Below are 71,676 nucleotides of genomic sequence, written 5' to 3' on the forward strand. Positions count from 1 at the left end.
ACTGGTTACATACAAGCTCTCTGACTGGAACTCTCCACTGACAGAATTAGTTCTACTTCGAGTCAGTGAGCACAGATACATTCCACTATAGGTGTATGTGCGCCCAATGCACTCCAGTTGGAGACTTTTGCCAGCAGTACCGCCAGGACCGGCGCTAGGTTTTCTGGCGCCCTAGGCGCCGGGACATTTTGCCGCCCCGCGCGCGGGTCTCGCGGCTCTGGCGGAGCTGCCGCAGGCATGCCTGCGGCAGGTCCACCGGAACCGCGGCACCGGTGACCTGGCCCTGCGCCTATGGCGCCAAAAACCCTGGTGCCGCCCCTGCAGACTCTGCATTCAAACCCTAACAAACTAAGGAACAGATTCTGCCAATCTTACTCATGTTGAGTAGCACTTCACTCTGTCGAAAGCCCAACTGAGGTGCTCAGATACCATAATGATTAATTTCTACTCAGCTGCCCACGGAGTACCTTCGAAGTAAGGTGCCACTCAGCATGGATAAGGGCAGGAGATTCTGTCCCTAAATGTGTTCCAGTGAACAAAAGTTGCGCAGTAATGATGAGAGTGGAGCTGCCCTACAGCAATTTCCTTTAAAAGAGGGAAAGAAAGAGCTGTTAAATCTTTTCAGGCTGGCTGCTCCCAATGAACATGCATATACATTCATTAATTTTGAGCTAGGAAAATTCAATTCCTGAGCTCAAGAGTTACTACATTTGTTTCCCATAAACCAAACTAATTACAATGAAGCCCCTTTTGAATAAATTCAGAAGATCTGAACACAACAATTAACAGACCACCACAATAAAAAGGAAAGCGCCAAACAAACAGACATGGGCTCATCCAATGGTTCATGCATTATTCTTCACACTAGAGCCTCGCTTTCCCAGGCCAGTCTGTACTTTTACTCTTTTCTAACATTCTTCAAATAGTTGTTTCTTTTTAAGAAGGTTTCTGTCTGCTCAAACTTGTTCAGATTGAAGCCAAAACCTTGAGGACAAAGGTGTGTCTCAGGTCAGTCTGTACTAATTCTGAATGACAAAACACTCAAGTATTATACTACAAACCAGGTAGACAAGATTGCATTAAGATTAAGTTAAAGCACTATTTGTTAACGTAGTTCATAATTCAGCTTTGAAAGCAAGATAAGATTTTCTCACAGACAGATAATTTATTCATAACCTACAAACCCAACATACAGTGTAATGTGTATATCTGTAGGGAAGAGAGCATGCACATGCATTTGTATGAGAGCAAGAATGCAAATAATATGTTCCATCAATTCCTTGTCTTCCGATTGACCTCGTAGCTAAAAGGCTAAATGAAAGTCATGTATGCGGTAGTCCCATGGGCCTTTTTCACTGTGTCTCTCTGAAACTGTACCAAAAGCCAGTCTGGAGTCTCTCAGAACATCTGGATTTGACACTTTCTGCATTTATCTGGCTAAACAAAGATTCCTCCCTTCTCCCTTGCCAATACCACAAAGGATTTAATGCACCAACAGGGACTAGAAACCTGAAACTCAATCCAATATTTTCATTAAATGATTCATAGACTCACACAGATTTTGAGACAGACTAAGGGGACTCTTTAAAGCAATCTTGGACTGGATAAGACTGCACTAATTTACCAGTATAACAGGGACCCACTGATGATGTATTTAATCAGATTGAAATACAGAAGAAAACCAGAAACCATTTACCCCAGATAGTCCAACCTCTACTTTGAAGTATCGTAGCAGCTGGTACAATGTATCTTGTGATCTAAGAAGTGTAGGCAGCTGAGCGATAAGAGTCGAAGTAGTAGATTCTAAGGATGAAAAGAGGTCAAGGAAGGGAACCAAGAAAGTTGATGAGGCAAGAAAGAACAAAAGTGTCCAGATGTTACTGTAAAAAAATTTTTTCCTTCATATTAAAAAACATCTTTTTCTCAGTGAGATAGCAATAGCTACATGTCCTATACCCTCAACAGCCATACATGTCTGAGAATTGCTGTTACTGAGTGTGATTCACATACACTTGTGTACGGAACACAAATTGCATGTACACACAATGCTACCTTCACATCTCTTGCTGTTGTAATCAGTGGGCTAACACCACACTGTATCTTTAAAACAAATATTCCTTATTTTGCAATGCTTCAGATAGGAACTACTCAATCAATAAAATCTACAAGACATACATGCTTGTTGAACTAAATCCTACTCCACATTGATACCCTGGAATAAAGAAGGAGAAATATACAATGTTTTTCCATTCCATTAATTGTCAGATCCAAAAGATTTTGAATGACTGCACGTGGAAATTACAGAGAAATACTTTCTTTTATAACTGGTTTCCAAAATCTGCATCTGAAAATGTTTTTAAAAATAAAAATAAAGCTTATTATTGTAAAAAACAAAACAAAACACATTTCATATTCAAAATCAGTATTTAGTGTGCCCACCTCATCAGAGACCATGCATTCAAACACTAACAAACTAAGGAACAGATTCTGCCAACCTTACTCATGTTGAGTAGCACCTCACTCTGTGGATAGCCCTACTGAGGTGCTCAGATACTAAAATTTTACTTTCATAATCTGAACAGAAAACTAAGCAACTTATATGGAAGGAAAACCTGTTTATGCCAAATACACTGAGTGATTCAGTCAAGAAATGGTTCCTCTAGATGAGTAGCCTGTTGTAGTAACACACAAAATTCAGTAAGATCTTGATTATTCTGCTGTCTAAATCAATCTTACTGGAAATAGGCTAATTTTCACACTTCTATTTTGACTGTTTTTCTAATTAGTTCTGAGTTTATGACTTGATAATGGACATGTTTGTACAAAAGACTTCTTCCATTTTCTTCAGTTCCTCTTTCATTAAAGTATCAGCCAAATATTGGCTAGTGTGATGAAAAATACTGGTAACTCTTAATTTCAACTAAACGATAAGGGAAAGCCCCATTCTGCCACTTCTTCTACCTAAGATTAGAGGTTTTCATGGCCTCTGGGAGGAAAGAATTATCAGAGAAAGAACAAAAGAAGAAGAGGAAGGAGTTCAAGCCCCCGCTCCTTTTCTGCGTTGTCAGCCAAGTTTCTGATGTGAGACATGTTTATCTATCGCTGAGCCTGCCAGTTTAATTTTTTCTTTTTCCAGATTAACTTTATTTTGTTCTTTGTTTTTTTTCTTTTCCCTTCTTGACTTCTTTATCTGCTATAAGGGAACTTTCACTCTTCACTATCATACATTTTTTTCCCCAATAAAATGAACATATAAACTATTGTCATTATATACAGTACTGATTATTTATATTCAATATATATCACACATACTTTTTAACAAACATAACTTATTACAAACTTTGGAGGCAAGAGCTAGAAGAAAGCACCCACTTTGAGGTTCATCAATTCAACTCTTAGCCAATAGCTTTCCACCATCCCACCCCCTCGCGTCAGAAATCGGACTGTAGCCAGAAAAGAAGATCCCATGTACAATATGGGGAGTGGGTTAACTTTTCATGTCTTTGCTTTCAAAGACTGTTGGTATGCAAATTTTAACAACAATTTTTGCAATTAACAATTTGGCCAATGAAGTTTCTTTTTTTCTTTTTTTACTTGAGGAAATGCTTTAGACTTTAGTATTTCACATTCTTCTGATTTATCCAAACACTTTGTATCCCAGGTTGAATAAGACAAGTATTTGCATTTTAATTTTACTTTTTTGTTTAATTTTAAACCAGACTATTTTATAAAAATATTAAACACAACAATTCCGGCCACAAGACAAACACCACAAGACAGAACATAGAACACAAAACATAATTTCTATTGTGCCAGTAAATGCATGGTACGTTGAATGTTGTTCAGCTGGCATCAGTTTTCTTTGATTATCTGAAAGACAAAAAGAAAACAGAGGTCTACCCCTTCTGGGCAGTCAATCATTGCTTAAAATATACAAATACCCTTGTTAACTTCAGGCAAAACAGAGGAATTACTCCATATTTTCTTGTAATTTATTTACAAACATTTCAAAGACACCAAGAACTTTCCTTTTTTCATTTTTACAAGGTTTAACTGCTGTTTCCTTCAGCAACTACAGAGTTAACTTCTCACTCTTCCTTAAATTACTTGCTTGTCTCCCAACAGCTACTTCTATTAACTTAAATTACCATTTCAAGTAAGTCCTGAGTATTTGAAATCCCCATGCTTGCACTTACTGACTCCTTTCTTCCACTACACTCTTAAAGTTTTTTAATTTGTTTTCCAATCTCTCTGTTTGTTGCCTGCCCGCCTGGGCCCGATCCTGCTTTTCTTGCTGAACCGTTTTTTCCATGGGTACCAACTTGTTCTACTACCAGTTAGCTAGGAGGGTGGGCTTTTTAACTAGCCCTCACCCCTCCTGGTCTTTTCCCTTAAACATTTTTACTTGCAAGACTACCCGAGTCCTTCCTTGTGAGGCTTGTCACCTGGACAAAAACACATGGCCCGTTGGGCAAAGACCATTTACTTAACATATAATCCAAATCCCTTTAGAGGGTTTACCCAGAGACCTACCCATTTGTCTGCCGACACTTAAACAGAAAAGAGAATTACACAGAGAGAAGAGGAAATTACAGTCTAAGCCAGGTTTTCCCACTTTTATACACTGACCGCTACAGGGGACGGGACAGAAGGATCTCAATTCGACCTCAGAGCTTCCTCGCACGCATGGCTTCCACTCCGAGGAATTACAAACGAGAGATTCAGTTTCGCCCACACTTCTAACATCCAGATGAACAGAGCAGAAAAACAACAGTAACTGGTTAAACAGAACAGAACCAAAACCAGATAGCGTTTCCATATCCTATAAGGGCTCACTTTTACTCATGCAGTTCTAGACATACAACACCAACTGTACCAAGCAAAGCAAGCATAAAATAACAAGGGTAAAACAAATAGATGGTGTAAATTCTGCAGGGCCCCCCCCTTCTTAATTGCTCACCAAACTGTGACAAATTTCTGTTACCAATCTGTTCCCTCGTGTCAGGTGATCAGGCTGACACTGCAGGATTGTTGGGGGAAGATAAAGAAAACACACCATATAACTGAAATTTTTTTTTTTTTTAAACTCCATTAATAAAATGATAAAACAACAACAGAGAGTGTTGGGAAAGCTCCCACATCACTCAGGAAAAACATTAATGCCCCAAGCCCTAAGCCCCTCTTTCATACTTACACCTGTACGTTCAGACTGGCCACTTCTGTGTATAATGTTCAGAGAAGGGGGAGAGGTGGACAGCAGTTTATCCTATATACAGCTTGTCCAGAATTTCCAAAATGCTTCCACTCTTGGGAGGGCTGTTCTTTTACACCTTGGAATCTCCTGCGGCGTTTCTTTCAGAGATTCCAGTCCAGGTCGGCTGCCTGTGGCTTCTTTGATGTCACTAAGCCACACCGGCTCCGGGGTCACAAAGGCACACTGTTGGATCTTACTGGACAGTTAAGTTTTGCAAATGTAATCTCAGTTCTGTAACTTATATTGCCTTTGGTTCGCTTCTGTCTATATTTTCCTTTCTCCACAGCCAGCTGGGGCTGAAAGCAGTTTTTCTTTGTACTTAGCATAGTCTGCGTCGATTCTCGACCTTGAACGCAGAGCAACTTTCTTTTTATCCCTGGGCCAAGATGAATTTCGAATTAACCCATTCCTTTCCTCAATAGACAAATTTGCTCACGTTGTATTAGGGCCTTTTGGAGATTAAGCGCTCCTCTTAGATATATGATCTTATCTAAATGGAAATACCTTCTAGTGGGCATTGTTTAGCTGGATTTTCATGCGTGTAAATATTTCAATTCTCTAAATACCTGCAGGTTGTTGAACCATAACGTACATGTAAAATGCTGGGGTACTCTTAGGGGGTGAGGTGGAATGTTTAGACTGTCCCTCACCCATTTTCCACTTACCCACACACAGGGAGGGTGCCCTGTCCGCGCTAGCGGCTCATAAACTAAGGATTTTTCCCTACATGGTACTCACACAGGAGAGGCTAACGAGGATGGCCACGACCCTCCTACACCTCCCTTCAGCAAAGAGCGTCGGCTAGTCTCTGGGAGACGGCGCCGCTTACTCTGATTGCATCCAGTGAGATGATCAGACTGTCAGTAGCCCACACGGAAAGGAGAAGGGGTGAGGGTAAGATGGGTAACAACACAACAACCCTATGAAAATTTCTCATTGGACGATGCCATGCCAAGTTGCCCACCGATGGGTCGGACGCTCCTAACCCGATCCAACTAGTTACTGGGCTTGCGTTAGAGTAGTCTGGTCACGAGCTTTTGCCTTCACAGGGTACTCTGGTGTTTCTGGGTAACAGTCACCACACTTGGCCCCCATAATATCCTGCCATCTGATCTTGCTTTTAGTACAACAGGGGAGAGGTGCCGCCACTAGGTCCATACGGGTCTCCCCTTTCTAGATAGGTCCTCCTTTGGTCCCTGCACCTCCTTAACCCTTTTGAATCCTTGCACTCCGCCAGACAGGGGAAGACAGGAGCCACAGTAGGGCGATTTTTTTACGAAGACTCTCCATACAAACAGCTTCAGAAGCTACCTTTTCGCTGACAAAACAGGGCCCCTTCGGAGTAGTTAAGGATCGGTTAGAATTAATGATCCTTCTGGTGGCCACCTTGTTCCTGAACCTTCCAGTTGATATTGAGCGCCAGTACTGAGAGCTGTACCCAGAATCTTTTAGTCTTGCTTTTAGTTAGTGGATCTGATCCAAAACACTTCCAATTCCACTAGAATCCCATTCTAAGGGTGCCTACACATAACTGGCGCCCCCAACCATGCCCCTTTGACCCCACTATATGAATGCTCTATCATCTAATGGGAATCTAAAACGACCGGGCCGCCTCCCCAGCACTCGGGCGACCTCACACCACTGGACTGTTCCTACCTTTATCCAAGGGACGGTTCTTGCCCGTCGCCCGCCGTATCCGCAGGGACCAGTTCTGCACCGTACGCGAAGCACGCTGCTTCTCCACTGTCTGATCGCCGTTGCACCAATTTCGGAGATGCCCTCTCGGGGTCGAGCGCGAGAGAAATTCTCCACTGAGGCCCCCGATGAAATCACGGTGCACTGGGCGTCGGTCTATGCCACGGTCTGTCGGCCGCCGAGAGGGTCCGGCACACCGGCAGGATTTTTAGCCTTGATAGCCCAACCCAGGGTAAGCCAAAAACTTGTGGCAGGCACAGAAGATGCCCAAGGCGAGCAACAGTGGTCCGTGCCCAGATTGCTTAGCGCCAAATAACACACCGAGATGGAGAAGCAAAACACAAGTTTTATTGGGATCCCAAAGGGTGTGGAGACTTAGTACCCCTCAGATCCAGCCCAGCTAAAACAAGCATTTTGTTCCTTTATATCCATGAGAACTTTTTTGCTGACTAGCAAGCCCCCGTTCCCCTCCCCTCTTCTGTCCGGCTGCAGCATTCTTTTCTCGCACACTTTTTTGTTTTCCGCCTCCCTCTCCCCCTTGTAGCAGTTACATTGAAGCAGTTAATCAAAGCTGGCGGCTACAAGTTTTGCTTGTTAGGTTCACTCCTTTAAATTACGATCTTGTCCTTTTTTTCTTTGTGAACCGTTATCTCCTTTCCCTTGGCCAAAAGTATGCAGGCCTTATTAGTTCTGCCTTATACTGGTTTGAGCTGTATGGCACCTTTTCTATTTATTGGCCTGTAAGGTCAATTAGAGTTTAAATATTAAAGAACTTTTGCTCATCTGAGGCCTAAACAGGGAGACTTTATATCCTTATTGCCTTCCACTTTTCCACGTTACTTAGGGTTATGCTTAGTGACACCAACAATAATGGGTGCCAATTAGGAGGGAGTCTCCTTCTTAACAGCCTGATATTACACTATTTTAATGTAATTTAGATGGAATGTGAGGATGTGACTTCCTGCTTCTCAGCTAATGGCTGCTGCTCTTTCAATCTGGCTACAGATAAAGGCCGTAGGCTTTAGGCCAGGGGTCAACAACCTTTGGCATGCAGCCTGTCAGGTATTACCAGGGTAATTGGCTGGCAGGCCACAAGAGTTTATTTACACTGACTGTCCGCAGGCACGGCCTCCTGTAGCTCCCAGTGGCTACAGCTCCCACTCCACAGTCTCATGGTGCTTCCTCCAGGTGCTAACTCAGACCAAAAGGTGTCTCCAGCCTCCCAAAAGTAACATGAGACAATGTATACATAGGAAACGCCTGTTTGGTTTCAAAGTTCAGAATCAGCCCAATTCTGAGAATAGCAAAAAGAAACTAAATTCCTCTCCTCTCTGCAGAAGCAGCCATGGCTGCTGCAGATCCAGCACAACTGTTCCTAGGTGAACTGACTTGTTCAGTGTGTCTGGATTATTTTCAAGATCCAGTGGCTTTAGATTGTGGGCACAATTTCTGCCAGGCCTGCATCAATGTGTGGTGGGAGGGACTGAAGACAGACTTCCGCTGCCCAGAGTGCAGAGATACCTTTTCCCATAGAAACTTCAAACGAAACAGGCAGCTAAGGAATGTTGTGGAAGCTTCCAGAACACTTAGACTGGAGTCAACAAATGAACCAGAAGTCAGCGGAGTGTGTAAGAAACACGGTGAGGTTTTAAAAGTCTTCTGCCAAGAGGATCAAAGCCCCATTTGTATGATTTGCCATCTGTCTCGAGATCACAAAGACCACACTGTGGTTCCCATAGACGAAGCTGCCCAGGGATACAAGGTAAGCAATCACTAACCATGGATTATTAGAGAGAGTCAGCAGTGGCTCTGTAGCAAAGGTTACAAGTGAGTTTTCATGATAAGCAGAATTTGCCTCGTGTGTCTGAAAAGCTCACAAAAAGGGAATCTCGCCTTCAAAACTGGTAACAGCTGTCTGTGGATGAGGTATAATTTTCACAAGGAGTTCAATAATTATGACACCTTAAATGATAAGCATTCAGAAGCAAAACGTTTAACATGTTTGTGTATTTCCCTCCACCCCTCATCCCTTTCAAAGGATTCACATATATAGAAAAAAATCAAACGTTGTTTACTGGACTCACCTAGTTGAGATTCTAGTGCCCAGAGCCAAACCTTGTTCACCGAACACTACCATTAAAAATATTAATATTATAGGCAGTGATGGTTAAAGTTAATGGATGGATAGTTAAAGTTGTTTCTAATAAATTTCTCCAGAATGTTATACTGAAAGGGCATGAACTATTTTTAGCTCAATGACAGGTCTGCAGGCCTGAGCAGGTAGGTTGAGGAAACCTGGAATTTTTCACTTGTCATGTCAGATTCATAAAGCCCAGAGAGTCAGTTGGGCAGAAATTAGAGCAACAACAGACTGTGATTTGCAGGAGTTTTGAGAGGTGGTACAGCAACTGTCATTGTTTCACTTCTCTTGGACATCTTGAGTCCTTCAGGAAGGAAGCAGAATTTGAAAATGACAGCTATGGATTTCAATGCGAAAGTTTTGGCCCTGATCCTAGGATCTGTCCAAGATATCCTTGACACAGGATTTATTAGGGGGAGGGCAAAGGGAGCTACCTGCCACCTTTGCCTCCTGGGGGCTAGTTTGACCACCAGCATAATTTAGGGCTTGTCTAAACAGGAAAATTGACCAACGTAGTTGTTTCAGAATTACTATTCCACTATAGCTACGCTGGAATAACTCCCACATGTGGACACTCTGTTCTGGAATACAGATAACATTATTTTGGAATAACTATTCTGCTTCTAACGTGAAGCAATAATTCATGAATAAATTCACTTTTATTGCAGAATAGTGTCCACAGAGGTAGTTATTGTGGAATAATTTTTTTTCCAGCATAGCCATGCCAGTTAGTTTCCCTGTATGGAAAAGCCCTCAGTGTTATTCTAATCAGAGCTGTCTGAAAAGAGGCAATTCTTTTTTGAAAATTATTTATTTATTTATTTTGCATTTTTGGAAAAAGTATAATCCCCTGGAGTAAGGGAGAATGCAGAACAGAACTCCCCTGGCAACAGGCTAGGAAAGTTTTTGTCAGTTTCACTGGATGAATGTGAAATTGACAAGAGCCTTCTAGGCAAGCAGCCTAGGATCTTCATTTCACTTTTTTCCTCCCCTCAGAACTGAAGTTCTCATGAAAAAAATGGGTATTTTTACCAAATGGGTATTTTTCATGAAAAAATTCAGTCCAATTAATTTTTTTTTACCAACTCTAATTCTAATACACTGGCTTATAATGACCCTAGTGGCTTTTATGCTGATAAGTCACTGCCAGAGCACAGTGCAGCCCAGCCACATTCAGCACACCCCTGATGCTGCCATAAGTGATCCTATTATCAAATTATCATGGTTCTGTGCTAGCCAGGGATTCACCCACCTCAGAGGAAACCAGCTTTATGACTCCAAGCAAAAAAGAAGCCAGAATCCACTGAGGGAAAATATATCTCAAAAATACAATTAAAGCAAAAATATTTTCTCTTTTCTTAGGATCAGATTCTGAGCCATCTGAAGACTTTAAAGAAGAATCGAAAAGAGGTTCTGACATTCAGATCGAATGAGGAAAAGAAAAGCCAGGAACTACTGGTAGGTGTTATTCTTGCTCATCGGCAGTACTGCACATGGACATTATTGATACTGAGTAGCCTGGGAATAATAATTCCCCTTTATGAATGATATATTATTTATTTATTCCTCGGTGCAAAGCAAAGCTCTGTTTTGGTTTAATAGAAGTTAAGCAGATAAATGGAAAATACAAGAAAATCTGCCTGCTTGATTCTCTCCATGGATGGAAGACAACATGGATTTCCAAAACATTGCAACAGCACTTTCTTAAAAAGTATTTATATATTTAGCAAAGAAAAAACAGTAAAAAATAATTATTCAGAAACAAAGCAAATAAATGCACCTTTCTTGACTAGATTTGAGCTTTGCTATAAGCTAGTGCTAGCCAAGTTCCTTTACCTTCAGGTTGCAACTTCAGAAACAAGATGAGCCCTAGGTGTCTCTGCAGTGGAGGCTCTCACCTCTGTAGCACCCCCTTCATATCCAGCTGCAGTGTTGCAGGGATTCTTTCAGTCTAGAATCCCCTTTTAACCATCCTGACTCCACAACCGTCTATGTCCATGGCCTAACCCTGCAGCCAGCTCAGCTCATTGCTCATTTCCCTTTTCAGGGTTAAGAGAAATGTCCCAAATAAAAAACCCCAAAGTTTAGTGTCATTTAAGCCTGGTCGTCACCTGCTTCTGGGACTCACAGTTCTTGTCCCCTTTTTCTTTCTTGTTCTCCTACTTTCCTTCTTTGTCTGTGGACAAAGGCCCACTCTCTCCTCTGGGTTCCAGCCCAAGGACTCTGGTTTTAGGCAGATAAAGGACTGTTTCTTACATCCTTTGACTCCTTCTCTGGGCTGCTCGCTTCTACCCTCTCCCTGCTGGTCAACATCATCACCAGATCTCTGGACTCTACTATCCCAGCCTGGATCTACATCCCCACAGCTTATGACCCTGCTTCCTCAAAGCCCTTCTCCGCCGTAGCTGTGATATGTTGTAAGCAGTCCCTCTGTCTCTTCCCTTTAGAGCAGTGGATAGCTAGCTCCTCCCCAGTCCAAACAGTTCCCTCTCAATTGTCTCTCTGGACTTATGTGTCGTGTGCTTCTAGTAAACAGTAGCTTGCAGGGCTGCTGCTAGCAGGTCAGGCTTCTATACCAGATACGGACCAGTTGAGCTTCCTTTATGGAGCAATACAACAGATAGGTTCACTATAAGATCCTCTATTGCGCTGCCAGGAATGGCTGTTGTGAGCTTAAGTCAGGTACGTTGCATACACCACCACCAATTAGTGAGCAGTGTAACACAGTTCAGCATCCATTGTAGGCTGGGAGCTGCATTCCATGCTGTCTCAAGCCATATTTCCCTCCTCCCTCAGCCCCCTCCCTGCAGCTGGAGTTATATCTCAGGCCTCTTGCCTTAGGATACTCTACTCTGTCTTTCCCCTTGTTATATCCTTGGGGGCAGCCGGTTTAGGAAGAAAATCACTTAAGGCCAGAGAGCAGAAGCTAACAGAGCTACCATTTATTTACAGACACGGAACTCCCCTGACCAGCTCAAGCTAGCTGGGCTATCCTCTAATAATCTAACTCAGTTGGCATAGGAACAAAAACCATGACAACCAAATAGACAACACCCCTCCTTCAATCAGTTCTCCCTCCACCCTCTCCTGGATGCTGGAAATGTGCCTCAGGTCAGCTCCACAGCCTTTGCCAGCTTCCTTCAGCTGAGCAACAGCCTTAGTGGCAGCGGCGACTCTAGGTATTTAGCCACCCCAAGCACAGCAGGCAGGCTGCCCTTGCGGCTTGCCTGCCTGTGGGAGGTCCCCGATCTCGCAGATTCGGCGGCGCACCTGCGGGAGGTCCGCCAAAGCCGCTGGACCAGCAGACCCTCTGCAGCCATGCCGCCAAAGGCAACCTGCCTGCTGCCCTTGCGGCAACTGGCAGAGCACCCTCTGCAGCTTGCCGCCCCAAGCACACACTTGGCGTGCTGGCGCCTGGAGCCGCCCCTGCTTAATGATTAGCCTTCCAGCCTGGCAGGTTCAGCCAGACTTCCCATGTGAGGAAGGAGGGAGAAGACACTCCGATCAGCAAGCACGAGGGAGGAAGTTTGAGCCATGCCTCAGGGGAGGAACTACACTAGCTGACTCTAATACTGGAGCAGTGAAGCTGCCTCAGCGTGTGCTTCAGCATGGTCCAGGGTGCTGGAGCAATTTCTATAGTGAGGGTGCTGTGAGCCATTGAACCAAACTATAAACACTGTATACAACGGGAACCACTCTAAGCCAGGGGGTCCTGCAGTCCTTCTAGCACCTATGGCACGGGCTATACAAGCCCATCTGGAGCCCTGGGAATTTACTCGCAGTGCAGGGCGAGTCCATGCTGCCATGCACGTGGCCATGGCCTTGCTGCCCCAGATCTGAGCTAGCTAGATTAAGGCTGGCTTGGACACATGTACTCAAGTTGCAATCGCAGCCTGGGATTGCAGTATAGCCATACCTTTCATCAGCCATGTGGGGTGCCCTGTGTGTTTGTCATTGTCCTGTAAGAAACTGGCCTCTGCTTCATTCTCTTGGCCTGTTACCAGGGGCTCTCTTCACTTGTCTCGACCTATCCAGTTCTGAATTCCACTTTCTGCCAACGATTCTGAAGTCCCTGCTGGTCCAGCTCTGGGTTCCAGTTCCTGCTGCCCTTCCTGATTTACAATGACCTAACGACCTTGTTTTCCAGAGCCCACTGACACCTAAGCCTGAGATACAAAGGTATTTAGGTGCCTAATTCACATTGATTTTGATAGAAGTTTGGCAGGTAAATGCCTATGTATCCCACACTAAATATTCTAATCATATAAGAAGAATAACCTCCTATTAAAAGCACTCAGGGCTGCTAAGGAAGCTCTCTACTGAGTAGTAAGCACGTTTTCATGACACGTCAGGCGCTGAATTCTTAGTGGTAGCAGTGAACTAATCATTACGGCACATAGAGAGCTTTATGAAATATCCCATGACTTTCTGCCCTCTCTCTGTATCTGTCCATTACAGAAGAAGACAGAAACCGAGAGGCAGAAGATTGTGTCTGAATTTCAGCAACTGCGTCAATTTCTGGAAACACAAGAGAGATTCCAGCTGGCCCAGCTGGATGAGACGGAGCAGGACATTATAAAGAAGAGGGATGGATATATTGACAGACTGAATGAGGAAATATCACTTCTCAATAAGTTGATCTGTGAGGTATACAAGAAGTGTCGGCAGTCAGGAAGTGAATTTCTGCAGGTGAGACTATGATGGAAATACCCGACATCCCTATACAAGGAGGGGAGGGCCTGCATTATGTGCACTGGATTCCAGAGCCAGAGGTCTCAATATAACTTAATGTGTATTTTGTTGACATCTAAATTATATTATCCTGGGAAGGAAAGGTCATAGAAACATAGGTCTGAGACATGGAAAAGCCCTGTTAAAAAAGCCCATCTTCCTGGAGCTAGTAAAAGGTCTGGACTTCATGTAGTAACTAAACTTTTCGTTATTTTTGTTTGTATTATTTATCCAGACCTTTACTGTCACATTCAGTATCACTGCTATTTCTATACATATGAATATCATATAAACATACAGAAATCGTACAATTTGCTAAACAAAAAAATCATAACAAAATATTATTCAAAATGCAAATTGCAAGCAGCTCTACTTATTAAACTACATAAACTAAATTCCCTAAAATGTGTTTTTGCAAAATCTAATGCTCTTGTGTGGCTACGTTGTGTGGTCCTCTGCCCTGTTCCACACTGCTCAGTAGCTAAATTCCAGTGGTCACTGCTCCAAGATTTCCCTGTCACACTCGGACAAGTAAAAAAAAAAAAAAACTTCACATTTTGAGTGTTGGAGAAAAGTTCTCTAAAACACTAAACTTCAAAAGTGATCTCCAGGGCTGTGAAAAGTGAATAGAGGGAACTGGGAGTCGGAAAATGACTTAAAGCTGCCTCTTATATCTCAAGGCAAAGTAAATCCTCTTCAGTGCAGGATCCCAGTGTGTGGCATGTGGACTGAGGTTCCTTTTCTCTCTCTCTTTCCTCCCACAGGACATCAGAAGCACCTTGAGAAGGTATGTGGCTCCTTTGCACTCCCCCCTCACATGTCATGATTCTGGAAAGGTTGATTGGGCATGTTGATGAAAAGAGTGGGACCATCAATATACCCTACATTTTAAAATGCATAGAAGTGGTCAAGGTAATAGGTTTTAAGGCCAGAAAGAACCATTAGATCATCAAGTCTGTCTGACCTGAATAACATTAAGATAATTTCAACCAATTAGCCTGTACTGAGCCTAACAATTTGTGTTTGGCTAAAGCATGTCTTTTAGAAAGGCATCTGGTCTTGACTTGAACAAGTCATGAGATTAAAGATTTATTACTTCCCTTGGTAGTTTGTTCCAAGGTTAATAAACCTCACTATAAAGTGTATGTGATAAAAGTCCAGTAGGTTAGTTCTGTCCTGACACCTGTTCTGACACCTCGTTGAGCTCTGGAAGCGGCCAGCAGCAAGTCCAGCTCTTAGGTGGAGGGGCTACGGGGCTCCATATGCTGCCCTGCCCTGCCCCACCCCAAGCACCAGCTCCGCACTCCCATTGTCTGGCCTAGGAACTGGATCTGCTCTGGCCACTTCCAGAGCGCAGCATGGTCCATGATGCCAGGACAGACAGGAAGCCTGTCATAACAATCCCCACTGCGGCTGACCAGGAGCTGCAGGGGGTAAGCCTGCACCACACCCCCACACCTCAATCCCTTGCCCCAACCCTGAGCGCCCCCTAAACACAGAGTCCCCTCTTGCATCCCAAACCCCTCATCTCTAGCCCCACCCCGGAGCCCTCACTCTAGTCAAAAGGTTTAGTTATGCTGGGTCATGGGCATCAACAATTTTCTTCAACTCAAGAAAAAGAAGTTTGAAAAACACTTATTTATACTGATTGTTAAAGAATGGGCACTGTAATTCAGAGGATAAAAACGTCTCCTGCAGTTAATGCATTATCTAAAAATAAACTATAAGGGACACAACTTCATGTAGACATTCCAAAACCAACCTTAACTCTGACCCAGAAGATGGAGATATTAAAAACTGTGTCACTCACTTCACTTTTTGAGTGATACAACAGTAAAATTAAAGGACTTAAAATGCTTTCAGTTACAGATGGACTGGGAAATAAGCACTCATCAGGAGAGCTGAGGGACTTAAATCTGGACTTAGCAGCTTTGATCACTGGGGACTGAAGATTCAGATAACATTCACTAATAACAGGTCATTTTCTCTAGATGTGAAAGAAAGACATTTCAGAATCCTTTGTCTCTTTCTCCTGAACTGAAATGGGGCAGCTGGAATTTCTCTGAAAAATCCACAATTCTACAGAACATACAGAAGAAATGCAGAGGTAAGGACCCCTGTTACACAGACAGACACTGTTTGCTAGGGCTGAAAACATAACACTGATCTTGCTTAAACCTGGCAGGTTATATGCTTCCTCCTTCACAGCCGTGCAGGGCCTTGGCTTTGAGATAATAAGAAAGCAAGGGTTCATGTCACAGTTTTTGGGAAGAGCCCAGTTTAATTTGTAACTACAGGCAACAGTGCTTGTCAGGCCGCTACTGAGGTCATTGGGAGCAATAAAAGGTCCCTCCAAGTTGGTTCGCTATACTTGAGCCAGTTACGCTATTGAATAGCTACTGAGCCTTCTAGTGACAGAGAATGGGCAGCTCAATAGCATGAGACACCACACTGTCTTGTGAACTAAGCATAGAACTAACGCAGGGGTAAGCAACATATGGCACAGGTGCCGAAGTTGGCACGCGAGTTGATTTTCAGTGGCATTCACACTGCCCGGGTCCTGGCCACCGGTCCAGGGGGCTCTGCATTTTAACTTAATTTGAAATAAAGCGTCTTAAACATTTTAAAAACCTTATTTACTTTACATACAACAATATTTTAGTTATATATTATAGATTTATAGAAAGAGACCTTCTAAAAATGTTAAAATGTATGACTGGCACGCAAAACTTTAAATTAGAGTGAACAAATGAAGACTCGACACAGCACTTCTGAAAGGTTGCCAACCGCTGGACTAACGACAGACTCTTGCATTTCTAGTCCTGGCTCTGACACCTGCATAGATACACCTCTCATTGATGTCAATAGGAAATTGCATTAATGTCACTGATGGAAGAATTGTGTCCTTTGTGACTACTGATTAAACACTGTCCCTCCAAAGATCAGGCGTAATCTTTCATTATGAAATGGCAGCAGTTGCTCCATAGTTACTACTACAATTTCTGCAATAAACTCTATTTTGCTAACACATCCACTTGTTCTTAAATCCACTAAAACTGTCATACTGATCTCAAAATCTGTAGACAACGATAGAATTTTTCCACACAATTTGACAGGTTTTAGACAATGGGTTTCTGAATTACATCACCTTAAAATAGAACAACCCAGTTCTCTGTTTTCTCACTCTACTGGGAATGGGAGTGGGTGAGCAAAGATGGCTTTAAGGAGATCACAAATCATACGCTGCCCACACAATGAACATATTGTTTTTACTAAGTATAAAGAAATGTATATTTAATCACAATAATCTTAAATGTGAAAGAATACTTTTCATTTTGGGTCAGAGTTGTTGTAGTGTGTGCATTACTAGACTTCATTAGATTATCCGTGTATTATGCAGGTAGGAGACTTTTGATATCTTTAACTATTCATTTCCTTACTTTTAAGTAATCAGATTTTATAAAATGAAGTGATAGGCAAGGACATTGTTATCACTCAACAAGTTCTATTTGTTTGAAATAAAGTGTTTGATTGTATTAATGTATACACCAGGTATACAATAAAACCAGTTATGTTAACAATAGGAATTTCACCATTATTGTGGCAACATGAAATCTCATCTTTCACCTTTTTTTCCTTCCTTTAGAGTCTTTCTCATCTGAATGGAAATTGCACAAAGGTAAATTTTTGGCAACTGAAAATTATAGGCATGTTTTCCCAAAATAAAGAGAAAAGAAGTTAATTTAGGACTCTGGCTTTTTGGTAGATCAGAATCTAAAAATCACATTAGACAAAAAGCTGTGCGAATATACAGAGTAAAAGAAATGAAAGAGAAAGGAGATTGCCTCAGATCCATGGATATTTTCACATAACAGAGTAACCGTGAGGATACATTGAGGAATTAACATCTCCATAGTTCAGCTGTATGGTTGTACTGGGATTTCCACTCACTTAAGTCCTTAAGTCTTATATATATTGATTAAACTGAGTCTTCAAACAGAGCACAATGGCTCTCTTCAGAGAGGAAATGAATTTTCTCTCTAATTTATTTAATAAAAGGTTTCATTATATTTGCAAATGAAACATTCAAAAGGTTTTTTTGGTAAATTGTGCCTTGTTTTGCTCACACGTCTTTGGGTTCCTCTAGCTATAAACTCCCACACCTACAGTCTGCTTTGAGAGCTCATTCACAGGCCCCTTTTGACTGTAAAATGATTAAACACATCTAGAGCTACTCCCCTAAACCCTAATAGCCTGAGTTTTGCAAAGATGAGCTAATGGACTTGTTCAGATCTACCACCTCTGATGGAAAGGAGAAACAAACTGAATTTTTTGTTGCCGTTTCCAACCTGACTCCCCTCCCGCTGTGACCTTGGTGAGCTAGGGACCCAAGCTGTCTGGAACTTGGGTCTATGGGGAAGGGGAGCAAGCAGGGATGGGGCAGGATGGAATTAGTGACTCCCAGACCAGTCCAGGTCCCTATCCCCTAGACTACAGAATGGCCACGTAGGGGTTGAGCATGGCTTTGGAGGCACTGGGGGTGCGCAGGGATATTTGGGGGCCTGGGAAGGGGCAGTCGTCTGTGTGAGTGGTAGCAAGGAATGAGGTTTTGAGTCTGTGCAGGGCACTTGCAAGGTCTGTGTCCAGTGTCCCTGTGACAAGTAGAGGAGGCTGAAGAGCTCTCTGAATGGCTGGCTGGCTCTGCTCTCGGGTAGAGCTAAGTGACTTTTCTGGGGGATCCTAGAGTCTCTGTGCCAAGCATCTGGCACATCCAGGCCTCACCATGTCCCTGTTGCCTTATGTGCTGGAATCAGAGGCAGCTGTGTCAAAGGAATCCTCCAAGTGCTGAGGACACCTCTCATCCCTGTTCCCCTGCACAAGCCTGGTCCCTATTAACACAATCCCTCTTCCTGCCTTCGGCTTCCCCAGTACCCCTATTCAGTCCTCCCAGCTAAGTTTCCCCGCCGGCACACCTGGCAGCAGCCCCATGAGGAGGCAGGGTGGGGCACAGTGCTGTGAGAAGACATGCAGAAATCAGCAACAATATGGAGGACCAAGAGGAAAGAGACAGGATTGTGGGAACAGCGGATGAGAGGAAAGTGGCATTTGAGCCAGCCAGCGTTTGGAGGTGGGGAGAGATGTGAATGGGAGAGGAGCTCTAATATGATGGACCATAGTTCAGGGGATGAGGATCACAATGAGGTGCTTGGACAGACATTTGGTTTCACTACAATCTACTAGAATCTCCAGTCCCCTCCCTAGAGAGAGGTGGTGTGGACTGGGAAAGGCTCCAGGTATCTGCCCTGGATTGATCCCCTTGCTCTGTCACTGACGCATCTCGGCCCAGAGGGTGGATCCCACCTGCACGTGGCTCAGATTTGCTCCCCATTCAGAGCAGGGTAAAGCTAGAAGGGAGGCCATTCTCTGATTCGCTCTCCAGCTGGGACAGGTTCTGTCCCTGATACAATCAGACTTTCCCACAGGGCTGAGCTCTGCCCCTAACCCTCTGATTTTCCCTCTCCAGTAAATGTGACTCTGGATCCAGACACGGCCCATCCCGAACTCATCGTGTCTGAGGATCGGAAAAGTGTGAGACGGAGAGACACAGAGCAGGCTCTGCCCAACAATCCTGGGAGATTTGATACCAAGCTCTGCGTGCTGGGCTGTGAGGGATTCACCGCTGGGAGGCACTGCTGGGAGGTGGAGGCAATGGGACTCTGTGCTGTTGGGGTGGCCAGAGAGTCTGTGAGCAGGAACGGAAAGATCAACTTTAGCCCTAAGGACGGGGTCTGGGCTGTGGAATGGAGCGGGGAACAGTGGTGCCGGGCTCCTACCTCCCCTGTGACCTCCCTGTTCCTGATCAAGGCACCTAGCAGGATCCGGGTTTATCTGGACTATGAAAGGGGGAAGGTGGCATTTATCGATGCTGGTAAAGGGGACCCAATCTTCACTTTCCCAACAACTTTTTTCACTGGTGAGACAATCTGCCCGTTCTTCCGAGTTGGATTTAGGAGCCTCTCTGGTCCGTTCCATCCCAGTTCCCAGCTCACACTGTGTCCCTGAGATGCCCTGTCAGGCCTAGAGTGACCATCTTTGTTGTCTGGAAAGAAGGGAAAGCCCACGTGAAAATTAAGGGACAAGGCTTTATTTTAAAGGATGTGGAAGGGAAACGCTATTTCCTTTAACCTGTCATATATATTTCTCTCTCAAGTTTACCTCAAGAATACAATGCAATTATCATAAAATTCAATGTAATGTTTAAAATGGTCAGGGACATCTCTCAAAATAAGGAATGGGTGGTCACCCTAAGAGACAAATCGATGAAATAAGCAACAGTCCATTAAAAGAAGGGATGAGTGGTCATTCTAGTCAGACCCCATGAAGCATGCTGTGCTAGCCCCAGCTTCTTAGTCTGTATGACCCTGCAGAACACAGCCAGACCCTTTCCCACCTAACTTCCAGCCATCACCCACCCATCTGTACAACCATGGAGACAGGGATAAGAGAGGGTTGTGGAGCTCTGTGTGAGGGCAGAGAGGTACTCTAGGCTGGGACTCTGTGATCCAGGATGTCAAATCTGTCTGGAGTGAGACCCCGAGGGAGAGGGAGACCCAGGCAAAGCCCTGGGAAGGGGAGGCCTGGCTGAAGAGGGGTTGTGTTTAAGTATCAAATATACAAGTTTTAGTATTTGGATCAAATCTCCTTACTTTTCCTCTGAACAAATTTGTCTCAAAATATTATTATTCTGCAATAGGAAATGAACTGCTTCTGTGGCAGAAACTAGAAGAGATGATCCTTCTTTTATTTTCAACAGATCCTGCTGTACAATTCCCTCCTTGGTTTTGTTTAAACTGGAAAAAGGCATCCTGGTTAAAAAAACGCGTTAACGAACGTGTTTTAACTAACATGAAAGTAAACTTGGCTTTGTGCCTAGCGCAGACATGGGCGGTTGTGTTTAAAATCATGTTAGCTGCTCATTCATTAGCCACAAGCAGCTAATATATTTTAAATACAGCTATTACTGTGTACATAACGTACTAAGGCTGAATTTTTCAAAAGAAACTAAGTGACTTAAATCTCATTGATTTTCAATGGAATTTGTGCTCCTAAATAACTTAGGATGGGATTTGCAAAAACACCTAAGTCATATGTATCAGGGTTAGTTTAAATGTGTTAATATATTTTCTAACATAATGCATTTCCCCCAGTAGACTAACTGCTTGTGTTCTCCTGTTCACCTATTAAAATTGCCTAATGGATGCACCTGAGAGAAGAATTTGTCTGTTAAAACTTTCTGGAAAGCTCTGGTTTGCTGTGTGAGGTGTATTTTGAAATAGAAACAAAGGTTGGTTTCCACATGGATTTTGCCCAAAGAAATTTTAAATAAACAGAGACCTGAAAGCCCAATCAGTTCCCTTGTGTCTGCTGCCCAGTATAAGATGTAAAGGCGTAACACAATGAGGAATGTAGGAGTGATATGAAATACAGGAGTGATGCTTAAGTTCCATCATGCACTGGTGTCCTAGGGGTACTGCTGAAACAGCAAATTTGTGCACTGAATCAGTGAAGCCTTTTAAAAAGAAAATAGCATTTATTAGTCAACTGGAATACAGCATCTGGAAGTCCTTAGGTTTTACAGAGAAGCCAAGTTTCAGTCAGAGTCTATAATGGTAGAAGCAATCACCCATTCATAACAGTCAGATGGTCCATGTGCAGAGGGACTTCCTCAAAAGGCTCTTTGCCCTCTGGGAGCTCAGATGCACTGAGAGAGCAGAACTATAAGTGGGAGGAAAAGGGGCACTTTCCCCTCTGGTGACATGAGGGCCAATAAAGGGACAGAAACTGGAGCCATCTGTAGCCTCCCATACAAATACCCCCTATCCCTGTACAATTCCTACCCATGGCTGTGGTAGGAACTCAGGGGTTCCCCTTCCCTCCTCTGCTCCCCAATTGGGGAAGGAACCCAGAAACCTGCTCCCTCCCCAGGCCGCCCCCATCAGTTTGGAGAGAACTCCAGGCTCATCGTCCCCGTCCCCGCCCTCCTCCCACCATGCTGCTGCTCCTAGGCAAAGGGGGAGGTCAGAGCAGTGCAGGAGAGTAAATGGTGGGGGGCAGAACCGGCGCTAGGGTTTCTGGCGCCCTAGGCACCGGGACATTTCACCGCCCCGTGCGCGGGTTTCGCGGCTCCGGCGGAGCTGCCTGCGGCAGGTCCACCGGTGGCGCAGACCGGGCTCGGCGGCCAGCTCCCTGACCCTGGGGGATGGGAGGTAGCAGCCGGCGACCTAGCCCGGGGGGGGGAGCCCGGCCCGGCCTGCCAGGTCGTGGCGGAGAACCCCGGGGGGGGGGGGCTGCCGGGCGCGGCGCGCGCTCCTGAGCCCGGGGTGGGGGGCACCCTGGGCTGCCGGGATGGGGGCACCGGCTCCCTGAGCCTGGGCTGCGGCGGCGGCTCCCTGACCCCGGGGGCGGGGGGCGCCCTGGGCTGTGGCGGTGGGGGCGCACTGACCTCAGGGGTGCGCTGACCGGCGGCGCCCCGACCCGGGGGACACCTTGGGCTGCCGGCGACAGGCAGCTGCTGCTGCCGGCAGCTCAGCCCCTCCAGCAGCAGCTACTGCAACCATTTAAAAAAGTTTGGGGGGGCGCCACTTTTTGGCGCCCCCAAATCTTGGCACCCTAGGCAACCGCCTAGTTGGCCTAAATGGTTGCACCGGCCCTGGTGGGGGGTCAGAACTGTGGGGGGATGTAGGGGCTTCAGCTCTGCCCCCCATTTCTTCTCCTCTTCTAAAAATGCTCCCACACACTCCTTGTCAGCCCCTCCATCCTCTGCCAAGCTGAGACCCCCAACCCCTGCCCCTCTGTGAAGAGTGGGGGATGGGGCAGGCAGTGAGAGGGAGAGACCAGGAGATGATAACAAGCAGCCAGTACCTAGAGCAGAGGTGGGCAAACTATGGCCCCCGGGCCACATCCGGAGCATGGGACTCCCGGTCCCTCCTCTGAGGTCCCCCCTCCCCAGCAGCCATGCCACTGCGCAGTCAGCGCTCTGGGTGGCGGGGTTGCACTCTGGGCGGCAGGGTTGCATGTTCCTGCCAAGCAGCGCAGCTGCGTGTCTGGCTCTGGCGCCGCAGCACAGCTGCCAGACATGCTGCTCTGAGCGGCATGGTAAGGGAGATGGGGCTGGGGGGTTGACAGGGGACAGGGAGGAGGAGGATGTTGTATGGAGCGGAGGTTCTGGGGGGTGGTCAGGAGATGGGGAACATGGGGGGGTTGGATTAGTGTGGGAGTCTTGGGGTGGGGGTGTGGATGGGTTTGGGGTGGTCAGGAGACTGGGAGCAGGGAGGTTGGATGGGGGTGGGGTCCCTGGGGCGGTTAGGGGCAGGGGGTCCTGGGAGCGGGACGTTAGGGGACAAGGAGCGAGGGGGATTGGATGGGTCGGAGGTTCTGAGAGGGGCAGTCAGGGGGGAGGGAAGTGGGAGGGGCAGATAGGGGGTGGGGGTCAGGCTGTTTGGGGAGGCAGAGCCTTCCCTACCAAGGCCTCCATACAGTTTTGCAACCCCAATGTGGCCCTTGGGCCAAAAAGTTTGCCCACTCCTGACCTAGAGTAATCATTACAAAGCTGCCAGAGAGGGACATGTAATTTTATTCCAGATTTTCAGAGGTTTGAGTTTAGCCATTTTCCTCATTATGGACGGGCACAAGGCAGTGCTAGGACAGCCGTTAATTCTGCTTGTAGATAATCTTAGGGGAGTTTTGAACTCATAACCTCTGATTGGGGACAGATTAACTTTTTGTGGGCCTGCTGCCAAACATATCTGTGCGCCCCCATTGGGAAAACAGGGCATGTGATGGGGGGCGGTCTGCAGAGCGAGGGGCCGGTTGGGGCAGTGAGGCGCAGCGCAGCAGGAGTGGCCCCACTCAGCCCAGCACAAGGGGACTGTTTACAAACCCAAAACTGCTAGATGCACACTGGCCCACCCAGCCCTGCGCTGCCAGTGTGCCCCTTCCACACTGGCCCCCTGCCCAGTGCCCTACCCTTATGGCCAGCACCCCCTCACCCAGAGACTTCCCCCACAGATCCCCCGGCCACCTCTTCCAGAGATCTCCCCCACAGATGCCTATGCCCAATGTCCCGGCCTCACTATGCCCAGCACCCCCTGCCCAGAGACCCCTCCTGCTGACCTCCCACCACAACTGCACAGCACCCTGCACACCATACCCCCTGCCCAGCTCCCCCACCCACAGATCCCCTACTGTCCAGCACCCCTTCACAGTCCCACCATCATAGCTGTACAATGCCCCAAATTCTGTGCATCATATTTTAAAATTTTGCAATGTTTTGTTTATAATAAATAAATGTGGAAGCTCCACCATGGCAGTGGGGAGCACAGGCCACTGGCTGCATGGAGGTGGGAGAATACCCTGCAGCCTCCCCCGCCCCCCTGGGACAGGGACTTGGCAGTGAGGCTGAACCTGACTCTGACACAGAACAAGGGCCATGCCTACCACAGACACACCTTGGGGCCCTGCCCCTTTTGTGCCAGGCACCCCAGATGTGGGCAGGAAGGCTCAGCCTGGCAGCAGGATCCAAGTGCAGAGGGACTTAGAATAGGGGGGCTCCAGATGGGGGTAAGAGGGTTATGGGGGGGCAGTCTGGGTGCAGGCAGCTCAGTGGGAGATCTGGATGTAGAGGGAGGTTCCAGGTGCAGAGGCAATGGGAGTCTGCAGGGGAAACCAAGTGAAAGTGGTTGGGGCTCAGTAGGAAGGGTGTCTGGGGAGCTCATCAGGGTGGTACAGATGCAGGGGAGGTGGGACTTGTCAGGGTGAGGGTTTAATGGGCCTGCTTAATAGGGGAGCCCCAGCTGCTGCCAAGGGGATCCTCAAGCTGGGTCCCCGCTTCCCCTATCTCCTTCTCTTCCCTGTCCCATGCCCCTTCCCACCCCCTTCCTGCCCCACTGCCTCTTTCGCTCCCTGGTGCACAAGATAAAGGATGGCTTCTAGCATGCAGAAGGGAGCTCAGCCAGCACTAGGACCCAGAAGGTGGTATCCAGCTGCAGTCCAGAGAGCTAAGCAGCACTTTTTTTTCAGCCGTGCTGCGCAGCTCTGCATTCAGAGAAATGGGGGGGGGGCACACGGGGGCAGTGGCATGTGACCTTGCACCCCATGTGGCCCCCACCCCTCACCTCTATTTGGGGGGAAATGCCCCAAACTGTGCCATGAACATTCCCAGTCACACCCCCTCTTCCTCCTTCACTTTCTGCAGGAAAGCAAAGAACGCTGCAGGAGGGGGACCTGGGCTGTTTTCATTCCTCCCGGGGCCCAGGAGTATCCCACACAGACCCCCATTGCCAGTGTCACCCCCAGAGACCCACTCCTCCCGCCTGCCTGCCTCCTAGCCATGCTCACTAGCCCACTGGGGCGGGGGGCTATTTGCCTTGCCTGGGCTGAGCCAGCATCACTGCTGGGGCCAGTAGGCGGCCTGCCCAGGCTTAGCTCCCTCAGAACCCCCTTGCCTGGGGCCCAGATGAGCCCCCGCTGGTGGAGAATGACCTGGCTCCTGCACTGGTCACAGGCAGCTCAGCCCCGGGAGGTGGCGGGCAGAGCAAGAAAATAGCCTGGAGCCGGAGCTGCGCTGGGGAGTGGGGCAGGCAGACCCCTGTGTAGAATGATCAGATAGCAAGGGTGAAAAATCAGGACAGGGGGTGGGGGGTGATAGGCACCTATATAAGCAAAAACCCCAAATATTGAGACTATCCCTATAAAATCAGGACATCTTGTCACCCTACCCCTGTGGGACATGACCCTTGAGAGCCTCCCAGCTCAGCCGGCAGAGGAGTGAGTGGATGGAGGGGATGGGATGGGGCAAGGATACCTGGGTTGGTGGGACATCCGAGAGCAGCACCGAGGAGGGGCTGGAGAGGAGAGGAACCCGCCTGCGGTGGGCCCTCGGCTGGCAGCACAAGTGAAGTGCAGTGCCCAACTGGCTGACGGGCCCCTATTGAGCATGGGCCCGGTGCCAGGGTGCCTCTGGTGCCGTTGTAAACCCAGTACTGCCTCTGATTTATTAGAGCAATGCCCTAGCCTCTGAGCTATAGATCCAGGAGTTAAGAGCCTGGATGTATTTTGGTTTCTATCCAACCTGAATTATTTGTTCCTGTTTTTTCATTTTTGGTCTGAGTTGACTTAGAAGCAAGCAGGAGACAGTCTCTGAACAGCTAGAAACTTTTCCCACCCACTCCTACTTCCAGTCCCTTGTCCCGTCTTTCAGTTCATCCCCATTTAGAGACCTCCCTTCCCTGACTGTTAAAGAGACTCCTCACCCCCAACTCCTAATAAAGGGTGGTCTTCCTTACCCCGCTGCAGAAAAGTGCAGGAAGGATCATGCTGAGGAAACCAGTCAACCACATGCCTCATTTGGAACTGGATGGACTCAATCAGCAGCAGAGACAAAAAAAAAAACAAAATGCCAAAACCAAATACAGCACAGTACTGTGTTAAACATAAACGACTAAAAAAAATAAAGGGAAAACAGCATTTTTCCTCTGCACAGTCAAGTTTCAAAGCTGTATTAAATCAATATTCAGTTGCAAACTTTTGAAAGAACAACCACGACGTTTTGTTCAGAGTTATGAACATTTCAGCATAACAAACAACCTCCATTCTGAGGTTGTCATAGACTACGTCATAGTTTAAGAGCAGAAAGAACCATTCGATCGTATAGTCAGATCTCGTGGGCCAGAGAATTTTAGTCTCTCTTTTTAAAAAGTTCCATGTAAGGACCAGAGAGAGCCCCACTCCCCCCAACCCCTCCCCATTCTTTGACCAAATATATCCCCTCCCTGGACCTAGTCACTGGAAGCTAGTCTAAAGGAAGATTTACAATGTGCAATGACTGCCATGTCCTGGAGATAGATGGGTAGAAACATCAGTTCAGGTCATTTATTTCAAGCTGATTTTTACAGCTTGTTCTTTGTTCTCCCAAGACAAATGACAACCTCCCAGGTGCCTTTTGGGAGGGATGGGGAGCAGAAAATGAGGAGATTTTATATCAATATTTATTTTTTAGACAGGATGTAGGCAATCTGAGGGGATTTGAGATTGATTCTGAATAATTAGAAAAAAAAGACAAAACTAGGGGAGTTTTATATAAATAAATATATGACAATTAGAGAGAACAGGAGAAAAAAAGAGGGGAGTTTAGGTCGGTATTTGAAAATGCAGGGAGAAAAGGAACAACGTTTAATGGGTTTTACTCACAATATTAAAGAATTAGAGGGGGTAGGAACCAAGTCTTACATGATTTTTGTATCACTATACAACTGGAGAGAGACCAAGGAAAATCTGAAGGTACTTTATACCAATATTCCAGGTTTTGCAAGAAACAGGACAATTACAGAGGAAAATGTATAACTGTGTTTGATAAGCAGAAAGGAATGGAAATAAATCCCAGTGGACTTAATATACCAATTTGATAATCATTGATATTTATTTGTTTTGATAATCAGTGAGAAACCAAGGCAAAATATGAGTGGAATGAGAATTAGGGAAAAAATGAGGTGAAATTTGAGGGGATTCAACACCAATATTCAGTAACGATAGAGAAAATTTCCCCTTTGCCAGTCATTCACAAATGATTGGGGGGGGGGGGTGCCAGAAGGTTCCATGACAGTTGGGCGAGAGTAGCAGGAGAGGAATGGCAGTTGGTTGGAAATTAGGAGATGGGGCTGACATGGGCAGCCTTCACTGGGTACATCACTAGCTGGAGGGATGAATGCTTTTAAGCTTGTTGAATGTTAAATAGTGGGCAAGTGGCTTTAATCAGCAAACACATTGGTACATGAGGGCAAAATTGATCACAGGGGAATTTAATCCCTCTGCTCCTGCACCACCCTGTGAAATAAAGACTCCGACACATTGTTTCCCTCCAAAACTAAGCCAAGTGGCTTCAGGTTAAATTAGAAGGTGAAAAATCCCACCAATTTAGGACATTTTATATTGCTATTCAACAGAGAGAAAAAAAGACCAACTGTAAGAGCATTTTATACAGCATTAAAGAATTAGTGAGAAAAGTGAATTTTAACAGGGTTTAATATCAACATTCAAGGATTAGCGAGCAAATGGATCAAATCTGAGGTGATTTTATGTCAATATTTAATTACTGGTGAGAAAAAGGGCAAAATCTGAGGGCATTTTAGATGAGTTTTTCAAAATTAGATTGAAAAGAGGCCAAACAGAAAGGATTTCAGATCAGTAACTGAGACTTAGAGGAGAAGAAGGGGTTTAAGCTGATGTGACAGTTGATCATAGATAGTTTAACTCATCATTTCCACATCCATTATGTGGGGAAATGCTTCAGGCCAGCTGTTTTCTGCCAAAAGCAGAAGTAGATGGACTTAGTAATGGAAAAAGCTACTATGCTATCTATATTTTGAATTAAAGAGAAAAGGGGGAAAAGATGAGTGGGTTTTAGGATGATAGTTAAAAATAGAAAAGTGTCAACCTCTGAGGGAAATTTCGATCATCTTATAATTACAGAGAGTGGGGAAAAATCAGAGAGACTTTAAATAAGTGTTCAATGTTAAGAAGGAAAGGATCACATCTGAGAGGATTTTATATCAATATTTGATAATGTGAAAGAAAATCCCCTCAGTTTAACGAAAAGGAAGGAATTTAATTTCTCAATTTCTGTGACAGTTGTGATAAGGCAGCACAGCAGCTCAAAGATAGGGTTCAGGCTGGTGATTTAGCACTTTGAGAATGAGAGAGAAAAAGGGTTTAATCTGAGAAGAAAATGAACATGGGAGGGTTTAACCCCCACTAGTCCCCCCCTCCACAATGTGAGGCAATGTTTCATGACAGTAGTTTCCCTTGAAAAGCAGAAGTGGATACATTTTAGTGTTGGAGGAGTGGAATTGCTTCAGAATAGAAGGGATTTTTATCTATATTTGAAAATTAGAACAGCAAAATGTGAGGGGCTTTTATGTCAGTATTTAAAAATGGGTAGGGTGGGGGAACTCAGCATCAGAAGGGATTTTAGATCAATATTCAATAATGCAAGTATGGGGCAAAATATGAGGAATTGTAAATCAGTATTGAATAATTAAAAGGAAAGAGGCCAAATCTGAGGGATTTTAGGTCACTATTAAGTCCTCTTCAGCAACCGTTCATACAGGGAGCTGTGGGTGATGCTGCTTGAATAGCAGAAGAGAAGGGAAGTTGAAACCAGACAGGGCTCTGGCAGGTGGGAGTAGGCAGCAGCTAACACAGATAGGTAGGGAGCAGCTTCTACACTCTGTGTGGGAAAAAGATTCAGGCCAACTGTTTCAAACTGCCTGTAATCAAAAATGGGGGGGGGGAGAAAACCCCATAGTGGGGGAATTTTGTAACAATATTCATTAATTAGGGTTTGTTTACACAGAGACCGTCAGGAAAATTGATCCAAACAGTGTGAATTTAAAGTGGATTAGTTAAACCACATTATACAGTCACGTGGATGCTCTTACACAGAATTAGAGTGCCTTTAGCTTAATTCACTTCCAATGTTAAGTAAACTGAATTAAAGTTATTTTAATTCTGAATAAGAGCTTCTAACAGGGGTTTAATAAGGTGTACTTAATCCATTGTGAAAGTTAATTCCGATTAATTTACCTGAGTGTTTCTGTGTATACAAAACCTTAGAGGAAAATGGAACAAGATTCAGGGTGGTTTTAGATCAATATCTGATAACTACAGAGAAAAAAAGGGGAAATTTGAGCAGATTTTATATCAGTAAGGGTATATCACTAAAATGTGAGAATGAAAAACTGAGCAAAATCTGGGGATTTTAGATCAATATTTTTCAGTAAGTCTTGAGCTTGAATCCATTTATGTAAATGAGTAACTTTACACACATGAGTAGTTCCACTGAGTGCAATGGGAATTTGGCCTAAATACAGTTTAAATACATACTAAGCATGGACTTCAGAATTTGGCCAAATGGAAGAATTTCAGCAAAGTGTATTTAATTTCTCCATTTTTGATCTCTTTCAGGTATACAAACCGGAACCTGTCCCCACTGCAGTTGCTGACATCCTGCTCTGATAATGCACCAGGCAAGGGAGGTGAGTACAGCTCCTTACCAGCATCAAGAGGTGTTGGGTCTGTGAGAAGTAGATCTACACACAGTTGCACTCCTAGGGTATGTCTACACAGCAGCTGGGAGAGTTAGTCACAGTTTGGCTAGACATGCATGAGCTAGTTCTGCTTGAGCTAAAAATAATAGCAGTATAATCAATGTAGCTCAGGCTAGCCACCCATGTACATACACAGAGGGTTAGGCAGGATTATACTCAGGAGGCTAGCCTAAGCCGCCACCCATTCTGCCATAGCAGCACTGCTATTATCAGTCTGCTCCTTTGAGCAGAGCTAGTGTATATATGTGTACCCAAGCTGGGAATCACCCTCTCAGCTGCTGTAGAGAAGTATTCTCAGACCATCTGCTACCTTTCCCCCACCCTCCATCAATCTCTTTCTGGCTATATCTGAAATGCAGCAAAAAAAAAAAAAAAAGCATTCCTAATTCAGATTAGCTAAACTGTGTTAGCTAATTTAGACTAAAATAACAGGGAAAACAGGGCAACTCATCTTTTAACTCATGTTATCAGCTCAGGTTCAACCATAGGCTCCCCTATAGGCTGTAATGCAAACTGCTATCTTCTCTCTCCCCCACACACTCACATACATACCTAAATGTGAATCTTTCACTGCTATGGATACAGCACCAGCAGCAACCAGCTTTAAAATCAAGTCATCTCATCTTCTTTCAGAAAACCCTGGATCTTGAAAGAATCTCACTTCTTCTCCTCTCTGCTAGTTCCCTCCATTTTACTGTCTACCTCTCCCACAGCAATGTAATCAGCTACCTGCTAGTTAACCCTAAATACCTGTGTGACATTGCACTCTATATGATTTTATGAAAATATGCTAATAAGTTTAGATATAATGTAACTGAAATATGCTTCATGCAAAATGTCTCTTGTAAGATATCATTACAAAGCTTATAATCTACTGAGTGTGATCATCCTATTTGTAAAAATGTATCACTCTTGTATCTAAAACTAGAAATATGAAATATAACTCTGAGGGCCTATTGTAATTATGCAAAGTGTGGGCCATTAATGTGGTTTGGAATTTTGATGACTCCCATTAACCAGGACAATTGTCTGTAGATGGCTCTGTTTTACTGGTAAGTCTTCCTGTACACCTGTGTGCTGGCAAGTGGGTAATGAAGTCTTACAGTGACGTGATCATGTCACCTGAACTGGAATCCGTCTTTAACCTGGTGCTTTTCCATTGAGAAGGAGGGGTGGGAACTCAGAGGGACAAAGGATTCCTGCCTTATGCAAAAGATATATAAATGGGTGGAAGAGAACAAAGGAGGCAGCCATCATGAGAAACCTCTAGCTACCACCTGAGCTGGAACAAGGGCTGTACCAGGGGAAAGGACTGTGTCCAGACTAGGAAGGTATCTAGTCTGTGAAAGAAATTTATTGAAACATCCCTGAGGGTGAGATTTTATCTGTATTCAGTTTTATTACTGTATTAGACTTAGATTTGCGTGTTTGATTTTATCTTACTTGGTAATTCACTTTATTCTGTCCGTTACTACTTGGAACCACTTAAATCCTATTTTCTATACTTAATAAAATCACTTTTTACTTATTAATTAACCCAGAGTATGTATTAATACCTGGGGGGGAAACAGCTGTGCATATCTCTCTATCAGTGTTATAGAAGGTGAACAATTTATGAGTTTACCCTATAAACAGGCTTTATACAGCGTAAAACAGATTTATTTGGGGTTTGGACCCCCGCTGGGAGTTGGGCATCTGAGTATTAAAGACAGGAACACTTCTGTAAGCTGTTTTCAGTTAAGTCTCCAGCTTTGGGGCATGTGGTTCAGACCCTGGGTCTGGGTTGGAGCAGACGGGTGTGTCTGGCTCAACAAGATAGGGTGCTGGATTCCCAAGCTGGCAGGGAAAGCAGGGGCAGAAGTAGTCTTGGCAGCTGGCAGTTCCCAAGAGGATTTCTGTGATCCAACCTGTCATAACCTGTTCCCAGATTGCCCACTTCCACACTTGTATTTCGTAGAATGCTACATGGGAGTGCCTTTTCTCATGGGGAATGCAGATACAAGGGATAGGGGCGTTTCTGAAAATAAGGAGGTGGGATCAGTCTGAGCTGACTCCAGACAAGAGTCCCACCTGCTCAAAACCCACCCTGATACCCAGACTAGCACTCTTTATCCATTCAACATCCCAAGCCCTTAGAAGAAGCCAGTGTCCTGAGGTTTAGCAGGTTTTCCATTCACCCTTCAGATGGGAGATTTCTGATAGTTTGCTAATGTTAGTATGGATATATAGTGACCGTTGGTAGTAGAAGGTATATTTTTTATTAGCATAAGTAAAACATTAGTTGATACTGATACTTCAGCATCAGTTGCGGAAAGAAATTCTTGACTAGTACGTTTGAAATTGATCCAAAGAAACTCTCCTTCCACATACATACAGTAAACTAAGTCACTGTTGCCACAGGTTACTAATATTATTATATAATGTTCATATTAATATAACGACCAGATGTCTCTGACAGGATTGAACCCCATTGTGGTACATGCTGTGTAAACATATATAAAGACATTCTCCCAGCCCTTAAGAGTTTGTAGTCTAAGAAGACAAGTGACATAGGAAAAATGTAGGTGAGCATATGCAATCAAATATATACAATCATTATATACATAGATACATGTTAAGACAAAAAACTATTATCATAAACAGATAAAGTGCCAGTTCACTCCACATGCCCATCAAATGATCTTTAATTAGTTGTTTTCTTAAAGGCATGATAGAGATGGATTTTGAGGAGCTATCTATTTGTTCCACGCATAAAGGAAAATAGGGAATGTCAAGATGCTTGCGTGAGAAGCTAATCATAGGTAGTTGTGAAGCATCAGCAATCTTAGTGTGTGCGTAATCCGTTATATAATCAATGACATCTGTAGCTAGGCACAAGCCAGGATAATCAATTCTACCACTTCAGGACATAAGGTGATTGTTGCAAACATGAAGAAAATGCTATTTTATGTTTCCAACAAGTATGGTAGGGAGCCCTTTTCCTATACACCACACATTTTCCTTCTTCTGGAGATGCTGGTTTTGCCAACTTTCAGGATCTGGACTTTGGACTAGATGTTTCAATGTCATTAGCTATGCAGGTTCTGCAGGAGTGAAACTCTATCTAAAGTTGCTTGATGCTCTGATCAGGAACCATTCTTTGATGCACGCTGGAATCAATTGCAGCTTGGCATATTTACAGACTGGTGGAGAGCAGAATAATTATCAGATACATATAGCCACCTAACATACAATGTGTGTTTGTACACTTCCCACTGTGATCTGTGTCAGGGCCTGTGTGAGAGATGGCAGAGTCCCCCGATATTGACACTTCTCGCTAGATTAACCAACATCTTTCCCCTTTGGGGGAATTCTCTCCTCTTCTTTTAATTCCCCACTTCCCTTCAGGGCCTTGCAGAGGGGTGAACCCTTCTAGCAGAAGAGAGCTGCAGTCAAAAGAGGGTGGAGCTTCCTCCCTCCCTTACCCCAAGATGAGCAGCTTGGTTGTAGCACCCCCCCCAAGGTCTCTGCAGTCCAGATCCTCTAAACCTGGACTTGAATTCAGATCTCTCCCATGGTAACATGAGCATGGGTCAGGCCATAAGCTAAACAAAAGAGAGATACCAAACTCATCCAAAATTAATTAAGTCTCTGATTCAATGGGGTCTATTAAACAATGTGCATACACTTGCAATGGAGGGCAGTAATGGACCAGGGGTACAGTGATGCTGAGAGGGCTTGGATACAGGTAGTGGGAGTAAGCAGTACTGGATAAATCCAGATTCCTTGCTTCAAAAATCCAGGGTCCTGATGCATAAAACTGATTTAATGTGCCTTCCGGGCAAGAGGTCTTGATACCAATACAGCTATGGCACCTGCACACTTCATGTACTCTTTAGATCCCTTCTAATGTATCTCACTAAGGACTGGAAAACCAGAGATAAAACAACAGCAATCACTTACCGCTCTAACACGCAGAAAGCCAGGAAAGCTACTCCTAGCTGGGTGGCACTGGACATCATGCAGTTTCCCTTCCCCTTTGCTCTTCCTCCAGATAAGTCTGGTGGTCCAACCACGAAAGAGAGAGAGAGAGGGGTTTCTTTGAGTCATTTCACTCTATCTTTAAATTACCCAGCTCTAGGTCCTTGCGTGTATCTCACATTGAATCAGAACTCAAAGAAAGGCTTTGTAGGGAGAGAAAGAGGAAGTCACTGAGTGTAGGGTACATAACTCCCAGTGTGTCCCTGGCTGTCATTGAGCACATTGAGTTGTCATTGCCATCATTATGCACCTCAGAAGATGCAAAGAACAGCTCACAAACATTGATCAGAAAGGAAAGAAGGACTGGGAAAGAGGAGCGAGACTGAGCAGTATTTTTAATAATTCCTTAAATATCCCTCCCTCTTTTTATCTTAACCAAGTAAACTTGTGGATTTATCTCAATATCCAATCTTTCTCCAAAAGTTTTCAGCCCAAGTCATCTTCCTTTCCTCCACCATGTCTCCTTTCTTACCTGAGACCCTACACTGGCTTCCCATCTTCCTTCCTGTGAAATTTACACTTCTCTATTAAATTTACACCTCCTGCTCCCTTTAAACCTCTATTTTTCCTACTCCTTTCCTCCCTTTCCCTCTTTCCATCCCTTCACTAGCTTCTTTCTCTCTCTATCCTTTTCATTCTTTTCTTCCTTCCCTTCCCTTCTATTTTTCTAATTTTAATTCCATTCACCCCCACCCCCTCTGATACCATGTAAACTGTGGCAAGTCCCGCCTCTCTCTCTCCTTCCTCTTCCAGTCTAATTGTCCAACACTGCACGGCCCCCTTGTCCAATATTTACCTTCCACCACTGTCAGGTTCACTTTTGCCTCTGCTGAGACATCTAAGCCTCGCACTATTACCCGGTACATCCCAGCATCCTCAGGCTGCACACCCAGGAGCACCAGGGAAGCATTGTGGAAGCAGAGAGTTGCCCGCTGCTGATAAAAATCTGCCAGTTCCATGCTGTGCTGGCAGGTGCGCTCCTGTGACTCAGGGGAGCTTGTGCAGCTGTCCACCATATAGACCAGGATGGGACGATTCCCTGTCATGAAATACCACTTGACATGGTAGAACTCCCACGCCGAGTTTGCAAATTGGAGGGAGATGGGCAGGACAGCAGTCTGGCCAGGGGAAACCCAGATTGGGTTCTGCAGTGTAAATACAGACAGCGCCGCTGTGGTGTCTGCATGGGAAAAAGAAGAGAGAGGTTTAAAGGGAACATCAGCACCTTCTATAAGATGCCAGATTGATCTCCCCTAAAAACCAGGGCCAGCTAAAACAAACACAACTCCCTTGCAAACCATCCAGTTGGCTTCATGCTCAGATGGCTCCAGCAGCCACACACACAGAGTCTGTGTCAGGCAGCTAGTTCTATGTACAGGGGCGGCTCTAGCTATTTTGCTGCCCCAAGCACGGCAGCATGCCTGCGGGAGGTCCCCAGTCCCCAGATTTGGTGGCACGCCTGCAGGAGGTCTGCTGGTCCCGCAGCTTTGGGGTACCCGCCGCTGAATCCCCGCCGAATCTGCAGGACCGGCAAACGCTCCACAGGCATACCATCGAAGGCTGCCTGACTGTCGCCCTCACAGGGACCGGCAGGGCACCCTTCATGGTTTGCCGCCCCAAGCATGCACTTGGAGCGCTGGTGCCTGGAGTCACCGCTGCCTATGCATAGTGGCAGCTAATTCAATGTCATTGGTAAAACCATAGCTTTTCTGACCTCAATTGCACTTTAATTCCCATTGCCAAAAAGACTTTGCTGTTGCTATTATTTGGCTGGAGACATGTCTTTGTGCAGTAGCATATATAATTTTAGACACTGAAAATACTCAAGCTGTGGATTATGACAAGGGCCCTTTGCATGTATCAGGCACCTGCTAGCTGGAGGCTGATATAAAAGATGAGCCTCTGACCTAGATTCAGGGACAGCTCCAGGGGAGACTTTCCCACAAGCTGGGGGCAGGCTGGTTTTGGCTTCCTGCAGCAACTTCAGTCCTCTCTCCTCCCTCACTCCACACTATCTGTCGGACAAGGGTGTATGTGTGTGTTGGGTTCCCTGCAGGGCCTTAATTATCTATAGGTGCTTCAGCTGGCCTACAGGGAATCACATCTTAAGTAGCATGCTGTATCACATTAGGTTCCTGACAGGGCCTTAATTGGCTACAGGTCCTTCAATTATCCTGTAGTAGCCTTCCCTAGCCTACAGGGAACCACACCTTAATTAGCCAATGTACATTGGTCAAATCGGATAGTCTCTACACAAAAGAATAAATGGACACAAATCTGACATCAGGAATTTAAACATTCAAAAACCAGTAGGAGAGCACATCAGTCTCCCTGGTCACTCAATGACAGAACTAAACGTGGCAATTCTTCAACAAAAAAACTTCAAAAACAGACTCCAACATGAAACTGCAGAACTGGAATTAATTTGCAAACTGGACATCATCAAATTAGGCCTGAATAAAGACTGGGAGTGGATGGGTCATTACAAAAACTAATTTCCCCATGGTAATTTCCCCCTACTGTTACTCATACCTTCTTGTCAACTGTTTGAAATGGCCCACCCTCATTACCACAACAAAAGTGATTTTTCCTCCCTTGGTATTCTACTGTTAATTGAATTGTCTCATTAGACCGACCCCCTAGTTGGTAAGGCATCTCCCATCTTTTCATGTGCTGTGTATTTATACCTGTTACTGTATTTTCCACTCCAGCCATCTGATGAAGTGGGGTCTAGCTCACGAAGCTCATGCTCAAATAAGTTTGTTAGTCTGTAAGGTGCCACAAGGACTCCTCATTGTTTTGGTTTTTTTTAATGTAGAGAAAGGGAAACCAGAGAGAGAAAGGATGCAGAAAGAGTGAAGGAAAATGACACTAGACCATTCAAGAAATGATACATAGTACTCTATTATAGGAAAGAAAAGAGAGAAAAAGAGGAATAAAGCCCAGTAGAAAAGATGGTTAAACAAAGTAAATTGCACTTTATAAAAGTTATTGAATAGAATGTTGAATAACAATATGTTATTGTTGAATACAGTACACAACTTCAGTACCCCTTTAAATTGCAGTGGGACAGGTGGATCCAGTATTTCTCATCCTGGCTACTGGGCTTAGTCCTTGGGCAATTTTTTCAAGCCCCAGCAGTAAGGTGATCAGGTTGTTAACCAGTCACTGGCAGAAATCAGACAGGATCCCCCCGATCCCTATTTACAGTTTTGGCCAGATGCAACAAGGGGGATTTCTTTAAGCGCTGTACACTACCAGACATAGGATAGGGGATTAGATAGAGCAGGGGTAGGCAACCTATGGCATGAGTGCCGAAGGCGGCATGCGAGCTGATTTTCAGTGGCACTCACTCTGCCTGGATCCTGGCCACTGGTCCGGGGGGCTCCGCATTTTAATTTAATTTTAAATGCAGCTTCTTAAACATTTTAAAAACCTTATTTACTTTACATACAACAATAGTTTAGTTATATATAATAGACTTATAGAAAAATGTTCAAATGTATTACTGGCATGTAAAACCTTAAATTAGAGTGAATAAATGAAGACTCAGCACAGCACTTCTGAAAGGATGCCAACCTCTGAGATAGAGTCTGATATGCCAGTTCCTAGATAAATGGTGCAATAGAATTTTACTAATATTTATTTACATTAATAAGAAATCCTTCCACATTTTCACTGCTGCTGTGTAACCATACTCTTCTGTGTCACCACTTGTCTTCCTCCCACCCCTCCACTTGGTTTCACTCCAGGAGCATTGTAGCTTCCTACGCAACAATACTCACCTATAAGGGCCCAGAGAAGTAAGATTCTAGTCATTGTAACAGGAGAGCTCTTGGAATCCTGAATACAGCTATGAACTCTGCCTCCTGGCTTTCAAGGAGAAAGATTCATCTCTGTCCCCTCCCTTCCTTAATTCTGATCCTTGCAACTTGAAAAATCTTTGGGGGTATTTTAAAAGGCCTAAAAGCAGAAATATCTGGTTGCTGATGTCAGTGTCCTTTACTTGCTGACTTGAAACAAACAAAAAAAAATATCGGTAGTTTCTTCTCTTGTGTCTTCAGGGAACTTGATATGGTACTTTCCAATCTCTCATTAAGAGTGGAGTTTGAGATTTGCCTTCATCATGCCTCACTCTGTTAGCAATATGAATTTTTCTCTTTTTCTTTAATCACTTTGCTCCCTTCTGTGCCTTTGAGAGAAAGAAATAATATCCTAGTGCCAGCTGAGAGTGCTGAAATGGTAATATATCTGGTGGAAGACAACAAAACTCATGTGCACTAAGAAATAGCTACATAACCACTAGACAGTGGGTTTTACTCATTTTGGGCTCAAGACCCATTTGTAAATGTTTATGGCCTGTCACAACCCAGTAAATAGCCTGAGGATGGAGCTAGAGGCCCTGGGGTGGTTTCTGTCAGATCCTTCCCCCAGGGGAATTGGGTCCTGCCCGTCACTCACTCCACAGTGGCAGCTCCGGCAGCTCCTGTGCTGTGTGGCTAGCTGGTCTTGGCTCTCCGCTCTGGGTATTGCAACTTCCAGGGCTGCAGTGCCACTCATTTTTAGCCCTGTGCCCCTGACTGGACCAAGTTTGTGTGTGTGGAGTTGTGATCTGGGCCTGCAGTGCCACTCACTTATATTTGGCCAACCCAGGCTCCCATCATTATGACAGCTGGGTCTAACCTGAGTGGTGCGGATATTCCAGAGGTTGCAGTGCCAGGAGCAGATAGGTGAGCCCAGCCAGCCCCAGGGGACAGGAGCTGCCACGTGACCCTTTGAAACATTCCGGCACCCCAGTTTTGGGTCCCAATCCATGGATTAAGAAACCCTGCACTAGAGGGCACTGCAACAATAGGGGACCCAAGGGGCCATTATGCAGATACTGGAACAGAGCAAACAGGACACTTGGGTGCCACCTAACAGAGGAATACCAATCAACAAACCAGAGAAATGTCTTGAGCCCCACTCTCCAGGCCTCCTTTGGCCCAGGAGGCCTTGGTATCTTTAGCGTTTACCCTTTGGGACCGTGTTCTCATAGTCAGCCTTTAGGTTTTTCCACCTGCAGGACAAGCACATATAGATCCACTGAACCTGTTACTGGAGGGAAACAAGGATGTGAGAGCTGACTAGCCAAGGTCTCCCATCAGAGCTTACATTAGATCTCTGATATAAGAAAAGGGGCTTTACTCCAGCATCTGATTGTCCAATGCATTTACCCTGATTCTGGCCATTGTGGCTCTATCTTCACAATTGTTTTCCTCTTGGGCCTGGAGATTGACTTGATTTGGGTCTCTGTTCCCATTCCTTTCCCTTTCAAGAGAGACCCCTCAAATGACACTGCTGGTTCACTTCATTATACAATGTGAAAGCTTAACCAAGGGATTAACAATTGCTGCAATTTTTTTAAAAGAAGTTTTTTCCCCCCTTCACCTGTTCAAATCTTTCTTGACTTCACCATCATGGGAAGTTTTTTTTTTTCAATTACAAGTAGAACGCAGGAGAAGAGGAGATTATATTCATCCTAAAATTAACAAGGATATAACTCCCACATGTGTGGGTTGATCTGTGGAACTTGCTGCAGTAGGAGTGTCATAAACAGATAGTTAAGGGTTAATGTCTCTTTTACCTGTAAAGGGTTAACAAGCTCAGTGAACCTGGCTGACACCTGACCAGAGGACCAATCAGGAGACAAGATACTTTCAAATCTTGGTGAGGATCTTGTGGCTGTTCTTTTTTTCTGTCTTCTGTCGTCGAGAGGACCAACATTATACCAGCCTCACAATCTTTCAGAAAAAATCTCTTCCTATCAATACTGGAAAGTACTAGAAAAAAAAGCCGCGCGGAAGCATGGTGTTTTTCCTATTGCAAAGGATTTGCGGAAGGATTTTTAACTCGTGCGAACTGTATACTAGCTGGGAAGGGGGCTCTCGGTCAGGTGACGAAAGACCGTAACAACCAATCTGATGAACAGAGATAACCACTTTTTTCTTCTTAATTAAAAAGCTTCTTTAAAACCGTGATTTTTTATTCCTGTGTAGACCCAGGGACGGATCTAATTAACACCAGGAATTGGGGACAGAGAGAAGGGGGAAAGGTTAATTCTCTCCTGTTAGACCAACTGCATCTCGCCAGGGAAGTCGGGAAGGGGGAAAAGAAGGGGGAAGGTGAATTTCTCTCTGTTTAAGATCAGGAGTTTTGAATCACAGTGATCCCCAGTGAACCCAGAGAGGGGCAACGAGAGAAGGAGGGGGAAGTTTAATTCCCTTGTTTACAGACCCCGGGATTGGTCGGGTCCCAGGGAAGGTTTTGGGGGACAGGGAGTGTACCCAAACACTATATTTTGGGTTGGTGGCAGCATGATAAGATCTAAGCTAGGAATTAAGCTTAGAAGGGAACAAGCAGGTCCCCACTTTCTGGACGCTAAAGTTCAAAGTGGGAAGCAGACCCTGACATGGTGGGAACGGTGGGATCAGGATCCAAAAGCCAGTGAGTTTAAAAGCAAAAGACAGTAGGATTTTTTTCTCTCCTTTCAAACTGCTTGGATGCAGCTGAAGAAGATTGGGGGTTTTAAAAAGCAAAGCCTGTGAGCAGGCTAGAGGAGATTGTTTTTAAAAGCACAAGTTTGCAAGTTTTTTTTTCTCTCTCCCTTCTGAGTGCTCTGGAGGCAGAGGCGTTAGGTTTAACGAAGGTCTTTGTTAAACAAAAGCAGGCTTAAGCTGTGAGCCAGCGAACACCAGCAAAAGACATTTGCAAATGAATGGGCTTTTTTTTCCTAACTCTCCGGGCGTAGACAGTTAGAAGTCTCTGTGGCCAAGCAACCCTAAGAAAGCAGCAGAGCAGAAGCATTTCAGGCAGTAAGCAGCAGAGGGTGCACCCAGCACAAGAAAGCAGGAACCATGAGTTCAAAGGAAGCCATTAGGCAGGAATGGGCAAAGCTAGAAGCCATAGAGAAAGACAAAGAACATAGGAGAGGGATAGAACTAATTAAAGCAGTGATCTCCCAGTGTAACCCAAGGAGGGCCTGACAAGGAGGTTAAGAATCAAATACTGTGGGAAAGTTTTTTAAAAGGCTGAATAAAACGAGGGGAAATAACATTTCTATTCCAACCTCATTTCATGATATATGGATAACTCCAGCATCAGGACTTTAAATGATAGATTGGCTGCAAGCAGGAAGTAAAGAAATAATCATACACGGTGCACTATAGGCATTTTCCTCCTCTCTCATAAGCATTTGGTGCTGGTCATTGTCCGTGGAAGGAAGCTGAAGTAGATGAAACAACAATTATGTGTTGTGTGTCCCCAACCAGGAGTGCACCTCCATCTGGCGTCTCGGGTGGACCAGTGTCTCCTCACGCTGAGTGATGTTGCTGCCTGATGCATGAATATACTGCAGAAGGGAAGAAATACTATCAGTTATGTTTGACTATCAGACTTGTAATCTATGTTCAAGTGACTGGCAGCCTGCCTTGAATGACACTTCTGTCACTAGATAAACTTAAGCCCTTTCTCTAGGATAATTTCTCAATCTATCTCCAGCCAAACAGCCTGATTCTTAGATTGATTCCCATCACCACAGTGTCTCAGCATCTCTCCTGTCCCTTTAACTCAGGGGGACTTGATGTGTCACTTGCACACATGCCAACCCATCACAGTTCATGGTTAAGATAGAGTCCTAGTCACCAAGGGTTTGTCTTCTCTAGATAAATCACATCAAGTTCTAACAGACACGGAAGGAATCAGATTAACGACTGCAATGTTGTGATCAAAATTTTGATAGTTCACATGACTTCTCAAGGTTGTGTTCTAACTTGATATAAGCCTTAGGGTGCAGTGGACTCACACACTCATTCAGTACAACACCCAATGGGCTCCCCTCCATCATGTGTCTCCTCTGATCTCTTCCAACATGTTTTGCTGGGGATGGAAAGATGGCAGCAGCAATCACTCACCTCTCCCACTATCAGTGCCAAAACGCAGAGAACCAGGCAGGCAAAGACCATACGGATAGTGTTAATGGTGCTGAGGCTTTTCCAGGCAAATTTTCCTGCAAATAAGGAGAGGTGAGATCACCACAAAAAGACTGAGAAGGTAATGGGTGTAAATGAATCACTCATTAAACTATACAGCTTCAGCTCTCTAAGAGTGTCACTTCAGCGCAAAGTGAATCAGGAATGGGTTGTGGGCGTATGAAGGGGATAATGTTGCTGGATCTTCTGGGTTAATCTTTCTTTGTAGTTAATGTATAGCTCTTAAAAGAGTAGTGGTGGGTGGTGTCCCACACTAAGTCTCCAGTTGTCAGGCCTTTTGCCTTTCAAAAAGTATACATAATACAGTGTGAAGGAACAACATGAGCATGATGAGGTCCAAAGAATAACCATGTTTACTAAACATATATAACATGAAGGCCTAGCACTGCAGCATATACACACTGCTGCTGTCTGTGATAGGGTTTTCTTGTAACATTTGTTAGTCTTCCTCAGCTCGCCTTAGCCCGCCTCTCCTGTTGTATATCTGCAAATGTTTCTCCTTGCGCCTGTACTGCACCGCCTCACCTCAGCCTCGGGCAGTCTGAGCAGTTTATCATGGTATCATTTCTTTTGTCTGAAGACTCGAGCAGTGCTGTTGCCACCCTTTCACAGTCACAGTGAAATATGAGTACACCACACCATCTCAGACTCCTCCACTTGCTCTCTCTCCCTTCTGCTCCATCAGTCTCCCTGTCTCCTCTGCCACCTCCAATCCCACTTTTTACTCATCTTCTCTATTCTACCTTTTCTTTTTCTCATTGCACTGCTTCCTTTCTCTCCTCTGTTTTCTTCTCTTACCATCCACTTCTCTCCGCTTCCTTTCTTTCTTCATTTCCTCGCTTCCCCCAAGCCATTTCTGACTTCAGTCTCCTTATTACACAGATACTCTATCTCGCCCCTAATCCTTTGATACCTTCAGTCACCATCAGGTTCACTGTCGCATTGGCCCATACATCCACGGTTCGTACTGTTACCAGGTACATCCCAGCATCTGCAGCCTGCACATTCCGTATCACCAAAGTAGCATTCTGGCAGATGTCTGCCTGCTGCTGCTATTTCTTTGCCACCTCCTTAGTCAGCTGGCAGGTTCTCTCCCACCAGTTGTGGGCGGTCCCAGTGCAGTTGTCCAACATATACGCCAAGATGGGGTGATTCCCAATGCCTCTGATGAACACCCACTTGATGTAAATGAATTCCCAGGCTGAGTTCAGGGATTGGAGGGAGAAGGGCAGCAAAGCTGTCTGATTGGTGATGGCACGGACTGGGTTCTTGGGTGTGATTATAGAGAGGGCAGGCAAGGCACCTGAGCATGAGAACAAGGGGGAAAATTGCATGGATCTTTACCTGTCTGAGGGGTGAAAGCCTCCCTAGCTGATTCCCCAATCACCTGACTTCCTGAAGTGCAGCTGGAATTGCCCTCTACATGAAAGTCTTTGTAGCCCATTCCCCACGCTTCTAATCTATGCAGTGTCCTAATATAAAAGTTACCAAGGGCGTATACTAGTGAACACAAATATGGTATTTATGATGTGGTCACTTTTTTACTTTACTATAACTAAGGCTATGTTTTAGTCATGAGTATTTTTAATAAGAGTCATGGACAGGTTACAGGCAGTAAACAAAAATTCACGGCCCGTGACCTGTCCATGACTTGTACTATATACCCCTGACTAAATCCGGGGGGCGGGAAGGGGTGCAGCGGGTGCTGTGGGGGCAGTCTGGGGATGCCACAAGTGCTTAGGGGCAGTCTGGGACCCCCATTGGTGCTGAGGGAGGTTGTCTGGTCTGGCAGACTCCCTACCCAGGTCCTCTCAGCTCCTAGCTCCGCACGCTGCCCAGCCCCAAGCGCTGGCTCTGCAGCTCCCATTGGCCAGGAACTGTGGCCAGTGCAAGCTGCGGCGATGGTACCTGCGAGCAGAGACAGCACGTGGAGCCATCTGGCTGCGCCTCCATCTAGGAGCTGAGGGAGGGATATGTTGTCACTTCCGGGGAGCTCCCCCGAGGTAAGCACTGCCCAGAGCCCTCATCCCCTTCCACACTCCAACCCCCAGTCCCCTTTTACACCCAAACTGCTGCTGCTGCTGCTGGGAGGGGGTGGTGGCCCTAGACTTCCCCAGCAGCAGCTGGTGCAGTTGGCCTAGGGGCTGCCCGAGCTGCACAAGTGGCCCCCAGGCCAGCCGCACTGGGCACTGCAGAAGTCACGAAGGTCTCGGAAAGTCACGGAATCTGTGACTTCCGTGACAACTCACAGCCTTGACTATAATTCACAGTAACAACTCATTACTACATATAAGGTAGAAGGATAGTTGAGGTCACACCTTTGCTTTTGCTGTGGTTTGCTGGAGACAGCTTTCTGCAAGGTTAGATTCAACCATTGTATTGGTTTTATAGATCTCAATGATTCTAGTTTGAAACTCAGAAAGGAATTAATTGCTGTTATTATATACAACACATTTCTGATTTTTGCTCTGCCTTGATGGTGCATTCTGGGCATCTTGACACCGGAAAGATGCCAACCAATTGTGAGGTAGTGCAGAGCAGAGCAACAAAAAATGATGAAAGGCCTGGAGGGATCGACTTGTGGGGAAGAGATTAAAAGAGCTAAGTTGACCAAAGCCTTGGCTGCAGTCAAACTTCACAGAGCATAGGTCAGTGGGTGCTGTTCACAGACGGCTCCAAGCTCACCGTTGTACTATCTGGACTCTGCTGCTGCTCTTTGCAGGCTGTTCCTGATCCATTATATTAGAGCCATGCCCGAGGAGGGCACAGTGCTTCATTTGTAATGAAAAAGGTGCCGGGACTCAAGCAATTTTTTTACATTCATAACTGATGTGGCAAGCCCAGAGATGCCGGGACTATGAACTGCCAAGCCTGGAGGAGCTGGGGCTCAGCCATGGCAAGTCCTGGCACAAATTAAACATTGTGAGGGCATCTCCAGTTTATACCAGCTGTACTTGTCAGAGGGCTGCCAGCTGTAACTGTGCCCTCCAACTCCCTGAATACTGTGTGGAGACCTTAAGTCCCTCTCTGTCCCCTCCGCACCTAAATATCCTGATGTGGAACAAAAACCCATTCCCACCTTCTTCTTTGTTACCTCCTGTCACCAGTGGGCTGGCTTCCCGTCGGTCACTTCTTCTCAGCAGTGGGTTGGCCTCCTCTCTGTTACCATCAGTTGATAGTGTGGTAGTTTCCCCTTTGTTACCTCCCATCACCAGTGGGGTGCCTTCATCTCTGTTATCTTCTGTCACCAGTAGGGTGGTTTCCCCTATGTTACCTTCGGTCAACAGTGGGGCAGCTTCCCCTATGTTACCTCCTGTCACCGGTGAGTTGGCTCCCTCTCTGTCACCTTCTGTCACCAGTGGACTGGATTCCCCTATGTTACCTTCTGTCACGGGTGGGCTCATTTCCCCTCTGTTACCTCCCATCACCAGTGGGCTGGCCTCCCCTCTGATACCTTCCATCATTGTTGGGCTTGCTTCCCCTCTGTTACCTTCCACAGTCAGGTTCACTAGAGCAGTGCCCGATACATCCAAGCTTCGTACCGTTATCTGGTACGTCCCCGCATCCTCTGGCTGCACGCCCTTGAGCACTAGCGAAGCACTCTCGAAGGAGACATTCGCCCGCTGCTGATAAAATCCTGCCTGCTCCAGACTGTGCTGGCAGGTGCGCTCCCGTGACCCTGGGGCTCCAGTACAGTGGTCCACCATGTAGACCAAGACAGGACGATTCCCTGTGATGAAATCCCACTTGACATGGTAGAATTCCCATACTGGGTTCTGGAACTGGAGGGAGATGGGCAGGACAGCCGTCTGACCAGAGAAGACCCGGACTGGGTTCTGCAATGAAATTATAGAGAGTGCAGCTGAGGCATCTGCATGGGAGAGAAAAGTGGAACAAGTTACCCAGGGAGGTTCCAAGGGAATCAGTTCAAACAAATACAGAGCCCTGTGAAGAAATTCCTCTGGGCACCGGGATGCAGCACCTAAAATGTAGTGAGATCTTTTTCCAGCCAATTTACTTCAAACTGCGCTGCCATTCCAGATGGGAGAAGGTTTTAGATCCATATGCTGGGGACTGGTAGGGAATGGGTCCTTAACTGGTGACTTAGTTTTCCCCTTGTGGGGTCTGTTTATCTCCTCAGAGCTCTCAGTCAGCTTGTATCCCACACTGGGAGGTAATAAAGAAATAAAATCCCACTACCATTTCAACCCATCCCTGGTAGGGTGGAGTCCCTATGAATCAGGGATCATGCCATTGCCTGTTTGGCTGCACTGAGTGAACCAGCCCTGCTAAAGATTGTGGCTGTCTGCATTTAGGGCTATGCAGTGGCTCTAAAGCTCATGCTGGACTGTACTGAGTGCAAGCCCTCGGGGGGAACTGCAGCTGGCTGCCTCAGAATTCCTTCTGCCTCTCCCTGGCCAGGTGGTGCAGGGTGCCCTCCCACGAAAGGAAACAAGTGGCTACCCCATCAATGGGGAGTTTTAACACTGAACAACGGGACAATGCCGCATTGGCCCCTGAGCAGCATGGATCAGAAAAGACCTGATGGGGTTTTCCCCATTTCCTAGAAATATTCCGAGCTTCCTCTTTTTCTCCGCTCAGCCCCCTGAAGCAGCAGCTACTGAGATATAGCCTCCTAGATCCCTTACTTACCTGTGAAAGCCCAGAGAAGTAGCATGCCAGTCATTACAGTGGAGGGACACACGGCCGAGCACCGCATAATCCTCATTCAAAGGACAGACTCAGCCTCTGAACTTCAGAGAGGCACAAGTCTTCCTCATTTTGTTTCATATCTTCTTTATAAAGAAAGCCATTTCTTTAAAGCAGTTTCATTATGAAAATGTCTCCACTTTATATATTTAATTCAGATTAATATCCTCACTGAGAGAAACTGACAGTTCTGCAGTTCTAACGTTATGGTCAGTTCAGGTCTCAGCAAGAACGGATGTGGTCTTAGGCCCCCATGACTTTTGTGTTCACGGCAGGCTAGCCTGTGTCCTAATTTGGCCAGGTAGAGACGGGGCAGAAATTATCACCAGCACTTTTTCAAAGAATTGTGTATTACAAACCAAGAATGTTGGAAAATTGTCAAAGCCTCACTATTATATGTAATGAACAGCAGTTCCCAGAAGTAGGGAATTATGTTCTCTGTTGCTGCTCTCCTTGCAATTACATGGCCTGGCAGGTGGGAGTAGATCTACTGGGAACCTGGGGAGGGCACCAACAGGTATGGAGGTTGTTGGATATGTGGAGGGCTGAGGAAGTATTAGGGGTGGGGGGTGGGTAAAGGGGAACAGGGAACAGAAGAAAGGTTCATTTTGACATTTCTTCCCAAAACTCTTTTTGTTTGTTTGTTTCAATGTAAACACCTTGTGAAAGTTGACATGAATCTGTAAAATGTTTCTGTCAACCCGCATCTGCAATTTTCATCTTAAAAATGTTTGCCTGGCTATATTTGGAGGGGTGTGGAAGGAGTAAACGTGCTAAGCAGACCAGGCCCTTGGATACAGCCAAACTGCACAGAGCACAGGTCAGTGGGTGCTGAGCAAAGGTGTCTCCAAGCTCACATTTGAGCTATCTCACTGCTGCCCTGTGTAGGCTGTTCCTACTGCATTATATTAGAGCTGTGCACAAGGGTTGCTCCCACTCATGCCAGTTATATTGGCCACAGGGCTGCCAGCTGTAATAGAATCATAGCAACTTGTGGCTGGAAGGGACCTTGAGAGTTCATCTAGTCCAGCCCCTGAACTAAGGCAGGGCCATGTTCACCTAGGCCACACCTGATAGGTGTTTGTCTAACCTGTTCTTAAACAAGCTCATTTTGAATTCTCATCCTATCCTCCAAAGTGCTTGCTCCTCTTTATAAGTATATTCTCCACTCCATTATCCCAGTCATTGATTAGTACAAGACCCAGGAAACACCCTTGTTAGACTCCACTAGATACATCCTCCCAGTTTGACAGTAAGCCGCTGTTAAATACTCTTTGAATATGATTTTTTGCACCCTCCTTATAGTAATTTTATCAAGACGATATTTCCTTAGTTTGCCTATGAGAATGTCACGTGGAAATGTATCATAAGTCTTACTAAAGTCAAGATATAGCATGTCTACAACTTCATCCCTATCCACTAGGCCTATAACTCCATCAAAGAAGGAAATTTAGGTTTATTTTGCATGATTTGTTCTTGATAAATCCATATGGCTATTACCTATTAGCCTATTGCCCACTAGGTGCTCACAGATTGATTGTTTTAACAATTTGTTCCAGAATTTTTCCAGGTATAGAAGTTAGATTGACTTGTCTATAATTCCCTGGATCCTCTTTGTGTCCCTTTTTAAAGACAGCTGCTATATTTGCCCATCTCCAGTTGTCTGGGACCTCACCATCTTTCATGAGTTCTCAAAGATAATTGCTAATGGTTCCGAGATTGCTTCAGCTAGTTTCTTTGTACCCTAATATGAATTTCATCAGGCCCTGATGAATATATCTAATTTATCTAAATATTTTAACCTGTTCTTTTCCTATTTTGCATTCCTTCCCCCTTGTTGTTAATATTAATTGTGTTAAATATCTGGTCACCATTAACCCTTTCAGTAAAGACGGAAGTAAAGCAGGCATTAAACACCTCAGCCTCCTTGTTGTCATCAGTTATTAGCAATTCTTCCCTGCTAAGTAGTGGACCTACAATTTCCTTCATCTTTCTCTGGTTCCCAATGTATTTATAGAACCGTTTCTTATTGCCTTTTATGTCCCTTGCTAGGTGTAACTCATTTTATGCCTTAGTCTTTCTGATTTTCTCCCTATATGCTTGTGTCATTCTGTCGTACTTTTTCTTATCAATTTGTCAATGTTTCCACTCTGTGTAGGATTCCTTTTTGATTTTCAGGTCATTAAAGAGCTCCCGATGGAGCCATATTGCCCTCTCACTATACTAACCTTCTCAGTCAGAAGTTTCCTGTTATAACTTTAATAGTCTCTTTTTGACAAACTGCCAACTCTTCTGAATGCCTTTTTCCTTTAGATTTTCTTCCTGTAGGAGCTTACCTACCCATTCAGAGTTTTAGTCTACTTCTTTGACATTCATTGTCCATATTCTGCTGCTCTCATTCCTTCCTTTCCTTAGAATTATGAAATCATATCATTTCATGATCACTTTCACCTGAATTGTCTTCAACATTCAGATTTGCAACCAATTCCTCCCTATTAGTCAGAATCAATTCTAAAATGGCTGCCTCCTGGTTACTTCCTCCGTCATCTGAAAATCCACGATCCATTCCAAGAATTCACAGGACATTTTGTGTTTTACCATATTACTTTTCAATAGATGTCTAGGTAGTTAAAGTTCTCCATTACTACCAAGTTGAGTGTTTTGGATATTTCTGTTTTTTGCCCTAGAAATGCCTCATCCACCCCCTCTTTCTGAGTTGGTGGTCTGTGGTAGACTCCTACCATGGCGTCACCCCTGTTTTTTCCCCTTCTATCTTCACACAGTCTTCCTCTGACCTCCTTCTATTCTCAGTGTATAGTGGAACACCTCCTCCTTTTTTTCCTTGTCTGTCCTTCCTTGACAAGCTATATCCCTCTGTACTAATATTCCAGTCTTGAGAATTACCCCACCAAGTTTCAGTGATGCCAATTAAGTAATAATTTATCTTATGTACTCTAATACTTCCAGTTTTTCTGTTTATTCCCCAAATTCCTTGCATTTGTGTATAGACATCTAAGATATTAAGAGATTTGCCCACTGATTTCCCTCTTATTGTTCCTGCATCTGACAAAGTGGGTGTTCACCCACGAAAGCTCATGCTTCATAACGTCAGTCAGTCTATAAGGTGCCACAAGACTCTTTGCTGCTTTTACAGATCCAGACTAACACGACTACCCCTCCGATACTTGCTCCTATGACTCTATTGTAATTTTCCATTACCCAATCCCCAACACATCTAGCCCCCTCTGTTAAGGTCAGCTTTTTTATATACCTACCTGTAATGGCTCCCTCCAGCTACCTGCACACTGTGTAGAGACCTCTGGTCCCCCTCTGTTCCCCTCCACACCTAAATATACTGATGTTGAACAGAAATCCATTTCCCCCTTCCCCTCTGTTACCTGCCATCACCAGTGGGCTGACTTCCCCTCTGTTATCTTCGGTTTCTCCTCTGAAGGAGCCATTGCTAACTTCCTAGACACCTTTACTCTCCCACAAATGTTCAGGGCAGTACCATACCTATTATTGCAATGATCATTGGAGGCCTCAGCAACAGAGGATGTGGTCTCAGGCCCAGCACAGGATACTCTGAACACTAATTCAGATAGGCGAGGGCAGACCGGAAATGGCCACTAACACCCCTTTCAGAGAAGGGCGGACTTCAAACAGAATGATGGGGAAACTGAAAAGTGCCCAGCATCTTAGGTGATAAAAAAACATTTCCTGGCAGCAGGGTACTGTTGTCTCAGCGGCTGTTGTAATTTGTTTGCATATCAAGTGGTAGGAGATATTAAAAGATGCTGAGAGAAGAAACAACAGTTGGAAAGTAGATTGGATCCAAATAAATAGCTGTGGGGGTGGTAAGTTAGGGCATAAGTATAATTGAGGGAGAGAGAGAGACTCCCCAGCAGCAGAAAAGAGGTTGGTCTGGATAGCTTTTACAGTTGCATTGCAGAAAGCCAGAACTAGAAGAATTGAGGAGAGCAGGGATTCAGCCATGCACCTGCCCAGCCCCTGGGATCTGTTCTTTTTTCCAGCTTGCCCTGATGTGGATGATTTTTGGCCTCCTCCAGACTGATTCTGAGTTCTGTATTGCTTATTCCTTGCAGCCTACAGCTCCCCTGTCTCCTCGTGACCTTCCAGGATAGGAAATTAGAAATGGGAAGGCCTGTTAGAGTCACATGATTTCAATAGATAATCATGTATGGAAGTACTATTATATCTTACCTACCTCTGGGGCCTTGGGCTGGATTTTTCCTCCAGGGCTTACCTGCTCCCAGTTTTGATCCCACAATAATAGCTTTCTTATAAATATCTCAGAGTTTATGTTGATTGACCATTTGAAACACATCCAGGATGGGGCTCCCAGTCTGTGCCTTAGGGAGCTAGATGCTCACAGACCCTTAGAGCCAGGGGTCTTAACCTCTTACATGGCCCCCTTGAGTGTAGTATCTAAGCCACTTACAATCTTTAACATATTATCCTCACAACGTCTCTGTGACATAGGGAAGCGCTATTGCCCCCCATTTTTTTACAAATGATGAACAAAGACAAAGAGAGAGTAAGGGCTGAGTGCTTAGAAGGATTTAGGCATCACAACACCTAACTGGAAAAATCACTGTGATCCTGCAGGTCTGAGTTTGGTGCCCAAGTTCCATATACTATGAATGGGGAGAGATAGGCACCTCAGACTAAGCCAGCCAATAGGCAATGCTGACCACAGAGACGTACGCTAAGCCCCACCCATATCTCAGAGATAAATGCCTATCTCTGCTTGCGATCAGTCTCTCCTATTGAAGCTGTTGCACTTCAGATAAAGAATTAGAGCCATCGGAGTGAGGAGACAGGATCCTGGATGTCCCACATGTTAGGTGTGTGCTGTAACCACTGGGCTAAAAGTTTTGAGAGAAGTCTTTCTCCTCCCCCTCAGCTGTTTTGTGTGGAGCCAGGCAGCCCCTGAGCATGTCTGTCGGATCAGGCCTACCCACGACTTAGGCCAGTGGTCTCCAAAGTGGGATGCGTGCACCCTAGGGGGTGCACAAGAGGATCCTTGGGGGTGCGTGGCAGGAGGAGCGCTTTTTTTTTTTTTTTTTTTTGCATCACCTGTTCGGGCAGCAAAAATGGTAGAGCTGGCATGGCAGGGAGTGCGTGCTCAAAATTTTTTTACTGATAGAGGTGCACGATCAAAAAAGTTTGGAGACCACTGACTTAGGTGACCAAATGCGTATCTTCCCCCAGTTTGGGAATCACTCGGGGCCTTTGGCAGGAGGTAGGCCACTGGATGCCCCTAGGGGGCAGCAGTGTGCATGCCCAGAGGCAGAAACTTGGGCACATTGGGAACATTTACTGCAAAATCTTAGGCCTTGTCTACACTACCAAGTTTTGTCACCAAAAACTGCCTTTTAGTGATAAAGTAGCCAAAGTGTACAGACTGCAATGCGACTTTTGTCTCAAAAAACACCTAGTTTTGGCAACAAAAAACTTCCACCCCTGCGAGAGACTTCTCTTTTCCCCTCCCCTTTCAAAGCTTCCGGAAGTGTCTGTGTGCTGCTCCATTTGGGAAACAAAGAAAGAGCAAATAATTGGAATGCTCCTGTTCTGCCCTGCACTAGGAACAAAGCAGTAGGCAGACTGCTGTCCTGGGCTGTGCGGCTTTGACATTCCTCAGCAAGGAAAGCTCACAGAGCTACTCATGATGGTGCTCTCTGCAGCTGAGGACGGGGGCTGTGGGAGAATTCGGGGAGAATCCCAAAATGCTCTTCCTTTCCACAACACTGCAGTGTGGAATACATACCCACAGTGCATTTCTCACCCTGTCAATAATGGTGCCCCCAATGTGGACAAGATCTGTCGACACAGGAAGCAAGTGTGAACACCCTGTGGTGATTTTTGTTTTGTCGACTTTTGAGTGTCAACATAAGTTTTGTCAACAAAACTTGGTAGTGTAGACAAGCCTCCAGTCTCTGAGTGAGTTTAGGCACCTACCTACAGGGTTTGTGCTTTGAAGTGGTGCCAAAACTGGGACTTAGGTGCCTTATTCCTTTTGAGCTTTCAGCCCTAAGTGACTTCGGCAAAGCCACACAGGAAGTCTGGGGCAGAACACAGAATTGAACCCAGGGTAAAGGCTTACACCCTAGCCACAGAATATCTTTCCTATCTGTTGGCCTGGATTTCTGCCCTAAATGCCCTCCCTTTTGAATTCCACCTAGTTTTAACCCCTTGGCCGCCGTCTCTCTCCTTGGAGTTCACATGCTGAAGTGACTTAAGGATGGTGAACTTTGCCTGGAAGTCATTCAACACCTAGATCAGGAGTCGGCAACCTTTCAGAAGTGGTGTGCTGAGTCTTCATTTATTCACTCTAATTTAAAATTTTGCGTGCCAGCAATACATTTTAATGTTTTTAGAAGGTCTTTCTCTGAGTCTATATTATATAACTAAACTATTGTTGTATGTAAAGGAAATAAGGTTTTTAAAATGTTTAAGAAGCTTGATTTAAAATTAAATTAAAATGCAGAGCCCCCTGGACCGATGGCCAGGACCCATGCAGTGTGAGTGCCACTGAAAACCAGCTTGCGTGCCGCCTTTGGCACACGTGCCATAGGTTGCCTACCCCTGGACATCTCTATATTTCAGTTGTCCTCATAGAACACATGGCTGCCCATCACCAGCACAATTATGTAAAGAGCATTGAGATCTACAGATGAAAACCACTGTATACAAGCTAGGTATTGTATTCCACTCGTTTCCTAAACTTGGAATAGTTCAATGCAAGAAACTTCAGGCCCATGGCACAGACAGATCTTTATTGGTAACCATGATTTTTCCCTCGAAAGATAATGAACCTCTGTTCTCAGAACATCATCAGTACCATAGGAAAGAGCCCAACAGGAATGGTCCATTTCAAAGCCTTCAGTCCTGTAATTAAAAAAAAAAGAGAGAGTCTGGTATATTAACCGTAACTTACATTTCTCTAACACCTTAAACCCAATAGGATCCCAACATGCTTAAACGTCACTAGAAAAGTCGAATGGGGGATTGGGCTTGTGTCCTTTTCTGAATCTTTATGATGGAAAAGGGCAGCCTGAAATGTTTTTACATGGATGAAAACAAAAAACAAAACAAAACAAAAAAAGAGGTGATTGGCTTGGGGGTCTTTTAACATTAGAAATTCAGGAAGATTCTATTGTGAGAGGAGATATAGTGAAGTGATGACATCAGAGGAGTGAAAAGATTTCAGAAGATGAAGCTTGGCACATAGGAACAACTGACTGCCCTTGACAAGAAGAGAGCTGACAGGCAGTAAAAACCCTGCTTTCTTCACTTTGGGCCTCAGCACAGTTATAGAGGTTCCTGAAGTTGCCTTGGGTGCTTGTGCCCATTTCTAGGAAAGGATTGCCTTCCTTTTCACTTACCCTCCTTTCCACTCTTAGTGGTGGGTTCCTCACTCACCCTGGGGGTTTGTGCTGTGGGAGGTGGGGATGAGGTGGGCTCTGGAATAAGAATGAGGAAAGGAAATTTAGTGAAGGTTCAATATGCAATCACAAGGTACATCCCAACTCTGCAATCCTATGGTGTCTGGCTCTGCTTCGGGCATAGAGAACCACTCCTGACACCATCATTAAAAATATATTTCCTTCTGTGCAAGATATTGGTCACTGCACACAACTGGGAATGCCAGATGGACAGTGCCTTGTTCCTCCTTGGTTCAAAGTGGGTACTTAGCACAGATCACAGGAGCACAAACCTTATTGACAGAAATGTCATGTTTGTTGGATGAGTAGGAGGGTGAGAGGCAAGAATGCAACTGGCAATTTGTTCACTCACTGACTCATCAGAACTTCCAGTAAGCTCTCTGGGGCATGGACTGTGACTTATACATAAAGTACATATGAGGATAGGAGAAGAACAAAAATCTGCCAGCTATCATAAGAAGTGTTTCCATTAAGAAGTCATATTTATATGGCATATTCTGCATCTACATCCATGAGTAGAGTCAGTGAGTGGTACTGAACTGGAATCACCGAGACTTCTAGGGGTAGAGACAGTACATCTCCTGGGACATCAGAAACAGAACTTACCCAGCACTCTCAGATGTATACAGGCCACACACTTTCCAGATAGTACCAATATCACCTTATAATATCCCCCAGCTGCTTTGCTCACTTTTTTCAAATTGAAATATCCCCCACACGCAGAGACCTACTCTTTGATGGGGCCATTAAGAGATTTTGAATTCCCAGTAACAGAGATGATTACTTCATCCCATCGAGAAGTGGAGTTGTTCCATTTTTCCACATTGAAAGACACTTTGGAGATGTTGAGGGGGACATGCCCAGACAATCTTTCTGTTACCAGCAAGTCAGTATAATTAGAACAAACTTCACAGCCTGTTTAAAAAGAAAAAGAAAAGTGAAATTTAGTTTGGAGGACACTGTGAAGCTGGCGTGGGGCAGATGGAGACCAAAATTATTATTATTAGTTTTATAAAGCTCTAGGTTCTAGAATACATTAAATCGAAGAATTCCATGTTAGATACCCAACCTAGTGGCCTGACTTTGAGGCGCTGATAACTCCTCTTTTAATTGACCTCAGTTGGAGATGCTGGATACTCATCACTTCTGAAAGTCAGGCCTGTGCTGGCTGCTTCACTGTGGGAAGGGTGTGCGAGGACTGTGTTTGAGAGTGGTTGTTGGAATCATCAAGAGCCAGTGGCCTCCGATTCCAGTGGCCTCTGATTGACCCATGTAGGGCCTCTGCATTGCTGTGGGGGTGATCAGTATGTTAAGACAAGCCCATCTTAACCCCATCCCACCCAGGATACTTACAGCATAGGAAAACAGATTAGATGCAAAAATTAAAGATACCTTGCTTCCTTGATTCCCACCCCTTCCTCATGTTGAATTTAAAACTGCATCCTTACTGACCCTGCAGTGTTACAAAGGCCATCTAAAAATTAATAACTATCCAGGATACATCATACATTGAGCATCCCCTCAGAAAGCTCACTCCCAAACATTTACCCTATGCTTGCTACAGCAAACAGTACCTCTTGCCAGTCTTCTCTCTTTGCTTCTGGATATCTCACCTCCACAGGCATGTCCTAATCCTGACCTTTTATTCACAGGGGCAAGCGCACCTCCAGGGGAGTGAGTCACTACTATTATATTCCCCCTCCCCAGCCTCCTGAATCCCTCCAGCAATTGCAGTCCCACCCTAATGGGTCTCTCACATCCAAGTCACTGAGCTGATGCTCCCTCCCTCTGCCACTTGGGCAAAGGTGATTGCATATAGAATAAGGTGCAGGTGCTGAAGATTCTCTTCCGAGTCTGAAAGCCTCTCACCTCATAAGTCAACACCTCTGTCTCACTGGGAGATGGGCCCAGCTCCGCCTGTGACTCATCAGCTGTCTCCCTTCTCAGGCTGTGGAGCTAGAACTCAGGTAATAACCTGAAGGACAACGAGTCCTTATAAAGGCCAGCATGAGTTCAACTGAACTAGAGAACTGTGGAGCAGGTAGGTTCTGGAACAAGGGAGAGAACCTGGCTATTAGGTGACTTCCAGCAGATGGCTTAGAAAGGAAGAACTTCAGGGAGTAAAATGGCTTCTGTGGGAGTCCCTGGAAGGGCCGGCTCCAGGCACCAGCCAAGCAAGCTTGTGCTTGGGGCGGCAGATTCTAAGGGGCGGCTTTCGCCCAATCCTAGGGTGGCACAGCTGCCCTATTTTTTTTTTTTTTTTTTTTGCTTTGCCTCTGGGTTTGGCTGCCCTGTGCCTTGGGGGTTATTTATTTATTTATTTATTGCTTTACCTCCAGGTCCGGCTGTCCTGCACCCAGGGTTTTTTTGCTTTGCCTCCGGGTCCAGCTGCCCTGCACCCTGGGGTTTGGGGGTTTGTTTTTTTTTGCTTTGCCTCTGGGTCCGGCTGTCCTGTGCCCTTGGGTTTTTTGGGGTTTTTTTGCTTGGGACACCAAAAAAGTCATAGCTGGCCCTGGTCCCTGGATTAAGGGAATGATCTGGAGGGGCTGAGGTGATGGAAAAGCCTGTCAAACTATACTCCATGTTGGGCAGAGGAACTACCTTATTTTAGTATTTTTGCCTAAATTTTCTGTTTCACCAATACATCGGCAGGTGCAGGTTGTCTCTGAGCCCATAGCTATACGTCCTGAACCCAACCAACACTGAAAATCCTATCCCTCCTACATGGATCTCTCATTCCCATGTGGGTGAGTGCCCCTCACCGCACCCCACCTGGGTCAGGGGAACAGCCAAATTTCCTGGGGCATGAGGAAGAGAAACGTCTTCTATTGCTCTCTCATATTCATATATAATTAAATGAATGCCTCCCCTCCCCTCCTTGTCCAAGAAATAAACATTTAAATAAACTGCTTCAGCCCAACAGGCAAATGGAGAACAGTTCAAAACAGACAGAATTGCTCATCCCCACCCCATGCCATTTAACGAGAAGATCTGTACAAAGGTACTACCTCGTGAAAAGCTAATAAATATCAGTATTAAAGGGGAGAGCGGGAGAAAGAAACTAGGGTCATTGCATGTTGGCATTATCTGTGCATGAGGTATTAAAAGGAGGGAAGAAGATAGTCTCTTACTTCTCCAGCTATGTTTACATAGGGAGGTGTGATTACAGCTTGTGTAAACATATCTGAGCTACCATTGATTGCTAAACATAGCAGTATAGTGGTGGCGGCACAGGCTAGCCATTCGAGTACAATCCTGCCTGACCCCCCGGGTAAGTACTGAGGCAGCTATCCCATGTCAGCCCCCATACCATTGTGGCTACACTATTATTTTCACCAAGTCAACTTGATCAAAGTCATGAGCCCCTTCTGCTCATGCACCCACCCTGGAGCCTTGAGACCGCCTGTCCCTCCTGCAGCCAGAGCCATGAGCCTGGCCCCCACCCAGAGGAGCCCTATGTCCCCCCTGCCCTGTGGCCAGAGGAATCCTGGGCTAGCTGGAGCCCTGAGGCCCCTCCCAACCTGACCCCAGGCATGCCAGAGCCCTGAGCCCCCTGCCACACATCTGCCTGGAGAAGCAATGGGCTGGCTGGAGCCCAGGCCCGGCACAACCGTGCCTCCCCCATCCAGACCCAAAGCTGCCCTGCAGGAAAATTCAAAAGCTTTTCTCTTCTTCTCTCTTCCGGAAGAAGAATCTGAGCTTTCAACATGCTCCATGAAGGTACCATCTCCTCAGCCACCCCAGAAACCTGCATGGCGCATAATAATAAGCAAAAATGTCTCCCACCAAACCCACAATCAGCGTCTGGCAGCAGCAGCCGCACCAGAGAAGACTGAGTTTAGTCCCTGGCTTAGTATACCTACCGTCCATGATCAAAGCTAACTGAGGAACACTTAACAGGTGCTGCAGTCACGCCTCTCGACTGCAATGTAGATGTAGCCCTGGAGGCACTGGGGCATGTTACAGGGCTACATGGATGGTATGGGAGTAAGGGCTCTTACCTTTGTTTGGGGAAGAGAGCACTGGAAGACTGTATAGGACAACGATTCTCAGCACAAGTAAGAAAAAGGCCACCATTATGGCTGCAACAATAACGGATGTGACGTGAAGGTAAGTCATTTCCTTTCCTTTCTACCAGTGTCTACCACAGCAGTTTCTATCATAAATTCAGAAGCTGGGAAGAGAAAACATCTCTAGCCCAACAATACCAACTCTAATGATCATGTCAACACTTTGTTTGGTCACACTGAAAGCACCAGCCTCACTTTTTCCACATGCGAAAATGCTGAATGGAATCCCTGTGTTTCTTGCTGTCTTTTGTAAGAAGAAGAGAATGTAATAACAGTATCATAAGAGAAGTGATTTATAGCACATTTAGGTGCCCCTGCTAAATTTAAGAGGAGGCATAGAGACCTATACACATGGCTTAGAGAAGAATAGGGGAGTTTTGTATTCCGCCATACCAAATTTAAACCACAGTAACAAGAAGATCACATCTGTGGGGGACCCTAACAATATAATTAAATTAATACAAAAGTAAGTAATGTCACAAGATCCCAAACATTCCCAGCTCTTCATTTCAATCATGTCATTCCTTAGATGCCTCTTATCAGCAGGAAAACTACAAAAGGAGAAATATTCATTCAAAGAACAAACTCTGTTTCCAACATGGCTCCATGCTCAATTTAGCTCCACTTCACACTAACACTTTGAAGGGAAAACACTCCTGTGCCAATATCCTTATGCACTCCAACTGCCTTTGAGGTGTAAACCCCACCTCATACTCAGCTGGGACTGCCTCAGAGTCCCCATTTCTCACTGTCACACCTTCAGGGAGGAGACACAACAAATCCCTTATACACTTCCGTTGCCTCATACTCAGTAGAACAGCCTCTGAGTCCCCATCTTCCTCAGTAGCACATTCTCATAGGAATTTACAAATATAGGAAATATCTGATCAGACTAGAGATCTATCTGGTTCCCTGTCCTGTCACCAACACTGGCCAGAAGCAGCTGCTTCAGAAGAAGATGCAAAAAAACCCATAGTGGAAAAATATGAGTCGTTTATTTTTTAGGGGAAGTTTCTTTCAAATCTCTTAGCTGACAAATACAGCTGGCTTATTCCATATGGGAAGGTTCTTTCTAATCCTGTTAATTAGAGATTGACTCTTGTGCCCTGAAGCAGGAGTGTTTATGTCCCTCATATTTTTAATCCCATTGTATGTAAATGTACATGCTCACTATACACATAAATGTCTAACCCTTTTTTTATTTCTACAAAGCTTTTGACCCCAATGACTTCTGACTCCAGACACAGATTGCATATTTTTGCTAGCAAGCAAACCACTTCTTTCTTAGGACTCTTCAGAACTCTGGGATGTAACCATCTGGTCCTGGTGATTAATTGCTCTTTAATGTATTAACAGTTTGTTCCAACACCTCCTCTCATGACATTCCAATTTCTGACAGTAACTCAACTTGATTACTTGACAAGGGCAGGACTGGGGTAGAAGATATGTCCCCAAGATCCTCTGTAGTGAAGATTGTCCCTGCCTGCAGGTATATGGGATCTTGGGGAGCAATTACCACACAGGTGGGGTGCAAAATAAACTTTATTAAGAAAATGCAAAAAACAGGGAAAATTCAATAGTGAGGGATATGGGGTTTGTTAAGGTAGACAATTGGGGAAGGGTTTCTTTTAGCAAATAGTATAGGGGGTTTCAATAGTGGGGTACAATACAGTGGGGTACAATACAGTTGGTAACCAATTAACACTGAAGTATAAATGTAACAAGTAGCTAACAATTTCTATATAAAAGGTGTGTCACAGCAGCATATAGCCAACTAACAGTTATGGGAAAATGTGGTAAGTAAACAACTCTAGGTAAAAATGTGTCACAGTGGTATAAATGTAAAATGTGAGGTGTGTTAGAGAGAAAAAGGGTAACCAATGGGGTTTTATGCTAGACTTCAGTAATACAATTGAGGTTTGGGGGTAATAGGAGAGTGTGGAGGAAGGGATTAAAAAGGAGAGAGAGAGAGAGAGCTTCAGGAGAGAGAGAGCAGGCAGGCTGCAGCTTTAAACAGCAGAGAGCAGAGGGAGATTTAAACTTCAGGAGACAGAGGGCAGGCAGGCTGCAGGTTTAAACAGCAGAGAGACTGAGGGGTATGGGGTGACTGGAGAGCTCGGTGGGGGCAGCAGGAAGACAGACTTAACCACAACTATACAGAACACAGCAAAATCTTATCTATGACCTAACTTAACCAAGACTACACAAATTAGCAAGTAACAGAACACAATGCAACAATTTCTTAAACCTAACTTACAGAACACAATACAAACAATTCTCTAAACCTAACTTAACCACAGCTATGCTGGGTGCTGGTTAAGTCTGGGTGCTGGGGAAAGAGAGAGAGCAGCTAAGATAATAAAATAAAAGTATAGAGAATTTCACAGAATTTCACAGAGGGATTCTTACCAGCCCCAAAGGAAGCAGCAGAGGTAAAAGCAGCAAGATCATCAGAAGGCTAGGTACGGTCTCAATAATCAGGAGATCTCTCAGGCAGCAATTCGTTCTTCTTGGGGGGGGGGGTTCAAAAAACGGGGGTACGCTCAAAAATAAAACGAGAGTGGAGAAAGGACCCCCCAGAACCCCTGGCTGATCAGACCAGGCAGCAATGCAGGAACCTTTCTGATCTTAGTTTTAAAAATGTCTGTTTTTAAAGGCAAACTCAGGCAGTTTCCCGCCAGTACTTCTGATTGGCTCCCTCTGTCACAGGGGAGGAGAGGGGGCAGGGACAAACTGTAGGTGAGCACAGAGACATGTCTGGGCAGAGTCCTGTGCAGTAGGTGACTCAAAAGCACATGAGGCCTATGACTCATGCCCAAGATCTTTAAAACACAATAGGTCTTGCAGCTCTGGACATTGCCTACCCTACACCGAGCCCAGGTTTAACAAGGTGATAACAGGACTAACCCTTTGAACAGGGCAGTGGTCCCACTTAGCACAAGTGGCCCTCCCTTTGAGAAGGGCAGTGGCCCTGCTAAACAACTTAACAGCCAGGGAAGGGGCGGCCACAGGAGGAGAACAAAATGGAGTATGGGGACAGCTGTAAGAAAACAAAATGGAATAGGGGGATAGCTGTTACAGACAAAGATGAATGCAAAGAAATCACTTAGTTTCTTTACAATATCCTTACCCTCCCTTATTTTTTCCATTGACTCCCTAGTAGTCCAGCTGAGTCACCAGTTCTCTTGCACATCTATGAACTTAAAGAATTACACATTTGTTTTTATGTCATTGGCTATTTACTCTTCAAATGTCCTTTTAGCCCTCCTAATTTCCAGTTTATATTTTTTTTACTGAAGATTATGTTCCTTTCCCTTGGCTCCAGTAGGAGTGGAATTCTGCTTTCTGAAGGCTCTCTCTTTGGCTTGAATCAGGGGTCTTAAAGTCCTGGCTGAGTATAAGAATTTTAATTTTCTTACTCTTGACTTCTTGCACTTTTGACGTACACATGTCTTGAAATCTCTTCTTCCATAGTTTATCTAGTTTTTAATATGATTCCTCTCCTGATGATACTGAGCTTAATTATATAGTTGCAAATAATACTTAATCACTCAACTACTGTTACTTGAATTAACTGAGGTGTGTTACTTAGAACTAAGTCAAGAACAGCCTCCTCTCTTGGGTGCTTTAGAACTGGCTGCTCAGAAAAAAGTAGTCATTCAAGGTAGCCAAAAATCGCTTCACTAAACACGTCCTATTGTTCTCTATCTGTCACAGTGACTTACACAGTAACTGGTTTTCTCTCCATGCCCCTGTGATCTTTACCACCCAGAATCAGACAGTCAGACAACAGTTCCTTTTCCAGTGTCCTACTGAAAAATCATTTGCAACCTTTTTCCTCTTCCCTCCTAGAATAAGAACACAGGGCTGTCCTTCCTCAAACAACCTTCTATAATTCTGCTTACCTGCTTGGCAGGACTGGAGTGAGCCAGAAGACTCCCAGCTTCATAAGGCTGGTAACTGTTCATTCTCCCTTGAATCTCTGACTTCCCCAGCCAGTATGACAAGCTAATATCAACTCTAAATTAAGAGGAAGAGAAATAGGGACGTTGGTCTTACAAAATGACCCTGAATCAGCAGACAATGAGGAAGGGGAATATGGGGTGGGAGGGGGAAGAACAACACTGAGAGAACAGAACAGTTGGGTACCTCTTTGGATCTGTATACAGGCCAAGAAAACCTTCTTTTAAGCCTCCTTTGAAGCTGCCAAATCCCACGGATCTGAGCAGGGTCGTAACCCACGTCCTCAATCCTGAACAGGTCTCTGTGTATAAGTGATTTTTTGATCAGTGGCTGAACTGAACAACTGAGAGAAAGTATGGATCAACCTGATTTTTTTTCTCAACTGACATAGCATTTTGAGTTGGATGAAGTGGTTTGGCTGACCCACACCAGAACATATTGTTTCAACGTTAGGTATTTTTACCAAAGCAATGGAGATAAGGGGCTAAACGTAGGCACCATTCATAACACTGTAGTGTGTATGCCTATCTCCATCAATAGCCCAGTGGATAAACACTCACTCAGGCCAAGGGAGACCAGGTTTGAATCCCTTTCTTTTTTTTTTTCTTCCCTAAGGGGATTTGAATCCAGGACTCCCACCTCCCAGTAGAGTTTTCTGGGTTGATCATTCTAAGCCTCTGCTGTTGTTCTATTTAGCACTAAGTGGGAAGCCTAAGCATCAGGCTATACAGGCAAGCCATTTTGCTGTTTGGACCAATGAATATTTAAGTATTTTGTGCAGTGTGCTTTGGCTGTAGGGTCACACCCACAAGTGGTCAATTCTCAGTCTGTAGGTTAGGCATGCTCCTGGATTCCTCCCAGAGGCTGAACCCTCAAAGCAACTGTCATAAATAGATAGCTAAGGGTTAATATTTCTTTCACCTGTAAAGGGTTAGCAAAGGGAACCAAACACCTGACCAGAGGACCAATCAGGAAATTGGATTTTTCAAAGCTCAGGGACGGAATGTTTGGGTCTGTGTCTTTCGTCTGGCTCTCAGCTATGAGAGGGGTCTTTCTATCTGCAGCTTCTAATCTTCAGTTTCCAAGTTGTGAGTACAAAGGTAGAAAAACAAATAGGCTGTTATTGGTTTTTTTGTATTTCAGGTGTGTAGTTGCTGGAATGTTTAAATTGTATCTCTTTTGGAATAAGGCTGTTTTTCATATTTTTCTTTAAGTAATTGACCCTGTATTGTCAACCTGATACAGAGAATATTTTTATTGTCTTTTTTCTTTCTTTTTTATAAAGCTTTCTTTTTAAACCTGTTTGAGCTTTTCTCTGGTTAAGGCTAAGGAACGAAGGGAGGGGGAATCTCTTTGTGTTAGCTTGACTAGGTGGAATCCGCATAGCCTCAGGGAAGAAGGAGGGGGAAGGTAAATTGCCCTCTCTGTTTTGCATTCAAGGAGTTTAAGTACAGTATCGCCCAGGATAACCCAGGGAGGGGGAGCTGGGGAAGAGATAAAGAGGAGACAAGGGGAGAAGGTTGTTTTCCCTTTGTGTTGAGACTCAGGGCTTCTGAGTCTTGGGATCCCCAGAGAAGGTTTTGGGAGACCAGAGGGGAGTCAGGCCTGGAAATTCTGGCTGGTGGCAGCGATATCAGATCTAAGCTGGTAATTAAGCTTAGAGGGTTCATGCTAGCTTCTCAGTTTATGAACGCTAAGGTTCAATCTGAGTAGGAAGCTATGACAGCAACATCTAGGGGTATGGCTACACTTGGAATTTCAAAGCGCTGCCGCGGCAGCGCTTTGAAGTGTGAGTGTGGTCAGAGCGGCAGCGCTGGAAGAGAGCTCTCCCAGTGCTGCACGTAAACCACTCCTTTACGGGTGTCGCGTGCAGCGCTGGGAGCTGTGCTCCCAGCGCTGCCGCCCTGATTACACTGACGCTTTACAGCGCTGCATCTTGCAGCGCTCAGGGGGGTGTTTTTTCACACCCCTGAGCGTGAAAGTTGCAGCGCTGTAAAGTGTGAGTGTAGCCAAGCCCTAATACTTTCTACCATCTCCAACTGGCTAGGAGGCTTTGTCCTACCCTGGCAGATAATGATCTGGTTTCAGTCATATCCCATCTGGACTACAGCAATAATCATACTTGGGCACAAAGCCCTCAGCCCTTAGGAATTGCCAGCTAATACAGAACGCTGCAGTTTCTGCTCAGCAGCACAGACTACCATGAACACATCAGACCTGCACTGTGCTCTCCACACCTGCGTCCCACAGAATAGAAAATCAAGTTCCAGGTCTTGGTTCTTATCTTCAAGGCACTCCATGGCCTGGGTCCAGGGTATCATAAAGAGCTGAAAACTCCAGGATCCTTACTGGTATAAACTGGTGAGGGTGCCTTCTCATATACTACTGCCCCTGAGGGAAAGAAACCTCACCCCATTCCCTGCCTATAGCTGGAGACTGAATTAGTGGGGAGAACAAGAGACGCAGAAAGTGACCCCAGTAGGGAGGACATGAGTTTGGAAGCAAGAAGGGGTGAATGTGGCACTGGTAGGGAGAGGGACCTGGTGGAAGAGGTGGGAAAAGGGAAAATGCGAGTGGAGTAAGTATGTTTGGTAGGGTAATCTCCTGGCCAGGCTCTCTTGAGCTGTGGAGCTAGGCCTCACTGCTGGGACAGAGGTGGTATCTGGGGAAACCCTAAAGTTCTTGCCTTACTCTTTTGTTTACAGTCTTGAAACTGGGAAAATGCAAATATCTGCCTGGGTTTTTCTCTGAGATTCCTGTACGTTTGCTCCAGCACCCACTAAAATCTCTCTCCAGCAATCCCTGCAGTGACTGAGCAGGGATTTCCCCTGCAGTGTCTCTTTTCAGCCTCCTGTCAAGAGCTGCAGTAGGGTTGGCACCGAGGCTAGTTAGATTGTGTTGCCTCCTCTCTTCTTGAGGCCCCCTCGCTGGTGTCCAGATAGCATGGAACCATTGTGGGGAAGAGAGTAAGGAGGGGGTGGAGGCAGCAGCACCCAGCAACCTCAGGGTCCTGCCAGCAGTGAGGAGAAGGGGATCTAATAGGGAGACAAGAGCTCAAGGAGAAGAACAGGCTTCCTCTTTGATTTGCGTCCATCAGCTCAACAGCAATGATAGGGTTGAATGAAATCTTTCCATCACTTTCTGTACAGCTTCATGGCTTCATTCACCTTCAAACCTTTTGTTCTGCCACTCTTCACTGTGTCTATCCAGTGCATCCTCACTCTTCTCTAGTTCTAGGGGAGAGAATGGAGGCTCATGTGCTGCTGAGGGAATGAACCTGGGGCAGAGTAGGCCAAGGGGAGGGATAGATGGGACTAGCTAGGAATGGGACAAGCTGGGTAACAGGAGGCTCATGGGAAGCAGGGACAGAGTAAATGAGGTTGATCCAGAATCTCTCCTCAGTTCACCAAGGCTGCAGGTGTAACACTGACGTAGTCTGATTATCAGCCGTGGGATGAACCTGGGGCCTCTGGAGCTTAGCACATGAGCCTCTACCACATGAGCTAAAAGCCAACTGCTTCTTAGCTAAGGCTGCAAGGAGTCCAGTGGCACCTCAAAGACTAACAGATTTATTTGGGCATAGTCTTTAAGGTGCCATCGGACTCGTTGTTTTTGTGGATACAGACTAACATGGCTATCCCTCTGACACTTAGCTAAGGCTGCAGTACAGACTTATTTGATCTCTAAGTGGTCTTAGGGCCACTAGATGGGACAGAACACCACAACCACAAGGTGTGTGGGTTACATAGGCACTGTTCCTCATCCTTCCCCTACCCTGATGCTGGCCAATGCCCTACTCCCCACTGGCTGCCCCCAACACTGGCCCTTTTGCTCCCTTGTCCCAATGCTTGGGGACTCTCTCAGGGGTGAATCAGTGACTGTTCTTCACTGAGGAGAAATGTCACCTGTTGAGAGGCACAATATTTGACTGCTAAGGGGCAAGGTGTGTGGGAGGAAAAGAAATGAATGCCTTGTACTTTTGACTTTGTCATTTTGGCAGCAGATAAGTAGCAGTGAGTGAAACCAGTTGGGCAGAACCGCATTTGGATTCTCCAGTATCTCAATAATAGACACGTGAGCATTATCCCTAGTGCATGGGATGCTGGAGCTTGAACTCACATGCATTGTGTTGAGTGTGATAGTAAAAGTAAATTTTAACTAACTACTTCAGCTTTACAGAAAAGAAAAGAGGAACCAATACCACAAAGAAAACATTGCAAGTCATGTTTTATTTCTCTCTTTCTTGTGGATCTGGGCTCTCAAAGGTTTGACGCAGCCCCCTAAAAATCGTGTCAGGCTCAGCAACCCACCCTGAATCTTTTCCCATATGATCCCATCTCTATTACACCTGTAAGTAATGAGCTAATTAATGTCTAGGGACAGGTGGGTAAATTGTATGTGGTTACAACAATATAATGGCAAAATGTATAATTGTATCCCTCACCTCCTACCTTTTGTCTGTTTCTTGTTGGATTATCGAGAAATGAACTGGTGGGACTGCGTAGTTGCAGTGATCAGTGGTGCAGTGTGTTCAGCGTAACCATGCTCTTTTGGTTGCTGACCCAGCAGTCACCTAGCATTACACTGCATGATTACAATGTCCTCTGGGTACATGTCCCATAGTTCCTGGCACAGGCTTTATAACCATTGAAGACGGAAGGAGAACCTGTAAAAATTCAAACGTGGGGAAACCATTTCAGTGAAGGATAAAGTAGCCATGGAGGGATTTCCTGCTAAACCTACCAACCGGATTGTTGTACTAATCCTGGTCCATTCCCTGCAATTTCCACATCTAGTTTTGTTGGCCTCACTTGCAGGGTTAGCGCGACCATCTCAGTGTAAGATCTTTGGGGTAGGAGTTGGGTTACACAATTAATAGAAGTAATACAGTAGCACCTAGAAGGCCCAGCTGAGATCAGGGTTCCACTGTGCTGAGCGCTGCATAGACACACAGGGAGAGACAGGCCCTGCCCAGAGGACCACCTTCTATAATTAGACTAGACAGTCAAAGGGGAAAAAGAGGCACAGAGACTTGACTTTTACCCTACCCAGTATGCCATGGCACGCCAGAGAGATAGACTGCTATTTCAGGCCAGGCCAGCCAACAGTTCTTAACAACTTTTTTCCCCCAATTACGGTCAAGAGAACCAGCAGACAATACAATTAAGCAGCCCACTGTTTAATCCCTCCTTGTCTCTCTGCGTAGGAGCGTGGGTGTTGTCACACTGGATCAGAGCATGGGTCCATCTTGTACAGTCTCCTGTCTCTGATAGGGACCAGTGCCAGATGCAGTCAAAGGTGGTATAAGAACCCCATAGCTATAGCAACCAGTCTGGATGCCGAGAGCTCTGACGCTTACTCAGCTCCCTGACCAGTCTCCTTTACTGGTCTCTGTAGCACAATTCTGAACAACCACCACAATAATTTTATACCATCGAAAGCGCTGTCAGAAAACCTCTTGTTCACTCCCTCCTGGAGCTGTTAAAAAAAAACGTTGCAGCCATGTCAGAAAATGTGGATGAGTTTTTCATGAGTGTTTATGAAAAGGAACTAAAAAGGGCCAAACTGGAGTTTGAAAAGCAAAGGGCTAACGGTGTCAAATCAACAAGATGTTTTAAATAGAGCAGAAGGAGGAACAATCTCTGCAAGAATAAGTTAGTCTGCTGGATAACTGTGATTTTAAGGAAGATAAGGACATTTCTGAGAAGCTAAATATCTTCTTTGCATCAGTCTTCACTACAAAGGGTGTAGGGTGGATTCCTACTCTACTCTAGCTCTGCTCTTTGCTGTTTGATAATAATGTTGAGTTCCGATCGAAGCCTGAGAAACAAGAAGAGGAAATCGATCATTTAACAAAATGTCATAAAATCACTCAGCTGTGGTTGAGAATGTTAACCCCTTTTCTTTTTAAATGGCATTTTTCTGGTTTGAACCAAAGCCCTCCATCCGACTCTGCTGACCTACTGAAATCAGGACTGAAAGAAAGAGATTTTGCAGAACAACTAACAGGCAAAAAACATGTTTTGTCTTCACGTTTCTGATCACTTTTTTTAAACTGCAGGAGTTTGGACATTAAAATCAAAATATTTTTGCAAAGAATGCCATGTTTGAAGCGGGGCAAAAAAGGCCATTTTTTCCCAAGGAAAACCTGTTTTTGCTGGGGCAGTTTCAATAAACTTTGGTTGTGCCCTCACTGAAACCTAAAGGGCAAACACCCTTACTGAGTGGACAGTGTAGATTGGTTTATAGAGCAGTACCTTGGCTCCGATGCTGAGATGGCTGTGTTGAGTTTATCCTCTTCATCATGATAGCGTAACCATCTTCATCCTCCATCTGCTGATGCCTGGGTCGGGTTTGGTCTCCACAAGCCTACAGAGGAAGTACTGGCTCCTCCCCAAGAATCAGGTGTGAAACCACAACATGCAGAAATGCTGGTGTCTGATGGACCCAGACATGACAGTGGAGCCAGATGCCAAGGAGGTATGTGCAGGTGTCACATGGCTGTATTCCTGACCTCGGGGGCCAGATGTTCTTTGGGAATAAGGCAGCGTAGCTCTTCTGAATTCAGTAGCGCTGTATACCGATTGACACGTGCTGGGGGTCTACCCCATTGACTCCAACAGAGCTACAGTCAATTCACCCCAGCCAAGAATCTAGTCACATGGACTCCAGTGGAGCTATGGCCCATTGATGCCAATTGAGTGACAGCCGATTAACACCTGCTGGGAATCTGGGCACATTGACACCAATTGAGTGACTGCTGATTAACACCTGCTGGGAATCTGGGCACATTGACACCAATTGAGTGACTGCTGATTGACACCTGCTGGGGATCTAGGCACATTGACTCCACTGGAGCTATTGACGATTGACACCAGCTTGAGATCTGCCCCATTGATGCCAGTAGAGTTATGGGTGATTTATACCAGGTGGGGATCAGGTTCAGAGCAGTTTGTGGGGAGGAGACATTGATAAGAACTAGCTGATAAGAACATAAGAACAGTCATACTGGCTCAACCCAATGGTCCATCTAGCCCAGTATCCCATCTCTGACAGTGGTCACTGTCAGATGCTTCAGGGGGAGTGAACATAACAGGGCAATTTATTGAGTGATCCTTCTCCTGTCATCCTGTCCCTGCTTCTGGCAGTCAGAGGCTAGGGACACCCAGACTATGGGGTTACATCCTTGACCATCTTGGCTAACGGCCATTGATGGAGCCAGAGGTGACAGTGGGTTCCAGTATGAGCCAGCACATTGCCTGCACGCACACAGCCGACTTATGGCTCCCTACTGTTGGCAGCATTGTCAGAACCTACTGGCAGAGTACCGATGGAGGGAGGAGAAAAAGGGGCAGCTGCCCCAGACCCCAGCTTTGGGGGCCCCTGTGGAGCCCAGGACAGCCTGGGGGGCTAGTGGGGGACCTGCTTCCAGCTGGGAGCAGGGGTCGAGCCCACCCCTGCACTGACTAGCGGCAGTAGGAAGAGGAGCAACCCAGCCCCAGTCGCTTCCCCACCCTGGCACTAACCGGCGGTGGCAGGAAGTGGAATGTCGCAGCTGGGAGCTGGCAGAGCAGAGGGGTCTGGGTCTGGGTCTGGGTCTGGGTCTCTCTGCTTGCCCCTGCCTCCCCCCATCAGTGGTAAGGCTGCTGGGCCCCGTGCAGGGTGCACCGGTAAATCTTGGTGTCTACTTTCACTCCTAGTTTAATTCATTTTGAACCCTGTTATACTTCTGGCCTCCACTACATCCCTGGCAATGAGTTGCACAGGTTGACTGTGCATTGGGTGAATTACTTCCTTTTGTTTTAAACCTGTTGCCTATTCACTTCACCAGGTGACCCCTAGTTCTTGTGTTATGTGAAAGGGATAAACAATGCTTCCTCAGTCACTTCTCTGGCCCAGTCATGATTTTATAGACCTCTATCATATCTCTCTCTCTCCCGCCCCCAACTTCCCCCTCCCCCCAGGTTTTTTACCCTCTGCTCACACTCCAGGTGTTTCACACTCTTCATCAGTTTGATCATATCTGCGTTGCCACCCACTGCTGCCAACCACAGTGAGGGATCACAGGGCAGCTCTGATGAAGCCAGCTTCCTGGGGGTCAGCCTTTGCTGATGTGTGGGAAGCCCGTTTTCCATTTGTTCACATTCAAGCCAGCACTGATTGGCTGGCATTCTCCTGCTGGTTCACTTTGGGCACAGCCCATCCTTCCTGTGTAAACAGCAACTGAAGAAAGAAGACAACACTGCAGCTTCCTGCCTGGAGTGAGGCCCAGCACATTTGTCTGCAATGGAGTTTGCTCCCTTGCTTGGGAGGCTTGAACACTTGGATCCAGAGAGATGTGCCAATGTCAGCCAATCATCCAGTAGCCATGCACAGAATCCAGATACCCCAATCCACCAGTCCCAGGGTAGTCTGTCTCTCCTCTCCCCACCAGATTCCTGGTAGCCCAGCTCCCCCAGACAAGGGTGTAATAGAAACACACGACTGATCTGGGACCATCTCCATCCCCCCCCCACCCACTTGTGACCCCACTGAGGACAACAGCCTGGTGCAAAGGATGAACACATCAACTGAGCTAATTAATTGGTTGATAGACTTATGCCAGGGCTTATTTGAATCCCTGCAGTGTGACAAGTTTGATGCTGATTTCCTAGCCTCTGGGGACTGTGCACTGGGACAGAAGGGGTTGGAAAGGGGTAATGAAGACCCAGTCAGTACAAACAGACAGCTAGAGGGAGATGTTTTAAAAGGAAGAGCCCTGCTCACCTGCAGGTAGAGAGAGCAGATCTGAGACTGAACTCACTCTCCCAGGGAAGAGGTTAAGTTTCTGTTGCTTTGTGCTGGCTTTAGGGATGGAGTGCCCAGAACCGCACAGGAGGGTGGGTGGAGAAGCCCAGGGACTCATAAGGGGGCGCTCTGGTAAGGACTTGCTATAACACAAACTGAATTTGGTCCTCACGTGAGACTCCCTGTGGTGGGAATGCCAGCAGACCATGCTCATGCTAGGACAGCCTCGAGCTTCTAGCGCTGGGGATGGGGGCGTGAATTAAATGCAAGTCACTTTACACCCTGGTGGTAGGACTTGCTTTATAATAGCAGCCAGAGCAGACTCAGCTTCACCCTCACTTAACCAACTAAAAGCAGGTAGTACTGACACCTGGTGGCCAGGAGACATTTGATCACATGCTGCTCAAAAGCCATGAAAGTTATTTGGCTATAGAACACTCGAATATTGTACTAGCCTTGTGGGCCAGTGTCCTATCGCCAACTAAAAGAAAAGGGGCAGGAGGCTGACTCAACCTAGGGGAGAGGTTTGCACTGGAGACCCCAGAGAACTAGAGCCAATGCTCCCTCCACAGAGGGTTGGAGCTTCTCAAGAAGCCAGGAAGATGCACGATAGGTTAAAAAAAATATTCAGACAGATGTGATTT

General features: G+C 45.5%; 2 protein-coding genes and 2 long non-coding RNA genes across 4 annotated transcripts in view; 1 reads left to right on the plus strand and 3 right to left on the minus strand.

Moving 5' to 3' along the window:
• Positions 1–3,573: 3,573 nt before the first annotated feature.
• On the minus strand, positions 3,574–6,136 carry LOC142047619 (uncharacterized). The gene is made up of 2 exons (XR_012656887.1): positions 5,203–6,136; positions 3,574–3,870 (listed from the first exon to the last, which is right to left on the minus strand). It is a non-coding gene; the product is annotated as an uncharacterized LOC142047619 (long non-coding RNA).
• A 2,158-nt stretch (positions 6,137–8,294) lies between these two features.
• LOC116829171 (E3 ubiquitin-protein ligase TRIM39-like) lies at positions 8,295–19,883 on the plus strand. Its single transcript, XM_032787849.2, has 7 exons — positions 8,295–8,711; positions 10,452–10,547; positions 13,548–13,778; positions 14,585–14,607; positions 15,812–15,927; positions 17,467–17,499; positions 19,345–19,883. The coding sequence occupies exons 1-7, from the start codon at positions 8,295–8,297 to the stop codon at positions 19,881–19,883; spliced, it is 1,455 nt and encodes a 484-aa protein (XP_032643740.1).
• Positions 19,884–52,558: 32,675 nt separating this feature from the next.
• On the minus strand, positions 52,559–62,285 carry LOC116829216 (uncharacterized). The gene is made up of 4 exons (XR_004374692.2): positions 62,188–62,285; positions 54,819–55,127; positions 54,153–54,230; positions 52,559–53,655 (listed from the first exon to the last, which is right to left on the minus strand). It is a non-coding gene; the product is annotated as an uncharacterized LOC116829216 (long non-coding RNA).
• Positions 62,286–71,641: 9,356 nt separating this feature from the next.
• The window catches only part of LOC116829194 (uncharacterized), a 32,263-nt gene continuing 32,228 nt past the window's right edge, over positions 71,642–71,676 (minus strand). Inside the window, exon 3 of the mRNA XM_075071682.1 lies at positions 71,642–71,676. This exon is cut by the window's right edge and continues 1,132 nt beyond it. The gene's annotated coding sequence lies outside the window, so the exon portion shown is untranslated.

Source organism: Chelonoidis abingdonii, chromosome 12 (assembly GCF_003597395.2).
Source record: "Chelonoidis abingdonii isolate Lonesome George chromosome 12, CheloAbing_2.0, whole genome shotgun sequence".
Taxonomy (NCBI): Eukaryota; Metazoa; Chordata; order Testudines; family Testudinidae; genus Chelonoidis; species Chelonoidis abingdonii.

Excerpts from the sequence above, each read along its gene's own strand:
- LOC116829171 (XM_032787849.2), top strand. The coding sequence starts at position 8,295 with ATGGCTGCTGCAGATCCAGCACAACTGTTCCTAGGTGAACTGACTTGT. Across the intron at positions 14,608-15,811 it reads ATCAGAAGCACCTTGAGAAG|ATGTGAAAGAAAGACATTTC; the intron begins GTATGTGGCTCC and ends CATTTTCTCTAG. Across the intron at positions 15,928-17,466 it reads CATACAGAAGAAATGCAGAG|AGTCTTTCTCATCTGAATGG; the intron begins GTAAGGACCCCT and ends TCCTTCCTTTAG.